At 41.7% G+C, this 72,089-nt stretch overlaps 3 protein-coding genes across 3 annotated transcripts in view; 2 read left to right on the forward strand and 1 right to left on the reverse strand.

The window, feature by feature from the left end:
* Positions 1–17,226: 17,226 nt before the first annotated feature.
* Positions 17,227–45,758, forward strand: phc2b (polyhomeotic homolog 2b; the record flags this gene model as incomplete). Its single annotated transcript, XM_080495474.1, is given in 16 exon segments — positions 17,227–17,323; positions 17,326–17,449; positions 21,247–21,586; positions 24,302–24,463; positions 24,614–24,691; positions 24,996–25,157; positions 25,962–26,096; positions 26,323–26,617; positions 33,958–34,259; positions 34,996–35,191; positions 38,805–39,013; positions 40,024–40,153; positions 40,869–40,968; positions 41,099–41,213; positions 41,962–42,286; positions 42,386–45,758. Coding segments are annotated over 16 exon segments (2,925 nt in total). The 3' UTR covers positions 42,541–45,758.
* A 1,777-nt stretch (positions 45,759–47,535) lies between these two features.
* Positions 47,536–57,204, forward strand: LOC308128831 (T-complex protein 11-like protein 1). The gene is made up of 10 exons (XM_080494511.1): positions 47,536–47,592; positions 47,942–48,032; positions 48,159–48,288; positions 48,406–48,526; positions 49,333–49,553; positions 51,966–52,102; positions 52,758–52,930; positions 54,057–54,238; positions 54,675–54,847; positions 55,641–57,204. The coding sequence occupies exons 2-10, from the start codon at positions 47,954–47,956 to the stop codon at positions 55,871–55,873; spliced, it is 1,449 nt and encodes a 482-aa protein (XP_080350637.1). The 5' UTR covers positions 47,536–47,592; positions 47,942–47,953; the 3' UTR covers positions 55,874–57,204.
* Positions 57,205–60,890: 3,686 nt separating this feature from the next.
* anks1ab (ankyrin repeat and sterile alpha motif domain containing 1Ab) overlaps positions 60,891–72,089 on the reverse strand; it is a 16,754-nt gene continuing 5,555 nt past the window's right edge. The window contains exons 3-10 of the mRNA XM_080494524.1: positions 71,354–71,524; positions 68,545–68,682; positions 68,009–68,080; positions 67,315–67,398; positions 67,093–67,230; positions 66,123–66,299; positions 62,333–62,931; positions 60,891–60,927 (exon numbers count right to left, since the gene is read on the reverse strand). Coding sequence (XP_080350650.1) covers positions 62,812–62,931; positions 66,123–66,299; positions 67,093–67,230; positions 67,315–67,398; positions 68,009–68,080; positions 68,545–68,682; positions 71,354–71,524 — 900 coding nt within the window. The 3' untranslated portion in view covers positions 60,891–60,927; positions 62,333–62,811. The remainder of the gene's footprint in view (positions 60,928–62,332; positions 62,932–66,122; positions 66,300–67,092; positions 67,231–67,314; positions 67,399–68,008; positions 68,081–68,544; positions 68,683–71,353; positions 71,525–72,089) is intronic.

Raw genomic sequence — 72,089 nt, forward strand, 5'->3', positions numbered from 1 at the left:
CTTACTCGACTTTTGGGATTAACACTAAATATTTTACATAACCAGGGTGGAATTCAGACACGAAGGAAAACAATCTGAGCTCACGTTTACCTGATGTACGCCGTCAACATTAATGTTTTCAGAATGAGATCATATGAAAATATCTCCGTAGAAATACTGCGGTTTTATCTGAAAATGATTCTTTATGGGACAGGACCTCTGTGAATGATCAAGATCTGTTACAATTAAGACCCCAATTCTAACTTTTTAATTACATTGTGAACATCACAATGAACAAAGTTGTGCTTCTAAAAAGCCATTTTACACACATCTTTTTTTGGATCTGTGCCTCCAATAGCACAAATATGTTCTTATCTCATAGTTCTTGTTACGATTAACAGCTTTGGAATTGTTCATGTTAAGAAAGATTGTATTGTGTTCACATCTGCAGCTGAAACAAAGGTTATACTCATAACATGTATATTAGTATATTCAGTACCTGTGGAGTTTGCCAGGTCTTTGCTGAGCAGCCACTTATTATTTTTTTAAGCCCAATCAGATGATATACTGCACAACAACAAGTCAATGCAGCACTTGCATTGTGGATTTGCTCAGACAGCGTTTACCTCATGGAGCTGATAAATCTGCAACGACTGTCTTGATAAAGTTGTGACATAAGAAATGCAAACACTCTTGAAAGCAAAAGTACAACCTTAGTGTAATTTATTTTCCATTCTAGGAAATAACAGGTGGACAGAAGGCCTCTGCCTCCAATTCCCCTCAAGCTAATGGCCCTGCAAATCGCTTGCTGTAATTCAGCTTAGTTAAACGTGTGGACCAATGAACGTACTCACATGGGAACACATGAGGATTGTTTCCGCATTTGTTTACCGCATCGCCGCTAAGCTCTCATTTCACCAACACAAAGCATGTCTTTGTCTTCACACACTTGTTACAGGTTTTTTTTTTTTTTGAGGGCTGTTTTCAACACATGTTGATGGTTAATGATTTGTATTAGACACAATGAAAGAATGTATCTATACTGTCATCTAATACAGGTACCGCAAGGAAGTAAGGGAGTTGAAAGATTGAGGTGATGTCTTAGATTTAGGTTTCTTGACACCTTACATGTCAAAGTTTCAAAATCACTCACCTTCACTTTCTGGAATGAAATGCAGAGAAACATTCTGTGTGTGTGTGTGTGTGTGTGTGTGTGTATATATATATATATATATATATATATACATATACATATATATACATATACATATATATTCAACATAACATATTTTCCCATGTGTTCAGTTGTTGCATAAGAACTTTAAAATGTCTCATTATGTGTGTGAAACATTTGCATGTGAACACAAACAGGTGGTGGAACTGGTTGTACGAGTTGTATCTCAAGTGACACACAAGGTGCGGTTAAGCTGCCATTCACAGGTCACCTGTTTTAATAACTGTTCAATAACCAACGTTCACCAAGGTAACAGACAATCACATGGCCCAGTATGCCAAAGCGTGGTGGCTTTTAGAGCACTTGGCATGTCAACAAGAGTCTTGCTCAATCGCGTTCATGTCACTTCACAAACTGCTTGAAAGATTGTGGAACTGAAAGATAAAGCACAGAAACAAACATAATGAAGTGTGGCAATAAATCAAAATCCACAGGACGATGTGGCGTTTCACTTCACACTCAACAAAGGGTCTCATGTTCATTTTTCCAGCGTGCAAAATATTTGTCCTCGGGCCAAATCACTCTTTTAAATCATTTAAACTTCGACATGCAAAAGATGAAATGAATTGAAGTAGAAAAGGTTTGACTGAACTGTAAATATTTAAATAGATGAAATCAATTGAAAAATAAGTTGTTTTTTTAATGAAACAAGCTAAGTTTGTGTAAGAAATGAGCCAATGTCACTTTGAAGCCTGAGAAGCTCTCAATGCCAACATGTCATGTGAAGTAGCCAAAGTAACGAGCAGCTTGAAGCTCACACTTTTGTTAGTTGTGGTTCCTGCAGTACAACCCTCAAAGCTAACCAGAAAGAACTGGCTCATTCAGCCACAATCTCAGCACAAGGACTAAACGGCCATTCTTTTTTTTTTTTTTTTTTTCTCCCCAACTTGCCTCATCCATCTTTACAAACTCACCTAAGTCTAACAAGGTCCTGATTCATTTTAGCTGGCCCTGTCACTCTGCCCAGCGCCCCCGCAGAAACTCAGTTGACCAGGCAGCGGGCAGGAGTCCAAACGAGGCTCTGGCTCTCAGCTAAATCGCTGACACACTCCTTTCCTTTCTTTGCTGTGCCCACAAAGGCTGCACCCCTGGTGCCATGGGCCCCTAAGACCATCCCGATGAAGACACCCACCAGATATATAGAGGAGGGAGAGAGCTAAAAGGGGTCTAATCCCACAGTAATTAAACAGTCGAAAACAAAAAGGGGAAGGAGGAAATATAACACTTCAATGTAAATGTTTAGTGTTAAACTTTCCCATGACCCTTTTGCCATTGTTTGACTTTGTGTGAATAATTTGTGAATGTTACAGGTTAAAGAATTTCGATTTTATACTGTGTATCTGTGGGTTGATTCATCTCTGCCTCCGTTCCTTCATTAACTACTTTGGACGATAACAGGAGAGTTCCTTACAAAGCCACTCATATCAGATCAATGTTTAAAGAAACACTGACACAATTATTCTCGGGTTCATGAAGAAAAGAAATACCTAAAACTCTTTTAAACCCATAACGCACATCGAAAGAGATGAAATGTTACATGAGTATGTATATTTAAAAAAAACATTTGAATTAGACGGTATGGTAAACAAACGAGTGAAACACAAAATAGCTTCAAAAAAGGAATGATTTATCATTACAGTAATGATCTGGTATATACAAAACAAGCAGAGCTTTTTTTTTCCGGCGATGTGAGGAGTTAATTTCATCACAATAATCATCCTGCAATGAAAAAAAAATGAGGAGGGCACGTTTTACTGTAATCTCACACTGGAAACTTTGCTCCATCTCCCTTCATCATTACCTCCAATTAGAAAGACGTCACTCCTACTGGTGCCTCCAAAACCGTGCAAAATGGAAAAAACACATTGTCACATTGCGTTAGCGTTTGTCTGCAGTGTTTGCCGAAATCCACTGGAGCATCTCTGAGGTCTGCAGCCTCGGCCAAATGAGGTAAGAGAGGAATGAATCCAAACACAGGACATGCAAGACTGCGGCCTTCGACCGAGACCATGTTTTGTTCCGTGACACTTTTTAACCACACGGTGAAACAGAGTCGTGGCTTTGCTGAACTGCCACAGGATGCACAACTCTATAAACACTGAAGGTACTTTTAAAATATAACAAGTTAGTTGGCAGGTGTGTACTTGATATTATTCATATTTTTGTTAGGTAATAAGCAGCTTCATGATGAGTAGTCTACGCAGGCTTTCAGACCGCAATAACAAAGATAGTCACATGACAAACAAGAATGTACAGAGGGTACGCTACATTAATCTTCAGCACAATAAACTCTCCATGTAGCTAAACATCTATTTTCTACATCCAAAAGTAAATTCAAAACTTAAGCTTCAGACATCCAAAACTGAGTTTTCACCTGTATTATTCACACAGAATGACCACGGCTCGAGTGATCTTTGACACTTTTTTGTGTAGCCTTTGCATAACTCGGGTAGCAATTAGACCCCAGCTCATATTGATAACTGTCTCATATCATTAATTGTATATCCTCTTAAGCTTAACTACTTTAAAAAAAATAATGGACAGCATTGGAAGAAACAGCTGAATTGAAGCCGCCCAATAAGGATCGACCCTGTCGTAAAGTTTATGGTGACAATGTAGTGCATTTATGACAGCTGAGTTTACACACGACTTATTGTTCTGTGAAGGTTAACCATTGACCTCTGAGGTTCACTGGCATTATCTTCAGACAAAGTGCAGGTTATAATTTTGGTAAACAATCATATCAGTGCTCTTGACTGTTCATTCGTTGCACATATGGCCAGTTTGTGGGTGGCAGCGAGTCTCCAAATATCTGCAATTTAGCCAAGTGCATCATGGTAATGACTAACATGAATAATGTGAGACGCTTAAATATGAGCTAACTAATTGCACCAAACCCGATGAGATTTTGACAATCCTATTATTTGCTTTTGATCTTTGTGTGTGTGTGTGTGTGTGTGTGCGTGCGTGCGTGCGTGCGTGCGTGCGTGCGTGCGTGCGTGCGTGCGTGTGTGTGTGTGTGTGTGTGTGGGTGTGTTCAGACAACAAAGTGAAAGCCACATAAACATGAGCTCAGAGGAATTTAGCTGGACTTGCTGTTTCACGATGATCAAGCATATTTTAAGTATTACTCAGAAAAGTCTGATTGGGAAGCCAGCCAGTTTCTGCCTCTGTCTGGTATGTTCCTCTCTATAGCTCTCCTTCCAAACATCCATTTTCACAAGTTGCTCTTCACATAATGATTTGTATATTTGTGTTTTCTGAGTTATAAGTGTTAACACTGTGGAAACTGCTATGGTTTAGAGTACATTTCGTCTGGTGACTCTCACGGGAAATTAAGGCCACATCTCTCTGTCTCTTTCTATCTACTTCCTCTTGGGTTTCACCTTCTCTTTTTTCTCTCATTCCATTGACGCTTGAAATTGACTTTCACTTCATTATAGTTATAACTCACACACAAGACCTGATGATGTCGGTAGACAAGCATATCCATCACAAGGGAGGAGCGGCACAAGTAATAAAATCCTCAAATCTAATCATTTACTAACTCCAGGATAACGTGTCATACGTGTGATTAGGTACTTCCGTATAACCAGTGCAGGCATATTTCAGTCCCTTATACATGATGAACATGCCTGAAGTTTGGTTTTCTGTACCTGTGGGTTACAATATTGACTAGTATTTTCAAAAAAATATTCGTTCACTCTCAATAGGCAATCACAGTCACCTGCTCCACCAACTGAGCCACATCCACACTGTGGAGAATAATAGGTGGCCACCGGGCTGCCTGGTTGCATGATTGCACTATGGGAGTTTTCGGGTGCATGCCTTCACCTGGCTGGGTGGTTTCTACCTGATAAGAGCTGTTGAACTCCACCACAGAAGACGTATGTCACTCTTTGCCACCCTCTGGTTTTGCTGTTAGACCACTTTAAATTGGTGGGGTCCCCCGCAGGTCTAATGGCTAACTTCATTTAATCATACACCCTCCTGTCACATGTCCCCATGTTGGTTGGTTGACGTAAATGCTTGTGTGTGTCTGCAGGCATCAATTCACCCTCTCTTTGTGCTTTGTTGAGTGGTTATGGTGTTTACACTGTCCCATTGTTCTTACACACCACTCTGCCCTGTTCCTCACCCTGCTGTTCTTGCACTATTGCACACACTTTTGTCACTTTCCATGAAGGTAAAAGGATCGATCGTGACAAATCAAAGATCTAGTTGCTAAAAGATATGTGACAAGACAGAATAGAATAGTTTCATGGACTAATGCACCGCAGTCGGGTGGCAGAGATTTCTTACTCAGGTTAAATGAAGTGTCTCACAATTCAAAACAAATTGTAAAATAACACTAGAAGCGTGAACAACATTCTCATTTTGTATTTTCAAATCCTGTGCTTCAATGGAAAAGCATTAATTGTCAATACAGACTTATTTCTCAGTTTGAATTTCATCCACTTGTGTGTTTTGTTGCAGACGTGCACCGGTTCTCATCTCCACTTGCTTTTTTTTCTTTCTCAGTTTGACTCACTGACAGTCGCCAGACCGCCAAACAATTTCAAGTTCTTTGCACTTTCTGCTTGCTCAAAGCTCACAGGTCTCTGTGGTCTAAACCCTCGACGCTCATTTGCTCTGACGTCCTGGAAATAGAATTTGTGTGCGTGCCGGCAGACATGCACACTGTCGGTTCCCTGTCAGATAGCCATATTAAACTCAAATGCAGAGAAACCAGGTGTCATTAAGCACAAAAAAAAAACATGTTCACACTTTTCAATCAATCTGGCACTACAGCTAAAACTAACAAATGCTTCTGCTCAGGCAGACTGCCACATTGTGTCTGGCAAAGCAGAGCTTCTCTCATGTGCTGCCTACATTGTCCCCAATACAATCACCTCAGTTCACCCCAAACACTCACATGCACGTTACTCCAAAGGTCACGTGGTATTCTTGTTCTTTTTTTTTTTTAACGGTGAGAAAGCGGGAAGACTTCTGGCACATCGGATAAAGACTCGGTCGTCCTGCCAGCAAATAATTAAATATGGAATGAACTTCACATTCACCTGGCCATGCAAGGCATTCTATCCATCCATTGGGAGCGATTTGGGGTTCAGTGTCTTGCTCAAAGACACTTTGACATGTGGAGAATTGAACTGGCCACCTTCTGATTGAGAGAGAAAAGCTCTACCAAAAGAGCCACAGCCGCAAACAAGCTTTTAATCAATCAATTAAAATGATAAGATTCCTTGATGCGGTGTAATTTTGATCTTTAACTCATCAGATTAGCGGGATGGATCAACCTCTAAGCTGCAGTAAAATTGTGAATTCGATGAAGCTTGTGCAAAGTGGCAAGGCCCCCTGGTCCTGGTGTCTTTCCGAGAGAGTATTACAAAACATTTGCTGATAAATCAATTCCTCTTCTTTTGAACATGTTGCTGTTTGTAGCTCTGATCCTCCCATATGTCTTTTTAATGCAAATTAAAAAATCTTACTTAAAGCTGTGACTCGAATAGATCATGCCAAATATGAGTCAACAGATGCAGAGAAGGCTTTCGACATAGGGTGTAGATATTTATTGGAGGTTTTATAATGGTTTGGCATATAGGTGAATAAAGAGGTAGGAACAGACCCCAGTACAGTAGGATTAATGATCTTTTATTAATCATATCACTGTTAATGTTAATGGTGTGATTGGACGTAGCTTTCCTATTTTTACTCACAAAAGCTAATAGTCATTTGAACATGTGCAATTATTTCATACAAACAGTATAAGAAACAGTATCATCAAAACTTTAGATGCAACCTGTTGTGTTTCCAGCTCAGTGCGAAGTGCCTCTGTGGGAACTCATATAACCTACTTTTCTTTGCCAACAACTCAAATGTGCTGAGAGCTGAGATGAAACTGATGAGTGTACACAAAGCCAAAAGGCAAGATGCAGGCACGGGTAGGTAGCGACAATAAACAAACAGTTGATGGTCCATTCATTGGCCGTGGAAACCCTTCAAAACAGTGGACCTTTGTTCTCACGCGCACACACATACACACATCACTGCACACGAGCCAGCATGTCATAATGTCGATGGCAACAATCCTATTATTTTGATCGGGTGTGCAAGAATTGAAGTAATGAGTTGGCTCGATGAGTTGGGCCATGAAGGCGGAGATGCTGATAAGCTGCTGTAATTCAGTTTCTCATTACCGTAAAGCTACTTTAAAGGGCCACGTGGTCCAATGAAAAAATAGATACAAGGAGATATGAAGCTGTTTGAGTGCAGATACAAGTGAGCAGAACACGTGCAGAGGAAATACTTCTAAATATCTGGTGGGATGCCAATAAAAAGTCTGCATTTCTTGTTTGTTTGGGTGTTTTTTTTGTTTGTTTTTATGGCAGGAGTAGTAACGACAAAGGTCAGAAGTCTTGAGACACATCAGTCTGAGAATTTGACAGCTTGTCATCCACTTATTGCATCATTTGAACTTTAGAGTTTGTCTGATTGCTTAACATTACAAATATGTGTGCAAATATTAGGAATAAAAGTGCAACAGCACTGCGATTCAGCATCCAAGACAAAAGCAAAATCACAGGAATCTCATTATCCTGAAGCTGTTTTTTGTTGTTGTTTTTTTTGTTTCCAATGAAAGTTTGTCTGTAACAGGGAGGGGATGTTTTCTGGGACCGAATCAGACTAAATATCCTTCCACACAATTGTCACCTGTTCTGTTCAAACACCAGTGAGTCAAATCGAAGAGCTACATAACAATGAGAAGTAAAGTGAGTAATTCTTGTACTAATAAGCAAACTTTGATGCCGGGCGCCTCTCTATCGTCATTCCCAAGCTCTTTCATGCAGCAAAAAAAAAAAAAAAAAAACAGTTCAAAAAAAGACGTCAGGGTTTGGGCTGTCTTTGAAGAACATAATAAAAGCAAACACAACAGAGCTGGCCGGATAGGAAGCCACCGCACACAGCCTTTGACTCCAGGAATTTTCATTGTTTCAAGGGAACAATTAACCCCGTTCCTGTGCGCTATTATAAACACCTCCGACTCGCCTGCCTGATGACAAGTGGGAAAATACGTCTCACATACTATTTGAAACTTCAGACTAGACTTAACTGGGAGGTTTGAACTTCTTTTCTCAAATGCTCATGATAATTACTGATGAAAATTAAACAACTGACTTTTTCTTTTTTCAAATAGTGACGTCAGAAAAACACACAAAAAGACAACAAGATCCATCACTCTTGACACATATCAGAAAAACGCTTTGAGAGTGACGTTACTGCTGGAGAAGCTTGTCCTCGTGACATTGTGAGCTTCTGCCGTTTATCTCTGACCGGCTGCATGATGGCGCCCCCGTGTGAATAACAACTTAAAATGCATGAAGCGATAATCCAAAGAATTTTGTGTTTTTGAAAAGGTGAACAGGGTGCAATAGTTCTCACTTTCATAGATTCATCTTAATTACTTAAGTAAAAAGTTAGCAAATTCTAAAAATGTGTCAGGGTAAATAAAAACGGTAATGTTATGTTATGTTATGAATGTTATGTAAAACACAATGAATTTAGTTCTGTTCTTAAGAAAGACATACTATTTTAGAATGTGAGCAGTGGAAGGAGATATTTACAAATGCAAAAGGACATCCATGATCCACTCATTGCAAATATCCACCTGATCCATGACGTAATCAACAAATTATCTAGCAGATTTATTGTTAAGATAAAACAATGGTTTATTGATATATTTCCAACAAGTGGCACCGAAACGGACTAAAATATTTTTAAACTATCATAGATTGGCTTCTGTAGGGATAAAATTACATGTACAATTGAAAATTAGACCGATTGCAACACTTGAGAGTTTGATGTCAATTTAGGTCATTTTGAAAAAAAAAATCCAATCAAGCCGAGTGATTATTTCAGATCATTTAAAATATTTCCCAAAGAGACATAAATCCGTAAGGTTTTCAGAGTCTGTGTCAGTCAATTTGAAAAATTTTAATCTGATAAGGGATTTGTCATTAACCCCATTTTCAGCCTTTTCTGTACAATAAAAACCTTTCCACTGATATTCTGACTTTGTTCCATTGGATGTTTGTGTTTGACATATTATAATACATTTTCTAATAATTTCACTTTCTACTGTGTTGAAAAAGTTATATGTTCACACAACGCTATCATGAAATCAAACTATGCTTGTACAGTTATTAACACAGAGAATATTCACCCTGTTACACTAAATTCTTCTGTGAGACTGGGACATGTGAAGAAGCGTTAACTCTCCCTCTGTATCTCATTCACGCAAGTGTCAAGGCTTATGTTCTGTCTCATGGGTTGTTTTTTTTTGTAAGATTCTCACTCTGTCTCTGTATGGTTTGTTTGAATGGATCACTGCACAGAGTAAATTTACTGGTCATATTTTGACTCGTAAAATTGTTCCCAAGGTCAGCCAGCTTTGGGATTCATGTTTTGTTTGAAGAACAACTCACACTTTAAAACAAGGCCACTCATACACTGATAAACAAAATGCATCTCACTGATAAAACACAACATCAAAGAAGCTGAACATAAGCAACATAAATTTTCCATTAAGATTCTCATTTATCATCTACACACCATTACATCTGGTCCATGAGGCAGTGCAAGTGTGATTCTAAAGATACATTCCCATTGGACTGTGTATCATTTGATTCCCGTGTTACCTTTGTTGCAACATTAATATCACAGATCAGTGTCCCTGGTTGTGAGCTCACGTGTCTCTGAGGAATAGCCATGCCGCTGTGAATACTGTGTTGTTACTAATGCTGCATGCAATGTATCAAGGGAGCCATGAAACACTAGATAATTAACTCAGGGGCTGACCAAATAAGTCATATTCTGATAAATTATTCAGTATTTGGAGGCAAATGAATGCATTCCCTTCTCACATTGCAGGCAACACAATGGAAACACACTGCTAGATTAGCAATCTACTGTTGCCCATTTTATTACTACGTGGGATCATTTTCATCTGGTCTGCTTGTGTGGTTCTGCATATGTACAGTGTAAACAGAATATCAAGAATTGGTGAAGTCAGCAGAGGGAGAATTTCAAAAATCTGCAACGTTGTCTTTTACTTGGAAATATGTGTTTTGGTTGTGTCGCTAAAGGAATAAAACAATATTAAAACAAAAAAAGCTCATCTGGTTGCTTTGTGTACTTTGTCCTTATTATGTAAAATTATTCAAATTAATGCACTGGAGAGAGCACAGGTGGAGGTCACTGCAGAGAAGACAGAGTACGTGTGTGAAAATGTCAATAGATAAAGGGAGGCTGGTGGGGGGGAAAAAGCACATATACAAAGAGTTGAAGTCGTGAAGGTGGATGAGTATCAATAGTCAGAACAGGTCACTCAATAACATTTGTTTGTCTTTATCATGGAAAAACAAAGCAGGGATGGGCAATTCAATTCATTCGATATGAATATTACCCAAGATTAGAATTGCACCTGGTTATTAACATGCACTGGCATTTTTCTACATTGTAATTAGTTTATATTAGAGAAATTTTCAAACGTAACACATAAGCTTTGGCATTGGGTTTTATTCGTTAAAAGAATAATTTTAAATTCTCACTGCAGCGTTTTGAATCACTTGAAGACTTCTTAAGAAGTTATTCGGACACCCTGCTAATAGGGAATTAGAATAACAAATGCATAGATTAATTTCTCAGCATGAATCTGCGTCAACATGTTCTGGATTTTAGCGACATTACACAGGAGAAAAAAAGAAATTCTGCAGACTTAATAATGTGGAGGTGGTGGTGATGATGGATGTAACAGTAATGCCACCCAGTGATACTATATGTTTAGATAATTTGTCTCTCAGATTCTTTGGTCCAAACATAATAGCTTCTGCTTTATCTGAGTTCAGAAACCAAAAAAACTACAGCTTTGTCGACTGGTTGCATAGATGCATAGACTCGCATTAGTTATTGTATTGTATTGTTCTAACACAATTAAGATTGGTATAGGTAGTCCATAATCATAAAGTTAGCGTTGTAAAAAAAAAAGAAAAAAAAAGTAATATTTGTGTTTTGCAGTCATTTCCGTCTGATAATATCTCCTTGATCCCGCAAGGTGGCTGAAAACTACAACACGAGCGCCACTGTGGCGGAAAAAGTGCAAGGGTTGGAGCCTCCTGTTACCATGGAGATAAGGACGTCCGTCGCCACCTGACAGACGAATGGAACAAGAAGGTGTGGGGGCGGGTTTTACGTATTGACTGACGGCAGAAGAAGGCGGGTCTAATGACATGATCGATTCTCATTGGTTGAACTTGCATGACGTTGCCAGTTTGGAATGCAAATGAAAAAGAAATGCCTCAGCCCGCCCCGGCGCGAGCTGCCTCGAAGTCTATTGGGCAAAGCGAGCCACCGTACAGAAACGGTGTAGAATATCTGGAGCGACTCCGCGGTACAAGCGGCCAGAAAGAGCCGCGACGGCCTCTAGGGTCACGCTAACGGTAAGTCGACGTCCACTTCGCTCCGGTGACAGGGCATGACACGGTTCCCGCGGGAGTCCGTCACTGTGCGCGTTTGTTTGCGTGTGTCGAGGCGCGCGAGGTCAAACGGTGGCACGAGCTAACCGTCTATACCAGGGCCCCCCCAAAAAAACATCTGCAAGCATTTGTTTTCTCGCTCGCCTGCTAACGTTGGTTGATCAGCGAGAAAATCATTCCGGAATGTAGCAACAAACTACTGGCAGTGTGGAGAATAACAGCTCGGATGACTCCCAACGTTCAACACTTCTGCAAAGGAATCCAGCACCAGTGAGTGAATTAGCTTTGAATGAAACTTAGCGACGACAGGAAAATGTTGTGGGCGGAAGTTTAATCCTTTTCTGAGCTGGTTGCTACCGTAGTTTGATATTGCCAATTGGGGAAAAAAGTGTCTTTTTTTCTTCTAAAGCGAGGTGCTTCTCTTGAGAACTTTGGTCCCCGGGGTCATGACCTGTGGCTCAGAGGAGGAGCTAGTTACTTTGACAAGTGAAGGTCATCACCAAGGATGGCCTCGGTGGTGCAATAAAACCACAGATACTTTATTAACCCCAAAGGAGGGTTGGCGTGTTCGAGCAACCAACCGAAAAGACCAGCACTAACACCCTGGGAGACAACAAACGATGCAACTTGACACTAAGCTCATGAAGATTGATCGAAAACACTGAAGAAGAGTGTAAAGCTACACGTTTGGATGTTTGCATGGATGTTGGTGTCTTTGATTGTGATCACATTGAGCGCATGGTGCAGATAATGCTGATTCATCAGGGTTATGTTTGTGTCTGTGCTGAGATGTTTTCAGGACGGCGTATAGCAGTTTCAGAGGAAGAGTCTCGGTGGCATGTCCAGCTTCAGTGGGTTTCACTAAAACCTCTCCTCCTGCAGTGTAAAGAAAACACACTTGGGTGCCAGTTCGGTTTAAATAAGTTTGCAAAGTAATTGAATGTGCGACATACACAGGGCTCTGTCAATGGCTTGCATTTAACCATACTTTCATTTGACTTTTTTTCAGATTTTGTAGCATGTATGTTACATTTTCATGGTTTTGTTAGTTCAATAATTTTTTTTAAGTGTTCTGTGCATCTTTGTGTGTGCTATACTGGAGGCAGTTAGACCTAACAGCTTAAGAACGTCTTGTGTTCTTTCACTCTGTAAAACATAATCATTTGAACCCTACAATGTGCTCTGAAGGCATCAGTTAAATAAATATAGGAGTGGATTCAGTGAATCTTGTTTGTCTAGATTTTCCAGGTAAGGGCAGTTTTGTCCAAGGATGGGTAATGTAATTGCTGCCTATCTCCTCCTGATTGGGTTGGGTAGGGTTGGATCATGCCACATGCTTCCCTTCTGTCAGGAATCATGGCAAGTACAGGCGCAGTGATGATGTCCATGTGTTTTTTTTCCCAAGGTTAATCTCAGGGAAATGTTGCCTATAACCGTTTTCTTTCTGAAAACCTGTGATAACACAGAGAAACCCCACCTCACTTCCTTGCACATGCATTCTTGCAATGGTCAGATGGAATAAGCTGTTATTCAAATTTATTGTTCTTTGAGTGTTTTGTAAAGACTTTTGAGTCACAAATCATCGTACCCATGCTTTGTTTAAACATTTGCATGTGAGGTGGCTCTTGCACTCTCTCGTGCTTACCCACTTGCATTCACTAGTTTCGTGATCTTCAATTTATTTGACAATCATGATCAGCCTCATAAGCTTGATGTGTTTACATGGCATAACTTATTGGATGAATGTTTTTGGGATGCTACAGCAGCTTATGGATAAATCCCCTGGCATTATAATCAAAAGAAACATGGTGATTACTGCCACAGTTCCCATGTATAGTTACAAAGAGGTTGTCAGTACAAATGCACAACGTGGGGAAATGACTGTTTATTGCTATGTTGTCAGTCGTGATTTTGTATATAATTTTCTTTTCAACCTTTGACTTCACATTTACTCAAGGCTGTTCTGATATTTGTCCTAGAAATTTAGAGCAATCTAAATCTACTAACAAGTAGCATGATTATTTAGTGATTTCACTTTCTGGAAGAAAAGAAGCCAGTTTTCTACTTTATTTTCTTCAATGTTAATTTGTGATCACTTCCATGTATAATGACTTTGGGCTGTTGCTCCATCAATAGTTATTTTCAATCACGACTCTTCCTGTGCAATTGCATTGCTTTTACAGTAAACAATAATAGACTCGGCCATCACATTCAGCCCAGGTTGAAAACACTGACCTTTTGGTGAAACTAATATTGACTACAGCAAATCATTTCTTTTTTTTTTTCTTCTTCTTCTTTTTTTTTTTAGATTATCTGTCTGCCGGCAGCATATTACCTGTAGTCATCAAGATTTTGCTGTCAGAAAGCTGCATATCTGGTGCAAGACAATTTGTGCAAATGCAGACAGCCTTTCATCATGTTTTCCATGTAGTTTTGTGCAGGAAGGATTGCACAATGAGCTGTCCACAGATGCTGGACAGTTCTGTGTACGACGACCAAAGTTGTGATTAAAATGTCTGTTTTGTTCCACTCCAGTAACTAATATCAATTGAAAGATGATCGTTCTGATGAAAGCAATGCATTCGTGCTTCCGCTCTACTCGGTTTATACCTGACCTATTTTTTTTTTTTTTTTGTCTGAAAGACGCCTGAGAGTGATGCCTCGGAGACCTGATTTAATAGAATAGCCTGGATTGAAGTGTGTTGCTAATCTGCAAGCTTTGCCAGAACTATTTAAGTGTGTTATTTATAGATCAGAGGGAGAATCTATTCCTCCCTCAATGTTGCCGTCCCATCGCTGTCTGTGTGCTTCTCCCATGTTTGTCTCGCAGCAGGTCTCGGCCTTACTGAACGGAGGTAAACTAAAAAGGCCACGAGGCTCTGAGGAGAGTCAAGTGAGAGTGTTTTGTATCTTCACAGTGTGAGACTGCACGTGCTGGAATCGCTCGCATCCTCAGCACACATAACCTGGAAGGCAGCCAGAGCCTCTTTGTACAGGTCCACTCAGCTGTGGAAGCCTCGTCCAGCTGAGTCGGATGGCTCAATTATGGTTACCCGACCAATCTTGCCTCGGGATCAGAGGGTGTCTCAAGCTTATATACCCCAACAAAAGCAGCAGCCTGCAATGCTCCGTTTGTACAAGACTCATCGGCTATCGTCAGCCTCGGGGTATGACCCGAGAATCAGAAAATGCTCCACTTTTCAAAGCAAAGACGCCACAAACCAGTCCCTTCGCGGTTTACCAGGCTCAGTAGCAACGCTTTCTTGTTGTGTTTTAGTCATGCATCCATCCATCCATTCTTCATTAATTTCAAAGATTGCTGAATCACTCATACATGAATGATGAAATACTTACAGTATGTCCATGATGTGAAAAATGCCACAAGCAGCTTAAACTCTGTCCATCAAAGTTAATCTGTTTGGTGGGCAGATGCTGCATGTCCCCTGTGTGATATAACTGGGCAAGTCCTACCAAAACCTAATTGGATACAAAGACAAACCCATTCAATGAATATATTTACCCCCGAGGACAGAAATCATATGCTGTTCAATGAATTGTTGAGTCTTGTTTGTGTTGAATTTAAATCAGATGGATCATACATAGCTTGAAGTCTCTGTTTTCTCACTTTTTAGTGCAATTGATTGACATTGCCCTTGGTGAAAAAACCACACAAAAAAAAATGTTTGTGAGGCGTTTATTCATTTTATCAATGCTTCACTCCCAAAAAAGCTTATTAGACGTTAGTGTTGTTGAAATTCATAATGAGATGAAAGGATTTTTGAACAAAAGGTGGGGTTTAGTTGATTTAAAGACATTTTCTGGGCCCCAGATGTCCACTGTGCTGCTTTCTTTCATTATTATTATTATTATTTTTTTTTTATATAGCATTTCAGGGTACCAGGCTTTGGGACATTGAACTCGTGGAGTCTGTGTCAACCTCAGCCTTCCCATCCTTGTTGACCCCCTTTGCTGCACATTTCTGTTAAGCCATGTGTGAAACTGGATGCTTGCATTTTTGGCTGCATAACCAGCTAATCTATATGCTAATGAGAAGATAATAATCAATGAGGTTCACGCATGGTTGGCCTCAATCAATACCACGTTGCACCAGCAAATGACACCAATGGCTACATTTCATACAGCCAGACAGTTGGGTGGTGTGTTAATGTGGTGGGGCAGGCCTTAAGTATGTCATTATCCTCTGGTTTTATCGACTATAAATGGATTCTGTTGTCAAAGAGGTTCAATTCAGCTGCAAAGCTATCCCACTTTTGGATAGGTTGTTTGCATTTTACTGCTCTTCTTCTTTTTTTTTTTTTTTTATGCATTTCATTTGTGTAATTGTTGTAAATTGTTTCGTTGCTTATCGGATGTGCTTTGGCTTGAACGTCTTTTGTAAGTCTTTCCTGACAATATTAGAAAGGACTTGACACTTGTCAGTTGAGCTGCGTTGGGGTGTAATTTGATTACGGTTTGGGCATTTTCATAACAAATTGTCCATTTAGGATCTGAGCCTGAGCCCAGCTGGACGAGACCCTATTGGAATGCAGGGAAGAATAATAATAATAATAATAATTTTATTTTGTTCATCTACTGAGTGAAACTAACCCTAACCCTTTCTTCTGGAAATACAAACCTCTAATTGTGTGAATAATGATTCTGAGCATTTTTTTTTATTCGTATCGGCTCCTGCAGCCAATGTGAACCGTTCATGTATCAAATTGTGCAGCTTTTTAAGACATTCTTGCTTTGTTGTAATTTTTTTATATCTTTAGACTTTTCAAAAATATTTAAATTTCCTCAAATGTTTTCCCCATGTAAATGAAGACTTTTAAAAAATTCTTCAGCCCATGCCTCTTTAAAACCTTCTCCAATTTAAACCATTCAACTTTTAAAACGTTCAACTTTTTAAACCTAAACAAACATCTTTAAAACTTTTTAAAATATTAAAACTTTTTAAATTATTATTCACATTAAAGTGACTGGGGAAAACCCTTCAACTTACCTTTAAACTCTTTCAATTTTGCACATTTTATAAATTGTTTAAAAGTGGTGCTGTAGATGTGCAGTCACAAAAGTGGGACTGAAATGTAAAGACGGTTCTCAGCTGTCCATGTCCAGGCTCTGCAAAATTAGCATGTATTGTTTTTGACCATTATCAATAATAATCATAATCAATTGTGTCTTTAGTTTGGATTTGTAGCATTTCAATGATGATTTAGGTGGTGATTGCAGTCTATGAAGGAGGGACTACACTTCCCAAAAACAAAATAAAAAAAAAAAATTCAGTGTTCAGGCAGCATCAGAGGGGGAGGGGAGAGATGGAGTAAAGTCATTACCATCATCTTCATTAGAGAGGATCCTGCTGTCCAATCAGCATGCGGCCCTGCACGGGGATTCCACAAGCGCCCCGTTGGCTGTCGCTAGGTTACCACATAATCAGGAGGCAGGCCGTGGCCTGGTTGGTGGACTGGGGTGTTGATGCTGGGACGGCGAGCTCGCCGTGTGTTGGGGGTAGACAAGACAGGCTGGGGGGGTTTGAATACAGAAACACCCTCGCACGCGCTCATTCACTTAGTCATCGGCCAGCCAGCCAGCATCCCAGCCCGGCAGACAAAGAGGAGCAGCATCCTGCAAGGAGGACAGCACGCTCCCGGGGGATGGGGCATCATACCCCAGCATCGCGCAGGGGGTGTCGGAGGAGGTATGAGCACCATCAGGGTTTGGGGGGCTTTGTTTCAGCAGCAGAGCGCCTTTCCATGCACCCAAACATCCACACAGGCATGCGTTTCTCTGTGGATCACAAGGCTATTAAAGCCATTATCACACGTCAATCGATTTGTGCATCTGACAGATATGTGCTTGTGGTATTTTTTGTTGTGGGTCTTGAGAGTTGTCCTGTGTGTGTAGACTGAAGGATTGATGCTGATGGGCTGTATTTCCCCTCTGCTCTGTAGAGACAGCCAGTCTGCCTGACAGTCTCTTAAAAGCTCTCATCGTCCTGCCGGCTATGCAGATCATCTCCACAAATCTTGACAGTCAATGCTCGTGGTCTTGTAATGCCAGCATGATTGAGTCAATATGTCCTCTTGTTCAGGGGGCAGAGTGCTCAAAATTGTGTTTCTGTGGCGTTGACTGGCTGTTTGCAGTGTATTACAGGCCGTTGGCGCTGCTTTTGATGTGTCCTCAGTCGCACTGACTTCACCGCTCTCTTCCTGGAGAAATGGATCTTTTTAACAATGAAAGGCAAGACTGCCGACGTGTAAATGGCATTTTGCATTGAGTGGGGGGTGTTCTCCATCATACCCTTTTACTGATGGATGGCTGACTCCTCTCAGATAGATCGGGGCTGAAGACATCATTACCAGAGGGGATTCCCTCCCCTCTTTTCACATAAGGAGGCAATGGGAAGCAGGCCATGGGATGTAGGCTAATGACGGTGCACACACAGGCCAGCTTTGGCAGTACTGCTGCTTTGTTTACAACCGGTATCCCACTCAGCGTAACAGGGGTTTGGCTTTTTTGCAAATTTCCCTGAGTGTAGAATTTTATGGAATTTCCCTCTGGGATTAATAAAATATTTCTGTTCTATGCTTTTATTTATTTTTTTATTTTTGGGAATTTTTTTATTGTACATTTGAGTGTGGATAAAGTGGGTATAGCAGATGGAGGGATGGATTAGTTAGTGACTTTAGTAAAGACACCGACATAGGCCCATACATTTAAAATGCAATACAGAAAGTAAAATAAATCGAACAGTTCCAGATATTTGCATATAAACATTTAAATACACGAGTGTTTTCACGTATGTTGAATTTTCCCATTTGATCTTATTTTAAATTTCTATAGAGCTTTTCCCAAATTGTTTACCAAGCATATTTTATGTGCTTCCAAGCTTCAACCCATGAGATTTTTGCTTGAATGCCCTAACAGGTGTGCTCATTTTCCACATTATCTGTTTTATAATTGATAAAAGACCATTTGTAATGTGGGGTTTTTCCCTCCTTACCCATGATGTATCTGGAATTTCCATATAAAGCAAGTAGAAGTACAATTTCATTCAGTTGTACATTTACCCAAGCATTTATGAGCTATTTGGAGCTGATTTAGTAGAGTGTTTTTTTTTAGTTTTTTTTTTAAATGGCATATGGTTAAGCGAGATTGCGGCTTGTTTCCAGTTCTCCTTTGTAGTGCGATCTATAGAGCTTTGCTTTGGCTCCTAATCCTCTCAAAAGAATAATGAGGAGGAGGAGGAAATAGCTTAAGAATTGCAGCATGGTGGCAGCATTACTCCTTATTTAATTACTTCCATCACACAACCTCTTCCCACTCCATCCCATTTAAGAACTTGATCACTCAACCTTCGCCCCTCACTTGCTCGTTTTTTTTTTTTTAGCCGCCTTAACTCAATATGAACACCTCTCACCTCAAGGCTTGAAATCCCATCCCTCCTTTGACCTCCCCCTCTTTTTTTGTTTTGTTTGCATAGAACATTAAGCTATTTGAATCCTTGACCAAACAACTACCCATTAATCCCACTCGGTCTAAACTTCCTAATTTGCCTCCACCAATGAATCATCTTCACATCCCATCACCTGTCATGCAGAGCCCCCCCCCCATCTCTTCTTCTTGGAGAGCTCTGATCCCTTTTCCTTCTCTGCTAATGGATAGAAAAGCACCAGGGGACCACCCGTAAAAAGCCTTTCATGGATGGGGCCTAAATCATTTTGTTCTCGTGCTTGTGAGCGACAGAAGTGATTTTGATTATCCAAATACTTTAGATTATACTCTAATTACAGCAGCTGAATAGTGTTGAATTATCCGTTTTTTCTTATTACTTGCTCTTAGCTTCTATTACAATCAACTGATATCAAGTTTTTTTTGGTTTTTACATTAAGTAATGTGTTGTTAAAGATGGCAGCTAATGTAAGCCCGCTAATCCTATCTCATGCCAAGTTCACTGCATTTCATTAACTCTCCCAATTGATTTATTCATTTTTTTTAATTTGTTTTCTTAACCAGCTGCAAAACGCCTCCGTTGTATTATGTTTTTGAGTTGGTCTCACAGAAATGCATGCAGAGCAGCCTGCTTACTTTAGATGTTATGTATCCATTGTGGTCATTCTGGTTCATGTCTTTCTGCACAATTTTCTGTCATGCTGGAGTGTTTACAGCAGGAGGAGCATCTGCTGTCACACAGCATACGTTTCAAGGGAAGAACAGAGGTGATATTCAAGCAAGGCATTTTAACTTACAATATATACACGCTCATGTATATTTCAGGGTTTAGAATTGAATGCCATAATTTAGTTTGGCCTTTAGAATTCATGGTTAGTTTTTTTTTTTTTTAAACACAAGAAAAGCATGTTTGTATTTTTGAGAATCAACATCTAAATACATTTTGTGTCACCAAAATACCCAGCGGAAGCACTATTATTGCTTATAAAAATAAAAAATTCAAAAGATTATGCCATCATGACAGAATGCTGCTCCTGTATTAGTTCCTTTGTGCAGGGGAGCTCAACGTAAGACGAAAAAGAAAACTTTCGTCGCGTTTGCCAGACAGATTGCTTGAAATGGATCCAGGTTTTGGATGAAAGTGTAACAGATGTTTTAGTCATGCATCGTCGAGCCATCTTTTTATCATTATGACGGAATACGATAAATATAGAGTCAGCTGTGATAGTGAAAACACTTTAAAACACAGCTGCAGGGCTGTGCCTAGTGTTTGTTTCTATACAGCCAGTCCTTCCAACTTTCAACAGAGAAAATTTAAATTGTAAAAGCTTTAAAATCCACATAGCCTGAGCTGACCTCTTCTAATGTATAGTTGTTGTTGGGCGTTCTGACTTGATTGAGTGACGGGATTTCACGTTCTCCTGCTTCATGTCTCAAATATGATCGTCTTGAAATATTCAATTTACATCTGAAGAGCGATTCGATAACAAGTCATCCCACTCCTGAAAGAGTTGAATATTTTTCATAGAATAAAAATCGTATTTATGTCAAAAATAAAATTGGTGGGCTTCTACAGTAGTCTACATTGGGAGGTAAACATATTTTTACCAAGTGATTGATTATAGTTTTGTTTCGTTGTATTTTTTTTAATTTGTGCTTTGTGTTTGTTGTACATCTAATTTCATTAAAGTCATCATTTAATATGAAGTCAAATGATAGTTTTGCTGTCCTTCAGTAGTTCCTTATTGCCCTTGGATTTGAATAAAATGTGGTTATTTCAATATGTGAAATGATTTGCATTTCAATTTTGAGACATTTTACCATGTTAATCGAGTTAATTTGTTTATTCGGATAGTGGAACAACAAATCTGTTTCACTTAAATGATGTCTTGCTTAAGAATTTAAAAAAATATATATATTTTTTTAATGGTCTCTACTGTATTTGCTGCTGCTGCTCTTTCAGGCGGCCATTTCTCAGGTTTGTGTCAGAAGAAGCACGTTTGGCCTTTTCCCTCATGCATTCTACTTTTCCCTTTCTTCAAGGCACAGGAGAGCCATTCAGAAGAGTCGAGGGTCAAAGGTGAGACGAGCAGAGGGCGCCATGGAGAGTGAGCCGGGGGCCCCTGCTTCCACGGCAGGCAGCAGCGGGACCACCTCCACCTCCACCCCCTCCACCACCAGCTCCTCCACCAGCACAGCGGCCACCAGTAGCAGCACTTCCAACGCCACTACCACTCCTACTACTCCTACTACTACTTCCACGAGTAATAGTAGTAGCAGCAGTAGCGGTAACATGAGCAGCAGTACCACTACTGCAGCTGGAAGACAGACAGTGCCTCAGATATCCGTTTACAGTGGAATACCAGACCGACAAACAGTACAGGTGAGTCACATCTGGATAATGCATAGGGGTCAGAGGTCGCTCGCAACCTGGAGTAGGCGACACGATTCCATGGGACATGTAGTAGCCGACACGGTCAGTGTTCAAAATAGTAATTAATGCAAACATGATTTGACACGCCAGTCTCCAGCGTGTGACAGGTAGTCTTTCTTCTCGACCCAAGTTCTGCAACTTTTATCACCAAAATACCCTTTTTTGCCTTTTTCCACCAGATACAGTTTTTCTTGAGATCCAAACCATGTTAATTATCTGAAATGAAGAAAGAGAATAAAAACCCATTAAAATAAGCTCTTTTCAAACTAAAACCTAACAGTGTTTTTGTGAAGTGTCATAAATTATCTATTCTATTTGTTTGCTTTTGTTTGCAATTTTCTCCTTTTTTTCAGAGATTTTGTCCACTTTTGAAAATTTTTGACATTTATAGTCACTGTGCATTTCCTAATGGTTAGAACAGCTTTAGCCATATTAGCAATTGTATCTATGTTTGACTTTTTTTTAAGATTCTATCATTAGGATTTTAGCTGTTTTTTGGGGGGTGGGTTCGCAATTCTGTCTCTTTTTAGCTTGGAAATTGGACCATTTTTGCAAGATCGTGTTATAAGCGGTTGTATTTTTTTTTTTTTTTTTTTACATAGAATTGATGGAGACACTACAGAGAGGCGAGTGGCTCCAGAGTCGCAGGTTGCAGAGCTCTATGCTGGACTTTCCTGTCATTTAGACAAAGGGTCATTTTTAACCAAAAGAAAATAAAACTTGCTCAATGACAGAATTTCTCCTTCCGTCTGTTTGCAATGCACAAAGGTTCCTACTCTCTTGCTCCATTGCCCTCTGCTGGCATCAGTAAAGACCACATACACCTTTCTGATGCAATTGCAAGAGCTACTACATGATTTATCCTGATATCCATAAATAATGAAAACGGGGAGACATTCATTTTACCGACAGAGGCCACTCTAGATGGCGGTTGTTTCACGGGATGTATCTGAGCTGAAGGAAAAGGAATGCTTTCATTGCTTTAGTGCTCTTAACCTTTCGACCTCAGGATAAGCTTCTTCACAGACTTGGTCTCGCCATGAATGAGATCCACTGAAGTTTTAGTGCCGATGCTTTGACAGCTGTGTTATTGTGATCGTGGACTCTCCTTTGCTTGCATTCGGCCTGCGAGCAGCTAAAAGGCAAAGACTATTGTCGGTGAGGAGCCAGTGAGCGCGCGCAGGCTCTGCTGGTCTTGTCCGGTCAGTCAGAGCAATGCCTGTATTCCACCTCTGCGTAGTTGACCCTCATTCCAAGAGGTGTGCATCCGGATGGCCTGGTGACACCGTGATCTGCAGGTCAACATCTCCCCTCGTTACCGGATCACGTGTCGGGGGTGAAAAATGAGAGGGGCTGTTTCTAAAGGCAGTGGCTTCACGCTGATATATTAAGTCAAGGAATTATTGAGACTTTTTTTTTTGGTTGACAATGATTGAAGGACGGAAGTTATTTACTGTTGCTTGTAGTGATAGGTTAGCGAAGCTATTGAAGCAAGCTTCTAACTAGAAGTTTACGTTTCACTCAATGTTGGTTTCTGAGTATCTTATCACGTGGATCTTCAGCCCTTCTGTTTTGCTCCACGAAGCCTTCAGAAAATTATGCATTAATAAACATTCTTATCTTATTTTGCGCTTATTTACACACCAGTCATTTTCAAAAGGACTCTGAACTAAAATGGGGGGAAATGCTGAAATGGCTTAAAACAGAAAATGACAAAAATCCCGAAAGGAAAAAAAATTGCATTAAAAGCTTAAAAGAGAACCAAATTCCGAAGAAAGAGAAAAAAAAAAAAAGAAAAGCTCAAATGCCAAAAAATGCTTAGATTGAACTCCTAAAATCAGGTGCAAAAACAGCTGAACATAATAAAAAATTTTCGTTACTAAATCAAAACTATACAAGAAAGTTTTGAAGCTGTATTGAGCTTGTTTTACAGGTTTGTGGCTCCGCTTAAATTTGATTTGCTGGAAAGTGACAAAAACTGCTCTTTTGGTGATAAAGTCAGCAGACCACCTGGATTAGGGTATAAAACATGAAAAATGCGGATCACATGATCTGCTGCGGCAACTCTGGAATGGGCAGCGCAACACACTTATGTGCTTTTCATCTATTAAACGTGCATAAATAATCTCTCAAGGTTACGCTCTCTGCCGAGTCATCAATTCAAACCAAATATGTTTCCCATCATGATGGCACGAGGCGAGACAAAGTAGCAAATCTGCACATTTGCGAAGTACGTTACATCTTGGCGCGTGTCGTTTCAGAAGAAACATCAAAATGAAGTTATATTTTAATTATGTCCTCAGTCACGCGGATGGCAGTAAAAGACAAGCTGCTACTTTACTGGGTGTTACATGTTGCAGTAAATGAAGCCTGAAAGAATTTGGTCTTGTTAAAAGTAGCTTTAGCCTCTCAGGCTCGCATAAAATTGCTTTCTGTTGGAGGCTTCTCTTAGCAGTTTTACTATAAGCATGTGTTTTTGCCATTTTTTTTAATATATGGCTTGTAAAGTCTGAGATCCTTCCTGCAAAATACTGATCCGTTTCTTTCTTCTTCTTTTCTTTGGTTGATATTTTACGTGGCAATTTTCTGAATTTGTTACCGTTCGACTTGCACGTTTTCATATCCCGTCACCTCGATCGTGACTGACTTTATTTTCATGTGCAGGTGTTCCAGCAGGCTTTACACAGGCAGCCTAACACAGCAGCACAGTACCTGCAGCAGATGTACGCGGCCCAGCAGCAGCATCTGATGCTGCAGACCGCCGCCCTCCAGCAGCAGCACAGCCTCAGCACCGCTCAGCTCCAGAGCTTGGCCGCCGTTCAGCAGGTCAGCAAGCGGTCATCACGCCGTAATTCACTGTCACGGTTTCGAGATGGCGGTGTCGGCTGTTATTGTCCGCCGGCTCCGACACGTGTTTCGGTGGAGTGTACATGACTCTCGCTCTCCTTTCTCCCCCCCTCTCTCACCTTACGATAGGCCAGTATTGCAGCTGGCAGACAAAGCACTTCACAAAATGGCACTTCATCTCAGCAAACAGGATCAACTCAGGCCACGGTAAGTGCAGTTGTTCAGTGTCGAGCCCAGTCTCCAGAACGCCTCCAAGTTCTCTTTGTCTAATTAGATTATTGTGGAACTAAGTTGATTTTAGCACCAGTGTGCTGGCAGCACTTGTCTCACTGCCGGACTCATTCACTGAGGAGTCTGAACCTTCCTTTGATGTTGGGCTGTGAACTCTTAGTAAGCTTCTGTTATTTTTATATTTGCTGTATTGTGAGAGGTGCCGAGTGTAAATAGCAGTCGGTGTGCAGATGTGTATAAACAAATCCTGTTTTTCTCCCGCCCCCCCCCCCCTCCATAGATCAACCTGACCACCTCCCCTGCGGCAGCTCAGCTGATCAGCCGAGCCCAGAGCATTAGTTCCACTCCCACCAGTATTTCCCAGCAGGCCGTTCTGCTGGGCAACCCATCCAGCTCCACTCTCACTGCGAGTCAGGCACAGATGTACCTGCATGCACAGATGGTGAGAGACGAGGGGCACAGCCGCTGGCACATTTACACGAGCGTGCACATATGCAATAAACACAAGCACACTTATGTAATGTTTGAATAAATAAGCTGTCCGGCTCACATTTCAGTCCCTCTGAGGCAAAAAAGTACATTTCTGTGTCATTTGTGCAGGCCGTAGTAAATAGGACGCTTTATTCTGGCCGTGAAACCAGAGTCGGTGGTCAAAGTAATCTGCGAGGCCCCAGAAGGTTCATTGGAAACACGGAGAGCAAAGTCTTGAATGTGAACGACCGCTCGGAATACGTGTTTTGGAGGCCAGAGGTGTTTTTTTTTTTCTCTCTCTCTCTCTCTCTCTCTCGCGGTCCAGTTGTTTATGAAGGAGATGCTGAAGGAATATAAAGGGCCTATTTTGGTACAGCTGGCTGAGTGTAACTTGTCGGTTTCTGTTCATTGCCAGTTACACAGCTGGTACACACTATTCTTACCACCTCATTGCGGCCAAGCACGCCCGATGTCGAACGCGTGTTCCGCTTGTGGCGAGCAGCAAAACACATTTGTCAGTTTACAGTGTATTGCCATGAGCTTTAGGTATTTTTTTTGATATTATCTTCCAGTGTTGTATATGCCACGTGAGTTTTTAGAGTCAAAAAATTGAAGGGGAAAAAAAAAAAAGTCACATAAATCTGTCAATTTGAAGGATCATCCATCGCGCGGAAATGTTTTTCTACCTTGGCTTTCTCGCTTCGTTTTCAAGAAGCCCTTGTTTTGCTTGCAGAATCCTCCCTTTTATGTTATATATTGTGCGTTTTCTCTCCAGGCACAGCAGAGTAACCTGGTCCAGGTGGCCAGGAGTCTGGGTCGGGCTGTCCCACTGTCCTCACAGCTCATCTTCACCCCGGCTGCCACGGTGACTGCAGTGCAGTCTGAGAGCTCCGCGCAAGCTTCCTCTCAGGTAGGCTTGTGTGCTAACACAAATCATTTATTGAGCAGGATAATTTCAGAAATGTAAACATTTCTGTCCTACAACAATAGGGAAAACGTTGGTCTGCATGTCATTACTCACAGCTCTGTAATGTTTGCATTCATCAGTTTTGTAATGACTGCATTTTTGACCAATGATTACCAAACTACTTCTGTAGCCCCGTGTTTAATCCCCACCTTTTTTCCCTCTTTTTTAGAATCAGGTCCAGAACCTGGCCATCCGTGGCCAGCAGGGGGCGACCACGTCCTCCACTCAGACTCAGACCCTGCAGGCTCTCAGTCTCAAGCAGAACCCTGTTCCCATTCAGCCCGCCTCGCTGCTCAAGAACTCCAGCCAAGTCAGCCAGCTCTCCGCGGGGGGCAAGTCCGGCTCGTCTGACAGCCACTCTGAAGGAGGGAAGAAGGGCGACCCCGCAGCGGCCACAGAAGTCCGAGCGATAAACATGAGTCGCAGCGTCACGGCCGTCAGTGCTCCGCCGCTGATTGCTCCAGGTATTTCCACTTAACATTTCCACATTAGTAAATGTGTTTTTCAGTTGTGTCATGATTTAGTCTTAAAAAAGACTAAAAGGATTTCGATGTTACTCATGCATTCATGCAGGCTCAGAATTTGAAATGAACCTCCCAATATTTTGATCATGTGATTTTTTTTTTTTTTTAATCCAATAGGTTTCTGTGTTATTGTATTGCGCACAGATTTGTTTTAGGAATATTTTGCTTACTCCATAGAGCAATCGGTTAAACCTACAAAAAAAACCACACTGAGTTTCACTAGTAGAAGTTGTTAGGGTTACTAATATTAAGCGAGTATTTGATTGGCATTCATTGAGCCGGGAAGAAAATACAAATTTTTGTTTTTTGCATTTAATAGTTAAATCCATAAAAGACAGAATATCAAGGATAAACTTGAAAATAAACTTGTTAAGAAGAACATTGAAAATTAAAGAACAGATTTATAAGTGTTCCTACATTCTCCAAAGCGTAACTCAGTGGTCCGGAAACAGTTGTGACTTTATTCTATATATTTTTACTTTATTTTCACACTTTCAATTTATGCAAATATAATATTATACCTGTAATCATCATACTTTGTTATTTTGATGCCAACAATTGAAAAATCTTTTGTATTTATAACATGAAATCCTACAATTACTTTATGATTTTTTGGTTCCGCCTAAAGTGTCCAAAACACTGGATGCCATGAAGCTTTATACATTCATAGTTGATTGTAGATGACCTCCAATGACTCTGGTCCCGCTTCTCTTTTAAGATCAATAAAATATTAAAATGTCTGGTGCAATCTGTGCTGTCAGTTTATTTTCAGTAGCGTTTGTCAAGCTATCGACACACAGTCGTAACACATTTGCTTTCTTGTGCTGCTCTGCTGGCGGGCTGCTCACGCTTCCTGGTCGGTGTGGACAAATTATTAGTCTGGCTTTCTTTTGACAAGGATTCCCCCTCAGCTTACAGAGCAAGCGACGTGTGAGCTGCATGCAAACTGTCCTCAGTTTCACAGGACTCGTATTATTTTTGTACAGACACTCGGTGACAGTCAGTCAGACAGTCAGTGTTCCAGAGGAAGTTTGTTTACTTTTTAGTTGGGGGGGGTGGAATTAAACGGCCATATTGTCCGACAGCTGCTGCAGCTTGCTTCTCGTTCTTTTTTTAATAACGGATGTGCATTTCAGCTCTTGATATAGACTTTTGGTTTGACAGCTGCCACTTATCCAGTAGATATGTGCTCTTGTGCTTATAGTAAGATTACATGACAAGAGGTTTTTACACCTTGCGGTTTTAATGGCTTTTTCTTGGTTGCTGCTGCAACGCATCAAGGCTTGCATCACCGATCGGCTTGCTAAAGGGGTGAAACGAACCGTGCTAAAACACAGTGTGTTGGGTTTTTGTCTGCAGCAGTCTTGCTGCTTTGTGAACTAGAAGCCATGAAAGGCACACTGCCATGCAAGGATGTTTTAAAACCACTGATTGTGCTGGGGTTTTTTTGTTTTTCTTCTTATTTCGAGTAAATGGTTCTTAGCGTGACAGCAGTACAAGCTGATTATGTCAAATTAAGTCCAGTTTGTTTGCAGGATAAGCCCCCTCAGATGTTTTTCTTCATTCTTGAGCGGTTCTTCTGATAAGATGGCACCAAATAATTCATTTCTGTGAGCGTGTGTCTGAACGTATGTGTCAGATTGTTGTGTGTGTAAACCTTTTATAATTTGAACGTTGCGTTAATGCATCGCGTTGCTTTTTTGTCTGCCGTTACGTGCGTGTTTTTAGGCACGTGTGTTTGTGACACGGGGGGGGGTGGGGGGGAGGGGGGGGGGGATTATATGAGACTGCCAGTGCACAACTGTGTCTTCCTTTGTTTCAATAATGGATTCACTTAAAATAAAAGGGACGATGGAAGCTGAAAATCTGGCAGCATGTGATCTGGAAAGAAAGAAAAGAAAGACGGGAAAAAAATGAACATGGGTTGCCATAGCAGCAGTCCAATAGGGACAGGTGTGCACGTGAGATGCTGGGGAGTTGATGCACTGTGCAGTGGGAGGAGAGGAGACTATAGGACCCAGATAAGAAGCAAAGCTTGTACTCAACTTGACTGTGACTTGATCATTATGCACCGTTGAGCAACGCTACGATTACAAAACATTCCACAGTAAGACTAAATGTATCCAACTATTTATGGTCTGTTTGGTTAACAGAAAAGACAAACTAGTGTGATTTTCTGCTGCTGGTTAGTGTTGCGTGGCAGTTTTACGCCTCTTCTATGACCTTGGCTTCGGAGGAAGCAGTAAATATAATGACTGACCTGTGAGTAATTAGTCGGCGATTGTTTTGCTGTTGAAATGCAAAACTGCAGCTAATTGCATCACAAAAGCAGCTAATCACTTATTACTCCCCAGGAGAACATTTAGTTGACTAATTTAGTAACATGCTTCATTACAATGCATTTCATTTGTTCACTGTCTAGTTGCGTGGCTTTTATCTTAATAGTGTCAGGTGTTTATATCAGCATATTGGCTCGACACGCTGCAATCGTGACATACTCACACTTTATTCGTAATACCTGTCCGTAGGTCCATCCATCATCTGTCCCACGTTTTCAAAAAAGGCAAGGTTCATCCTTGATAGGTCGTCAGACCATCACATTGCAGACACAGTGAGACACATACATGTAGTTTAGAGTCACCTAGTGACAGACTAACTCCACAGAGAAAGATCCCGAAGCCTTACATGAACCGGTGAGCTAACCTCTACACCACACTGCAGCCCTTATAAGTCATTATTATCCATTATAGCAGTATATGGTTGTTCAGCTTGCACTAAAGAGTCCATTATTTTCTTGTTAAGGTTTTTGCACAGCATTTCTTTTTTTTTTTTGTTACAAATTGTCTACTTTAATAAGCTCCCCAGTGCAGTATTACCTTTTGACTGTGATGAAAAGGTTGAATTTGTGTTTTTTTGTTTTCCACCAATAATTGAAGGACATTATAAAGCCTCTAAACAGATTATATATAGATAATTTGGAAGCGTTGTTTCCACAAGTAATGAAGACATTAATTATAAGGAAATTGTTGTGGTTTGTAACAAGTAATCAAACGCTACTTTAGTCGAGAGAGCGCGTCCTGGCCCGAGATGAGGAGGAAATGGAGGAGGTCTGAATAATTGCGTCTGCTATTTTTGGTCATCGGCGCTCATCTGATCGAGCAGTGTTTCATTCAAAGTGAGTGTCACAGTCACTTTCACTTGAAGAACTGGGCAGGAAATAAATGTAATCCCGTCTGGCTGGGAGCGGTAAGTGTCTGTCGTTGCCTCCTCTCTGCAAGAAAGAGCCAGCACCTTACAATAAAACCACAGCAGGGAATCCCCAAAAGCCCCATGCTCACAGATTAAAACAGCAGATCTGTGCATGATGTCTGTGTCTTGGCATGGCTGTGTAGCCACTGGCAACACTCAACTGCCAGCTTCACATGAATGTGAATGCGAGAACACTTGGAAGACCAACGCTTCTATGCACAGTCACCCTCTTTATAAGGACAATGAAAAAATGATGCGTCTATTAGAAGTGGATTTTTTGTTGTTCATTTAAAATGACTAGATGTCAATATTATAGCTTGTGTTTTCACGGTGTATTGTAACATTGGTAAAACAGTAAGGTTTGTCGGTTTATGAATCACATTTTTAAAGACTAAATTGAACTTGTTTGTTCAGGTATTAAAGATAATTTTTTACAAAACTGTCACACTGCTAATAAACCATAAACGGATACATGCAAGTGTGGCGTGTGAAGTCCTGGCGGACCAAACGACTTCGACACATGCCGGCTGTTGCCTGTATTAATGTACGTGCCAACTTGACCTGATGTATAAATAAATCCTGTGGGATTGAATAGAAGTGAGGAAAGACGTAAGACGGAGTATTAACGGGCTGTATTTTAAGACACTCAGCCAGAACAGCAGCCAGTGGGAATGTGGAAACCCGGGGATTTTCCAGAGTCAGCTGCTACGATCGCTGACAAGGAATGTATACTGTCGTCAATCTCGGGCTGTTTCACCGCAGTGTGAAGGCCACAAGCATTTATATCGTTAAAAGAAGCGACGGTTCATGGAGATCTAACGTTGTGTGATTTGCATGTGCGTGCATTTCTGCGTGGGTGTTAGGGGCTTGAATCACTTCAAACCCAAGATCCCAAGACCTTTAGAGAAATAGCGTTTGGCATGAGTTTTTTTTTTTAACTTCACTGTCTTCCAAGAATTCTCTCTGTTCCTCATTAGGAGCTTGAGAAAGTTTTCAGGATTTGTGGGGATGGATAGTCGTATCCGGTGTGTGCCGATTTAGAAATCCCCCTCCTCTGCTAAGACTGGAGGTGGAAATCTCATGATTCACCGAGTCTTGAGCCATGCTGGCCCCTTGAGAGAGCTTTCTCTTTCTTGCTTATTTGCTGATCGGATTTACAACATTATATTCAATAAAACTCTATCAAAAAATGACTTGGAGAGCCTGTAAATGTCATTTTTCTTTGCGTTTGGTTACCGCAGTGAGGCTGTAATGCCTCCTTGGTCTAATCTTTCCAGGGTTTAATGTGGTTAAATGCCACTGAGGCAAATGTCTCCTGGTTTTGCAACTTTGGTGAGAGACAGATACTCAATTCTTGCTTTCTCATCGCTCCGTGCCTCTCACTGGACCTTTCTTTGATTCAATGAGTGCATCGCCACTTCTTGGTTTCGCTGACATGAAATGCCATCTTCCTGCCTTCGATGTTTCTCAAGATCCAACACTGGGGTTGTTCTATCAGATGTGACAAAGCTTGAAATTGTGTAATTATTGAGATTCGGGGTTTTGGGCATGTTGGTGTGTCTCGCCCATCACTCCGGTCCAGACTGAAATGCCACCACTCACTTGATAAATCGTGTGACATTTTAACAAATTTTCATGGTACACAGATGATAAGACCTACTGGCTTTTGTACCATTTTGTGACATTTGTGATTGTCAATCCAAAACCTCAGTGGATATTTAATGGAATGCCTTATAATTCAGTTCACATTTGGCTGGTAGTTTTTTTTCTAAACGCCTGCAAAACTGGTGATGGGCTTCTTTTTTTATTTTACTGCAGACAAACTGAATAGTAAACATCAAAACCTGTGAACCATAAGCCTGTGAGCATAATCAGATGCCATCGTCAGCACTCTGAACGCACTCTCACAAAGCAGTTAGTACTGTTGTTGGGTGTTTGCCTTGTTTAAATGCTTTAATTTCATTCCGCATGAAACACCTGCAGCAGATGGTCATCTGGGATGGGCTCCAGCACCCAGAGAAAATAAAAGTACTATAACTGGATGAAACTACTGATCAGACTACAGGTATTACCAGGTGATACCATAGAGTGTAATGACTGGATTTTTAAAGTGCTGTTAAAATTCGTATTTAAAATTCTGGGCAGTTGGCAAAATTATTTGCACCAAGTGGTTGTTCTAATCTCGAATATGCAGTATTGAAACTGAAATTAACTTTTTGAATTCAGCTTAAGACGCTTTGTTTCAAGACACAATGCCTCTAATTATAGTGTTTTTGCCACATACAGTGACCGGTGTTAATATCGTGTGTCATCCCGTCGAACACATTCGGCCATTATTGGCTTGATTTCGATCCTTTCTTTGAGCGTTGCAAATATTAGCAGAAGGTCGTTCCTTTACTCTCACCATGTGAGAGAGAAAGCAGCAGATCCTGTAGCATTAAAGGGGACTAATGACATGCAAGCTCTGCTGGAGAGAAAAGTCTATATTTTCCACAGCAGGGCACAGGCTGTGGTTAGTGCTTCACAGGGAAGCTTTGGAACCAGATGGAGCCTATCCCACACAAAACATCATGAAAAGAAGCGGGTGCGGGAGGAGGGTAGGACATGGGGGGGGGGGGGGGGGGGGGGATTCAAGACAAACACTGATGCACTTGGCATTCTTCCACGCTTGGATTTATTGCGCGTTTATTAACGGCACCCGGCGCACCTCGACACTCACAGGGGTCAAACGTCACGTCCTTGGCTGTACTTAAGTGCGGAGGAAAGTTACTTCTTGATTGAGTTTCAGTAATAAGATTGAGTTAATCATTTTTTTTTTTTTTTATTGTTTCCTGGAGGAGTTGTTTAGGCTGGGACCAACTGACTCAACGTTAATTCTGCGAGGGTGTCGTGGACAGTTGGCTCTGCATGTTTCTTCCTCGGGCATGTCTAATATTAGACTACCCTCCGGCTACTTCTGCTGAACACACACACACACACACACACACACACACACACACACACACACACACACACACACACACACACACACACACACACACACACACACACACACACACACACACACACACACACACACACACACGTGCTCCCACAATATAAGATTGATGTGCTGTGTCTCGGGCTTCGGGGCAAGTTATGAGCTCAGGATGTCTTTTTTACCCACAACAGTGCTGACAGGTGGTGACAGGGCATTTTGAAACGATTTGTGAGTAATGGTCAGGCCAGAACTGCGACGACGGGCCTCTCCGTGCACCTCTTAATACGACGTACTGTCAAGAAGAGGTGCACAGGAAAGGCCATGAAACGAGCACTTTAATGTAATAAATATGTCAAAACAATAAACATTGTTTTGCCATTTATCAGCCCGAAACATAGGAGCGACCACATATGAACTACATATTACTTTTTTTTTTTTTTTTTAGAAAACTCTTGTTCAGCATGGGATGTCGGCTGTCTAATATAATCGTTTGAAACCAATGCTTTTTATTCCTGCTATTTTATCAGACAATAACAGTCTTATTAGTCATTAAACCTTTGAAGAATGTTTGGAAAAAAATAAGTTGTAACTGGGCTTGTTGAGTTACGTTTCAAATCTCTTTGAATTTTAATTCAATGTTACATGAGGAGGAGGCAATATGTTCATTACTGAAACAGACTAATTTCTATTTATAATGAATTTTTGCCTGAATAATTATTTTTTTGTTATTGAATGCAACTCCCACACTTTCCTTACAATTTCTCCAGTATTGAAATTAGATTTGATAATCTGTTTTTAAAGCAGTTAAAGAGCCTCCAGTCTTTTTTTACCAAAAAATAAGCAAATGCTTGATTCATATGTTTTTCTAGTTTGTCTCACGTGTACACAGACCTCTATGGTCCCGGTCATACTTACTCACTTGGATGTTTTACAAAGATATTACTTGTGATTCCAGTGACAGGTGACCCAGCAAGTGAATCTCACACACAAATAAAGCGCCATTTGGTTGAATTCACACCTCGGTTAAGTGTCACTGTCGTTGTCGTTGCAGCTTACACCCAGATCCAGCCTCATGCGCTGGTTCATCAGCACAAGCAGCCGCAGTTTGTGGTCCAACAGGGCCAGGGTTCCCAAAGGACGACGGGCCAGCTGCTGCAGACGGCCTCCATTCAGCCGTCACAGCACCCGGTCCCGGTGCTGCCCAAACCCGCTCCTCACCAGCCCTGCACCCCCAGCCAGCAGGCCACCATCTTTCACTCCACCATCAGCCCTCATGCCATCCACTCCTCCCTCAGCCACGCCAAAGCTCAGCCCGTGCAGCTCACTGCCATCAACCTACAGATTCAGCCAACAGTACGTACAGATACACGCAAACTTAAGTAATGATCCAAAACCAAAAACACAACACGGTTGCGTTTTTGTCGTTTCTTGTTTTTTTTGTTTTTTTTAATGCTTAGGTTGCACATGGTTTTGTTTCTCTGCTCATTCTTGCTATCTTCGTGTAATATGCTGTGTAAAAAGCTCAGAATTAGCCGGGGATCGAAATAGTAATAGCACACCTCTAAATAACAGCTGAAATATGCGTTTCTTTGTTCTATGAATCACTTGGAAGCTTAGAAGGAAAATGTGTTTTAATAACGGGGCAATAAATCATACCATCTCCCCACTGTCGTTTTGGGTGGATGTTCTTCATTCTAGGTGTTTCAGAGCTGTGTAATAATCTGTGAATAATATTTTATGCCCCACTTATGTCAAACAAAACATGTACTCATCCCTGACTTTATTTTTAATTTTCAAAGATGTAACCATCCAAACAAGGCCTAGTCTACCAGCGACACCCACACTCTGCCTTTCTCCTCCAAGATATACATGTGAAGAAAAAGAAAGAAAAAAAAAAAACACAGGGATCCTTTGACTGTTGAATTCTTGGTGTAATATTTTCCTACTGCTGTGATATTTTCCTGAGCCTGATGGTTTTTAGTCTTCGAGACGCTGACGTGAACGGCGTCCGCCATGCGCCGTCACGAGTGACTCAGAGATTCATTCCCACGCGTTCGTCCTGTGCTTTGTTTTCTCATCCACATCCCAGGCGTCTCGGTTGGCTCAGGACTGTAAAGACAAGCCAACCTCGCTGGTGGTCAGAGAAACATGTCAGACCTCTTCCACAACACAACAACAACAACAACAACAATCACAACCACAACCTGCCCGCTCCCCATCGCAACCCTCCAAGCCTGTAGAGCAGCCCAAGGTCGGCCCTGCCATACCAGCTGTTCAGCCACAAGGTGAGGACTCGGCAGTGCTTTATAAGTTAATAAACTACTCACTCACTTGTACTTATCCTTGATAAAGGTACATTGTACCCTTGCACACAAGAATACTGGTAAGCAGTAGTCACACCGCTGAAGTGCGACAACGTAATGAAAAAAGACTTTACACCCATGAATTAAAAAAAAAAAAAAAACTATCCGGATTTAATTTAATTTTCAGCACCATCTCCTTCAGGTAGTTTCCCCCGTGCTGCGATACGCTGCCCGGAGCGCTACGCCCACGCTTGGGATGCTCCCTGAAAGTACCTGTCGAGCACAATCTGTGATGTGTGCTGGATCTTTTCCGCAGTGTCAAAACGGTGTCCCTTCAGGACTGCATTGGTACGGGCCAAAAAAACTCATTGTTTTTCATTGCACAACAAGTAGACACGTCATGATGAAATACCCAGTCGTACAAAATGTGGGACACGCTCCAAATGAAGGATGCGATGTCCTTGATGGCGGGCCGACTGATCTAGTGAGAAGCAAAATGCTCTTGTCGCGTCCACGCAGCTGTATAAGCGTTTCTTAGATTTTGGCTCATGTGAGATAAGTTGTTTTGGGAACTTCTAATGAAAACATGTCAGTTGTTTTATTTGTTCATTTTAAAGCTGAAGGGCCTTTTATCGGACGGGTAATACAGAGGAGAAGGCACAGCACTATGAAGATTCATGTTTGATCGGGAGGTATTTCTGTGCTGATGACTTGACAGTCCTATAGTTGTAACTTATTCTCAAACATTCTGTCTATCTTGACTTGCAGTTCAGAAAGTTCAGTATGACTCTCGCTTTTTTCACCGTTTTCTCATGAATACAAATCTAACAGACGATCAATCTGGTGGAGTTTGTCATAATATGTTGTCGTAGTGAGCAGCTGATATCACATTTTGTCCGCACCCATTTAAACACATCAAATGGGAAACGGTTATAATGCAATCATGTCGCCGACTCCAGGCTGGTGGACATAATTGGATAAAAGGAGAAATGTAAGATTTAGTCCATTGCTCTTCTACAGCATAGGTTATATCACATTGCGTTAATAAACTGGTAAATCCATATGTGGGGCCAAAATATCAGAAACTCAATATGTGGCAATACATTGAAACACCAACTTCTTAATTTCGGTGTTTCCAATGTTGTAGTCAATCAAGTTAGATTTTTACACGTGTACTGGATTCAGTGTATATTCAACGATGCATTATCTGGATAACAAAATCAACCAGATGTGAAAAGGTTGGATGCAAGTAGCTCATAATGGTAAGAATGTAAGTGGGATTAGTTTGCAAAGCAGATGGCAACGTGGCCGTGTCTTCGTTGGAACAAGCAGTCAGTGTGTGGCCACAAAACTTTCCTGCTCTGCACTTCCCACCCAACTCTCTGCCCACTTTGCGGCACAAAGCTTATTAATGTCTCATTTTACAAGGGAAAAAAAAACCTGAACATTATTTCCACCCAGTTAAGAAAATGTGTGTTTTAAAAAAAAGAAAAATGGCTCCAGAGTATCGCTGCTGGTGAATAATTCTCTTTCAGAGTCTTCAAGCACGAAATCACCTCTTAACTTAATCACCTGGGTGGCAAAATGTGCACATTGTGCAGAAAATGTGGCAATAAGCTGACAACGTGACATCTCTGGATTTTATTTAGACTCAAAGCTAAGAGGGTTTGAGCTGTATTATTATTATTATAGATTCAAGTCAAGAAACTTTGAGGATCTCATTGATGCGATTCCTACATTTGACTAAGATGTCCCCTGGTCTCTTCCCACTGCAGATCTTCCCGTCATGTACAAGTAATAAAAGGTCACACGGTTGCCCCAGGTCCCGCTGGAGGGATTGTGTGTTGGTTTAGGAGAGGCTTGGGGGTCCCCTGGAGGAGTTACAGGAAGTTACATGGAAAGAGATCGCTCAGTTTCCTTGTTCTCCATGCTATCAGCATGAATCTATGGATGGAGTAGAAAAGATAAATAGGTGATGTGGTTTTATATAGAGCGTATCAAAGTATGGCATATGTGTCATGAACGTTTCTTTTAGACCCACTCAAATTAAGATTTATAAGAAAATATTAGCTACACAATCAATTTAACACTGAGCTGTATGTGTGACAAAATTCATTCTTCATCGAAACCTTCAGGAGTGAATGTTTACCCGCATTAAAGAAACCACATTCTCAGTGGAATGCATACCTGCACAATCCAAGGTTTACAGATGATTCCTTTCCCTGTTAATAAACTAAGGATGTTGAGTGATTTTACCACTGTCAGCGACATTCACCAATACATTCGTGAACTTGGATACCAGAGTGAGGGGCCGTTTCTGATTATTGCCATGTGGACATTTATTCATCACAGGCTCTTCCAAAAAAAAAAGAAGAAAGAAAGGCTTTCCATTTATCTGCTGGTTCAGTGTGTCGTCTGCCCTGCTAAAGATCAGATCTGCTCTGGGTGCTTTTGCTGGAGTTGCAGTGTGGCGCCTTGTCCCTCGGTTGTGGATCAGCCTGCCCGGGATCAGAGCTGCTCTCGTGGGCAGCTGTGGGAGGAAACCGGGAGGCGGGCCTTTGCGTAAAAAAAAAAAAAAAAAAAAAAAAAAGCGTTTCATTGACTGGCGTAAAGCGGCGCTGCAGCTTTCAAACTGCTTTCAGTCAGACTCAGAGGCTGTGTGAGAAGTGTGTATATGTGTGTGTGTGTGTACACGAGTGTATGTGTGTGTGTTGGATCGTTAACACAACAAACGAGCCTCGGCGCACATGTTTTGTTTCTGAGCGGAGCGGAAGTTGCGCGGTAAGAAAACTCCACTTTTAAAGAGGACAAAGCGTGTGGCGGTGGCGGCGTGTTTACTTTCGCTCCTATGCGGGTTGGACAATTAAAAAAAAAAAAGAGAGAAAGAAAAGCCGAGGCTTCATTGTGACATGAGAGACTGCGATCGTTGTCGGTCGACACTGTGATTGGAGGTCGCTTTTTGTTCACTGCACAGCCAAGGCTCCCGGGGATTAGCAGCTAGCAGGTGGACACAAGCGATCGCAGTTTGCAAGTACGAGACTTTTTTTATGTGATGATTATGAGCTCGATGTTTCACAATACAGCGCTCATAAGTGCGCATAAAGCCACGGAGCCTCCGTAGCCTCGGAGCGATAATCTGCGATCATATTTGATTAAACCACCGGCTGTTGTTTTTAATTGTGCTTTGCTTTACCATTCTAGCCTCCATAAGTGTGGTTGATGTTGGGTTTTTTTTAATGTCTAGTTTTGCCTACCTCACACTGCAGTTTATTGCTGGATGACTGGGGAACGCTGCAGATATTAACATCTTTGGAAGCTGAAACCAGATCATCTGTGGCTTTTGTGGTTTGCAGAGCAGCTGTTTTCTTGTACATGTATTGAACTGATCTAGATATATGCAAATCTTTCTAGATTTGCACGTTTCTAGCAATTTTGTTGTTTTTTTTGGTCAAAGGAAAGAGGAAAGCACTAACTATTTTATTTTGGAGGGAAAGAAACTCCAGACTTATCTTTTGTCTTTAATGTCACCCCAGTCTGATGAAACAGTCCATGGCCATGTTATTGACTGTATATGGTGTGTCATGTTTCTGCCAAGGAGGGAGCTCGAAGAGGCCGAGCGCGCCAGCGGCCACCCCACCTCTCGCCATGACCTCAGGAAACGAGACCGAGGCGCCGGCCGTGCCGGGCAGCACGCCACAGAACGGAGAAAACAAACCGCCTCAGGCCATCGTCAAGCCGCAGGTCCTCACGCACGTCATCGAAGGCTTCGTCATCCAGGAGGGAGCGGAGCCCTTCCCCGTGTGTGTAAGTGCCCGATCGCAGCTTTATTGGCACAAAAACTTGATAAACAACCCGGAGCCGCCACGCTCTCCAGTGTACACGCCTGCAGGGAGCTGTCAACGCCAACACAAAACCCTCTGCTACGACTTGTAGTGACAGCCCACAAATCCTGTTTGATTCAGTCATTAATTATAGGGAGGTGAGGCTCTGTAGCAGCGAACTGACACGGATGAATTAAAGGTATGCATGTATTGAGTGTATGTATATATATATATATATATATCAAGGCATTAAAGGCCTCCCTAAATCTGTGTCATCTCCTTGAGGATTGATGCATCATCGCCTTCTGTTTCTACAGTAGATCTGAATGCCTGCGATGGACATTATTTTCCCATCTGTTTTTTCTATGATCGTTAATGGTGAAAACATTGTTTTATCATTGAACATCACAATGAAACAAGCTTATTTTAGTCCTTTGACTTTGAGCTCTCTGCCTCCTACTGGACGTACAGTGTCAGTACTCACTGTATGTTGTGTGTGATCATCATACACTCGTCACAAAAAGTTAGGTAGTATTTGGCTTTTGAGTGACATTTTTGGGAAACGTAAAAAAAAATAAAAAAATAAATCATGTTGGATATTAAATTATTTAAGAAGGGCCTGACTAATGCTGCACAATGTAAAGACATTCAGGAGCTTGTTTTGCATGAACTAGTATAAAAGTGCATGTCTGTGTAAATATAATAAGATTTTGTATCATTGTTAGTCAATTTATTTCAATTCAAGGTTTTTTTATCTCCTCTAAACGTCCTGGAGAAAACCGCCAGGAATCAAAGAAATTTGTTAGGCGCAATAAGTAATGTTTGTGAGTTCCCGCTGTCAAGAGTTGTGGTCTTTGCTTTAATTCTCATGGTGCAGTAAATGGTCAGAACGTAGCTTTCTGTCTCTCTCGGTAATCTCGTTTTTCTTATCCCTCAAGCGTGCATGCATTAGTAGTGGTAGTGCATTTGAGCATATTTTCTATCTTGCATCAGGTGGAGCGTCTGCCGATTCTCATCGACAGCCCAAAGAAGCTGGATCATCAGCTCTCTTCAGATCCCGACAAAACTCCCGTCAGCAATGCAGCGAACAGCGACTCTGAGGCCGACGACATTCACCAACCAGGTGAGCCCACTGCAGAATAACAGGTCCAGAAAGTTTGTGTAATTTTCCAGAAGTTAGCGGATTAAATGCCGATTGATTTTTACACCATCCGGTTGAAATGGCTAACGGGTCATTTGGCGTAGTCCACGTTCACGACACACCGGGTTACTTCCTACAGTCGGAGCTTCGCGTGCGAATCTGTGACCTAACCTCTTGATGCGACTGTTGCATGTGTCTGCATTACTTTGTTTCAGTGAACAAATTGATTAGAAGAGGGGGGAAAAAAACAAAAACAACAAGCCACACACAAGCAAAGATAACTTGAAAAATATCTAAGCTCTTATAAAGGATTAATGTCATATATAATGCTAGGTGACTTCACTCCGGACCACTCCTGTTGAACCTCATGTGAACCTGTGCAGCTTGTGCAAGGTGATACGTTTTAATATCTGGATCCCTGATCAAAGTTTTGCTCCGTGTGTCTCCGGATGTTTCATTTAAAGATGCATTAAGTTCCTGGGCAAAGATATAAATTGTGATAAATAATAAAGCCGAGGCTCCAATGTTGCTGATCTGACGCTAAAGATGCAGATCATGACGGATTTTTATCTGTTTGTCTAAATAACACTGAAAATGACCTGCCATTCAGTGTTGTGACTTTTCCTTTGCAAATGTATTATCTCAGAATAAACGCTGGTATTGAGGAATATCTTTATGTCGTTTCCTCTCTTGGCAGAGAAAGAACCGATGCTGACGTGTGAATACTGTGGCGGGGTCAACGTGGCCTCTACGTTCAAGGGCTCTAAAAGGTTCTGCTCAGTGGCTTGTGCAAAGAGGTAAGTCACTGTAAGGTTTTTTTTTTTTTTTAAATTTTATACTTCTGTTCATGAAAATAATTCGCAGCTTCACCAGTCATGTCATTTTGAGAAAGCAAAGTTTAACTTAGACTCTTTATTTCCCCAACAGGTACAACGTGGGCTGTACGAAGCGCATCGGACTTTTCCGTCCAGAGAGGACCAAACCGGCCAGCCGCTGGCGTCGGAGATCTCAGGGTCGCCCCAGTATAGAGGCCAAAAAACGGGTATGGAGTCGCACGTACATCTTCACAGTGAAGCCCGATACTGCTTCCACTGCACATTTCATACCCTGCGCCGTTCACGCCTCGTGCTTTTTAATGAACTCGGGCATGATTCCATCCAGGCCGCCCGTCTCCCTCTGTCTTTAAAGGCTCATTAAGTACTCTATGATCTCGCTTCACCTTTATTGGTGACCAGCGGGGATGGGAAAGCATTGGAAATGATTTTCTGCCTGCTGCACAATTTATACAGACTTCAAATGCGTTGAGACACCAGCCCCCCCTCTTTTTTTTTTGTTTTTTGTTTGATACCCGTGTTCACAGGAAGATTAATTTGATCCTGAATTAAAAATGTAGATTTTTTTTTTTTTTTGGGGGGGTGAGGGGTGTGAGAATGATTAGTTTGGCCTAAACATGAGTTAATTAATGTTTCACGGTTGGGTCTTGAGCCTCCAGTGGGGGGTGCTTTTGCCTCATGGTTTGACCTGTAAATGGGTTTTCGTATTCAGAGGGTTCAGCACCTGACATAGTAATCTTAAAGGCTTTGCTATTGATCCAATGATCCCGTCGACTCCCTGCAGGTGCGTTAGTCATCTGAAGCTATTGCACGAGATAAATCTCGCTTATTGCCCTCTTCATCTTCACCGAGGCTATTCTAATGTCCCAGCACTTGTTTTTTTTTTCCTGATGAGCCATCAGTTTCTCAAACACCCGAGTCCCATGACGTCAAGCCTGACCTGTGTTGCTTTTGCAGAAGCTGTCCCCTTCGCCGCAGCAGACCCAGGGTGGGTTCGTTTCATCCCCGCACCCCTCGCAACCCAGCCAGGAGGAGTCCAGCCCGTGTTCGGACATGTCCAGCTACGAGGAGCCCCCGTCGCCACTGTCTGCCGCCAGCTCGGGACCCCCCGCCACGAACCCCGCCCCCGTCCATGTCCCCGTCCACCGGCAGCCCAGCAGGGTGTCGGACCAGGAAGGCTGCGCGGAGAGAGATCCACAGTCGCTCTGTCAGCGCTTTGTACCCAACGACCCCACCAAGTGGAACGTGGAGGAAGTTTACGAGTTCATCCAGTCACTGCCAGGTCGGACACGCGCGAAGCCTTCCGTCAACATGTGGCCAGTTCGCCATCTATGCCAGCTTTGTTCTAATGGACTCCTGCGCGTTGTTCTTCCTCTCACAGGTTGTCAGGAGATCGCAGATGAGTTTCGCTCTCAGGAAATCGACGGACAGGCCCTGCTCCTGTTGAAGGAGGACCACCTGATGAGCACCATGAACATTAAGCTGGGACCTGCACTCAAGATCTTTGCACGCATCAACATGCTCAAAGATTCATAGCAGGAAAGTGTGTGTGTGTGTGTGTGTGTGTGTGTGTGTGTGTGTGTGTGTGTGTGTGCGTATTTGTGTGTGTGTGGACAGACTGTAGCACTTACAGCACAGAGTACTGACTGCACTATGACTTGGCCGTCTCTGCACTTCTGGACTGCTTGCGTTCAGCCCTTCAATTGATCAGACTCCCCAACATCGTTATGTTTACTCACAGGATTATCGTCTTTCATTTTCTCTTGATGGATGAAGGTCTTTGATAACGCGAGGCAGCAGATTAGAGAAGGGGGGGGACTGTTCCCACCCCAGTTTACACCAGGTATGGCTGCACTGCAGTTCTTCCCCGTCACGACTTCAGCTCACACCGGCAGCAGTTGTTTACCAGTTGACGTTTCTTTGTTTTTGTAGGGACCGAGCCCAGAAGGGAAGCCCTCCAAACGAGAGCTTGCCTGGAGGCAAGACTCCTATTGTATTTGTAGAGTTTCTCCTTCTCTGTTTGTTTCTTCTCCTGACGCTGCATTGGACCCAAATTTGACCCCCTGAAAACGCTCCAAAGCTCACCAAATTTGACACGCCCATCAGGACTGGCGAAAACTTTCAGAAAATTTAAAAATTTAACTCCCAAACTGCCAAAATGTGCTCTCGGGTGCCACCATGAGTCACTTAAGGGAGATTAAACCAAAATTCAATCGTTCATCTCATCAAGACTTAAAAATCAATCAGTCAACGCTACAAACGCCCAATCCCACCACCTGCCTGCTCTCAATCAAATATATCGATAAACTAAACACCACGGCCGGTAGGAATGTTGTAGCGATCAAACCAAAACTCAATTGTCCGTCTCAAGACCTAGAAATCACACGCAGACAGCCCCGAACTAAATCCAACAGGAAGTCTGCATTTTGCCTTTGTGGCCATGCCATAAACTTTAATATTACCTTGCAGCTGAATTTTTACCATTTCATTTTATTAACTTTTGTGCCTCCAGCCTTTTGCCATAACTGATAACCTATCAGCGAATTAATGAAATGAAATACAATTTTTCCGTCCAAACAAGATTTATCGAGTTATTGACCAGATTCACTTTCGCTTCTGTGTGGGAGCTCACCGCCTGGAACTTCCTCAGTGCAGCTTGATGTGGCTCCTGTCAAAAATAGACTTGCTGTGTCATGACTGCGGGGAGCGCCGCTCTTTTCTTACGGAACAGGGCTGAGACGCACACAGCCGTGAACTCAAGAGTTGTCAAGAAAGGATGCCCACGCTGTGCCTGCTGTCAAATTAGGGAAAATCTATGTTTACATGTGCCTGAAAATACTGAACAGATCACGGTTTAAGAAAAGTGAAAACTCAGTAAAAGCTTCTATTCTAAAAACAAAATGATTAGCAAACGTCACAGCTTAATTTTTTCTTATACTTTATTGAGCAAAAGTCAGGTATAAGGTGTTGGAAGTAAAATATTTTCTGATTTGGAATAAATTAGCTACTTTTAAATGACAAAACAAAGACACGTGCATTCAGATATATTTAAATCGGATTCAGGCCTCATTTGTATGTGTAAATAAATCAGATGCGTACAACCCTAGCGTAACCAGGCTGATCGGATTTTCTTAACATTGCGTCTCTAACCTCACTAAATCTAAAAACACAAATGGTGAACACGCGTTAAAATAAATGAGAAGCAAGGAGGCCATCTGGCGCGGTGGTCGGCTGAGGAGGTCACATGACTTCTGAGTCGTTGTGAAGAGTTGAAGCGGTTGCATGTTGGGGGAAAAAACATCCGAATTGTATACGACATAGGAACGAGGCCTGGGTCCGGTGTGAGGAAGAAAAAAGAAAATCATTGCCGTGTGAACAAGGCCTAAGTGGTTGTTGTTTCCATCTGAAGTTGATGTCATGTGGTTTTATTAGTCTTGACTTGGATGGATGATGGGTTGTGGTTTGTGATCAGATCTCGTCTCTCTCTCGACCTCATTCAATATATAAATCTGAATATTATGTTAGAGGTCACCCGACTGTCTTCTCCTCCTCTTCAAGCTGCTTTATAAAGAGGTACAAATTACCCTTTTTATCTGGAGAGCAAAAGGCCCCGCTTCCCTCGTCTCGTCATAGATTATCAGCAACATCTGTTCAGATCCAATCACATCGGAGCCGAATTAAGATAACAAGAGGGCTTATTAATAGTAGGTATATATGCAAAGGCTCTTATCAAATGTCGTCATCCAGATGACACACCTCGATGCCAATTCTTATTCTGATACTGCGAAATGGAGTCCAGGGAGTCTGCTCAAGAAAATAAATAAATAGAATCTGCTTGAAAACTGCAGAAAATAGGGCTGAGAAACCAAGCGGCGCCAGAGTGCTCTACCTGTTCAGATGTGCCTGGGTCGGTGCAGAATCGAGGCGTTGAAACAAAACACGATTGAAGTCTGAATTTATTATCATCATTAGACATGTTTTTGTTCTGTTTTGTTGGCATGTGAATGAGAGTGTGTGTGTGTGTGTGTGTGTGTGTGGGGCTGGGAACAGAAGATTGCATTCATTAATTTGCTCATTTTTATTCAGCAGATGCTCCTTTGCCTTTTCTCACAATAAGGCTCGCACAGGCCTCGAATACAAAGCTTCAATGCAGAAAAACCGTTTAAGCAGCTACTTCTGTGACATTGATTTTCCTTTCACTCCAGTTTTCTGCTGCATAATTAAACTGCTTACAAATGATTTTTTTTTTTTTTTTTTTTTTTTCCCCTGACAATGATTTAGTCAAATATGACATTGAGTTCTTTCCTTGGTTTCATAAGAGGACGCCAAATTATCCAGGGAGCAATCGGGAGGCGTGCCTTCGGCACTTACTTTATTTAATTTTTTTTTGATCCAACGTTTACGTCGTACATCACTAAATGTGAGGAAATCCAGTCTGGTAACACAAAGATTTGTGTGTACATAGCAGCTCGAGTGAGAAACCGTCATTTTATTAAGTTATCATTTTTATTTTGAAACAAAAGTTTAAATGGTGTTCAATATTTTTGAAATATGCAAATGTATAAACTATTACTGGCCCTGGAGTTACTTTTAATGTCTTTTTTTTTTTTCTAATGGAAAGATGACCATATCTATTTGTGTTTGGTGCGTGTACTTTTTTTTTTTTTTTTTTTAGATAACACTTTGTCAAATGCTTGTATTTATCAGAACAGTTTGTTACACAATTTTTGTAGTTATAAAAACTTTGCAATACAGTTTTGGCTTGAGATGTTGTTTTTGTGTCTCGTACTGAAATGCAGCCGTACTGCAGCTGTGAACAACTCTGATTTTCAGTGCATTTGTTTACAGCGGTCTGTTCCTGGTGTGGATTTTATCCATCCATGCTAGACACGTCCTTTATCCAGCGTGGAGTCACGGGTAGAGGGGGATGGGAGGGGGGTGAAGCAAAGCCTAACCCAGATGACATCGTTCTGGACGGGTCACAAATCCATCACAGGACTGACGCAGCGAGACACACGATCTCCTAAAATCACATTCGCACCTCGAGGCGACTGAGGTCGAAGTTCAGACTGCAGGAATTGGAGGCCCGAAATCCAATTCTTTGGCCTGGATGTGAATCAGATCGGATTTTTGTTGATAATCTTCTTGGTTGGGCTGCTCCCCTCAGGGGTTAATCTCCCTCCCATCTCCCCCGATTACCCGTGTCCTCTACTGTCGCAGTAGGCCATGTCTTCCTTCGCTACAGCCAGAAATCTGTTCTGAAACGTCTTCCTCTTCACCTTTTTACCTCGCAGCGGCATCAACCTTTTGTCCAAAACATCCGTTATCTCTCCTGAGCATCTAAACAGCATAGATGACCTGGAAGTCTGGCTTTACTTGTTTTATTTGCATCTCTATTTTCTGTTTGATCATTCTCATTTACATTTAATCTCACTTTTTCAATCACTGGTTTGACAGTTGTTACAACTCTGGAGGTGGGAGCAGTATTTTTAAATATTCACAGTCATGGTTTGACATCCCGTTCTTCCTCGTCTTTTCTTTTTTCGAAATCATGCACAAAAGGCTCAGAAAAAAAAAAAACAATAAATCTCGTTGGTCACATAGGTCTCATCGAGACACTAGATGCCTGCAATGTGCATGTAGGCTTAATGTAGAGGCTACTACCGTAAGAGGTACATCCAAACAATTGACAGTATTTTCAAGTTCCGTGTTTTGGTCAAGAACAATTCATTCAAGCTGAGCCATCCAACTGTTCACTGAACATATCTTTAAAAGCGAGAACATTTTAGAATTAGTGTTGCGCATTATGTATAAAAACTGGTTTGAAAATGTCAACACGAATTGGGACATATTGTGTTAACTTTAAGAAAAATAATACATTTAATTGGAATAACTATTGTTGAGATGGTTAACAACTTCATTAAATCCGATATTTACATACATATTTACAAACATTTGCAATAAATCTAAGACAAACGGGATAAAAAATGTGAACAAAGTATTAAAGGGCTGTAGGTGTGAAATGCTCCTCGCTTCTACATGTTTCACTGCCCGCTCAATGTTTCTGCTTTGTGAGAAGAGGACATTTCCAGCCGTTCAGCGACAATCTTCTGGATGTTTTGTTGGGTTTTTTTTCTCCTCTGTTTGCTTCCACTGAACAACAAACAGGTGAGACGAGTTTTCATTAAAAAACAATGCGGCTCTGCTCGGAGGGGCGGAGACCAACTCAAACTGACAGCGGGGCCCCGCCCACTGTTTTCGTTTGAGAACGGATCCAACCAAAACAAGCGCCGTCTAATATATTCAGCATTTATAGCGGGGAAATAACAAAACTCGAGTAGTTATTTTTCGTTTCTAACAACATTTAAGCTAGAACACACACCGAAATAAACTTGTGGGTTTGTGGTTAACTTTTAATTAAGTGTGTAGTTAGTACCGCTGTCCCCCTTCACTGCGGTGAGAATGGTTCAGCCCAGGTTTGAATTGAAGGTACAGTGGATGTAACGAGACTTTTAAACTGTAACGGACTTTTCCAACCACAACAAAAACCTTTTACACCTCCAAGTCACAATAAGTTATCGACAGCAGGTAAGACAGACTTGAGATTGTTGTATTTTCATGCCTTTTGTGTTGTTCATACAACATGTCCATTTGTTTTCAGCAAGTTCAGTTATAAATTGTTTATTACTCATTCATATGTAGCCACCATTTAACTATCTGACTGATTGATTTATGCTTTAATTGTGTTACAATTTCCCTCAGTAAAAAGATATCTACTAAGAAGAAATAAAAGGTTAGGAATTTTAGTCTATTTGTTTTTAAAATAAAGATTTTCAGCACTAACAGTCTTAACTATTTTTTTTTCTTACTGTACCTGTTACAACACAAAACAAAATGTGCAATTTTACCAATTTAATGAGGATTTTAAATGTCTTAGAGTGTTTCTGAAATGCCAAATCAGAGAGAGGAGGTTGCTGATGACTCCCCCGCTGACCTTCCCCATCTGGAAAAGCTGGACTCACCTGCAGGTACAGAGCTTAATCTCAGCAGTTATTGTTTTCAGGCACGTTCAGGGACCATTAGTAATTGAATTATTACCACAGTGGCGGTTTTAATTATCTGTGTGGGTGTGTGTGTCCTGTCTGCGGTGTCAGGGAGCCCACCTACTGCCTCATTATCCAGTCTGATGGAGCTGGGAAATTGTGTTTCCAACCTGAGCCTCGCACATGAGATAGTAGTGAACCAAGACTTCTCCTTTGAGCCCAGGAGCCCTCCTGCAGACAGGCAAGAAAGAAAGAAAAAAAAACAACAACCCAAAACTACCTTGCTTCTCATGAAGTGAATGTTGTTATTCCTCCCACATTGCTCGAGTTGCTTTTCACTTGTTTTTTCCTCCTGTAGCCTCGAGGGCAGAGTGACGGGGATCGTTCACCAGGCCTTTTGGGATTGTCTCCAGGAGCAGCTGAGCACTGACCCTCCAAACTACGACCATGCTGTCCTCCTGCTGCAAGAAGTTAAAACTGTAAGTGATCACCAGCCCCATCGCAGGACAAACTTCACTCACATTAACGCATATTTTTGGACTGTGGGAAGAAACTGGAGTGAGTGGAATGAAATCTACCGCACACGTACGGAGAACATACAAACACCTTACACAAAATACCAGGACTGGACTCGAACAGGGAATATCTCACTGTTGTACTCGATCACCACACTATTGTACGGCCCTGACCTCTGACTTCAGATCAGATCAGACTTTACTAATCCCACATGGGGAAATTCAGACATCACAGCAGCTCAACATTACACAAATGCTTAGAGACAGACAAGATAGTTGCACACAAGAAAAAATAATGAATATCTAAATAGATAGTTATATAAATATATATGAATATAGACACATGGGGGGAGAATTCTCGGTAGAATTAATATTTACAATATCCAGTGATCAAAACAACCTATAAAGGCTCCTATAGACTAAAATTTTTTGGATTAAGTTGACAGTGGAGCAAGCAGCTCCACTGTCAATATAGATTTTATTTTGACTGCATGATGTTGCTCTCAAGATATTTTTAACTAACTTAACTAAAAGAACCATAATTCCTCAGCTGACACTTTATATTTGTTTTCATTTTATAAGCAATTCTAATGATCCAGGATGTTATCTCAACAACCTGATCAGTCCAACATGGACATGTAAATAAAGATGTTCATAATTTGCATGAACAGAGAAACATTATTAAATTCCTCTTTGTATGTTTGAATTGTAGGAATGGAATTTGTTCGACACGTTAAACAAATCTAGCTTTTGTTTATATTTTCCATTAGATGCTTCACTCCCTGCTCCTGCCCCGTCACGTCAGGCTGAGGTCTCAGCTGGACGAGGTGCTGGACATGGAACTGATCCAGCAGGAGGTAAATCATGGCACTTTGGACCTCCACAGGCTGGCTGGGTTTGTCGTGGGCCTCATGGCGTCTCTGTGCGCCCCCGTGCGTGACGCCGAGGTCAGCGCACTGCGGGACCTCCGGGACCCTGTGGAACTCCTGAGGTAAGAGGCAGATTCACACCGCCTTCCCTACAGTGTCGCCTGACGTCCAGGTTATCTGTTCCCGTTTCTCCGCCTCCTCTTGATCGGATGCAGCACTCATTACCATGAATACTGCTGACTTGACAGTTTTCTCGACGACAGCTATTGACCACATTGACATTTAGCCTAAGGCACAGAAGATCAATACTTTGAAGGACTTGATAAACTGATTAAAGAATTTGAGCTGCATTGTAAGGGTCCTACTGAAGCAGGAGTCGGTGCTTTAAGATTCACCTACTGAGCTCCAGTCAATGTCAGAAGCCTCTTACCTGGGGGGAGGAGAAGAACTGGGTCAGTGACGAGTGGTCCGAAGTCTCGGAAAGTCCACTTTGCATTTCCTTGAAATCAATGTCCCAGAGTGTGGAAAAAGAGTGGAGCGGCTCAGAATAGAAACTATTGTGTAGTCCAGCGTGAAGTGTCCAGAGTCGGTGGTGATTTCTAGTGCTGGAGAGGTGACCTGGATTAAACAGGAAACCGCTTAAATCTGACTGGACCCCCTCAGGTGTGAGAGAGACACAGTTAGAAGGGAATAAATGGGAAGAGGCTGTCTGGTATGTGTCGAGAACGAACCACTCGAATCCATCAAACTTAAGTAAGTGTTAAACTGGTTTCCTGATCAGTGTTAATGATCATTAGTTGTCATTGGTTGCACGTGTAGAAGAGGAGAGGTTTTGTTTTAATGTGATTAAAGGCTCCACAGGAGTATTAGGATAATATTAATCATAATAAGTATATTTACAGACTTTAAATCAACTCAGTTCATACTACTTCAGTTCTATAGTAGGTCACAAGTTGATTTTACAAGACAGGAAGATTTATTTAATACAACCTTGATGTGTAACCAGACAAGATATTTGTGGACAGATTTGATGAAGTCGTTGCCACTCTTGGGCTGCTCCATGCATGAAACCCTGACGCCATCGGATCTGAGCTGAAAGCTGAGATTAACAGATGTGTATACAAAAAGAGTGTTGATTTAGTGTCGACTCCATATCAAGACATTTGAAGTGGTTGTGTTTGTTTTCATTTCTTGATCTGTTAGCTTATAACAATCTTAATTTTATAACATGGAAGAATTCAAGGGGACACATTATGGAAAATTAACTTGTGGATTACCTGAAGAATAAATCCATACTATTTTATATTATTATTGTCATTATTATTATTATTATTATTATTATTATTATTAATGGTCCATAATAATCAGATTTGTCTTTATTTTCATGTACATCCACCCGCAGGCCAGATATACACTCATTGTGTTTCTGTCTTTTTAGACAATGTCCTGCAAACAATATGAGGAAGAAAAAAAAAAAAGAAGAAAAAAAAAAAAATATATATATATATGACTTGATGTTTCAGCCGTGTTTCCAGCATATAAAAGCAAAAGCCTGTACGTACAGTACATGTCCATTGTATAGCGTAGGACTGCTTCTTTGGTCGGTACAATTTAGGACATTAAGATTTAGTCGTCATTTGGCTGCAGTGCAAACTGTTCACCTGAGAACAGAAGATCTAACTGTGAGCATTTTATTGTCATGCTTTTTTGTTTGGCTCTTCAGTAAAATTACAAAAATGTCCACTTAATAGGAGTGTTTTTTTTACATAATTACTTTGATATTTTGTACTATTTTCTGTTTGTTGCCACCGAGCACCAAGTCAAAAGAAATCTATAAATTAGTATTTAACTATGGAAGTTGCTGCAGCAATGCAACAGTTATTGTATGTTTCCCCCACTATAACATTACCTTTTCATTTATTAGAGAGTAATTTTATTAAACAGCAAAAAAAAGAAGAAAAAGCACTCCATGCTAAATACTCACAGTTGATCTGCTGGTCGCCGGCGCACAAATACACGTCCCGAACTGAACTGACCTAAATTAGAGAAGCAGCTGGGCGCTAAGCAGCGGTTGTGTCGTCACTCAGCATGACGTGCTTTAAGCCTGTGATAGCTCTTCATCTTTATTTGATCAACACGAGTTTGAAACTGTCAGTGTGTTATAGCCTCCTCCGGTTCTGACGTCAGCCTTGTCCTCTCAATGAAACATGGCGGTTGGAGGAGGAGGAGGAGGAGGAAGAGGAGGAGGAGGAGGTGCATGGCGAGCAGCTGCCAATGTACAGTCAATCTGAAGAGTGCCTGTCATGTCGGGGTGAAATTACACCATCAAAAGCATGTTAGTAACATTTCATGAGGAAACCCAGGACTATTTACAAAGAGCAGAAAATGTCCCCCTTTAAAGTATCTTAGTATTTAGTGTATCACTGTTGTTCGTCAACTCCTGCAAATTCCTTCGGTCCAGTTACCAAAAAAAAAATTAAAAAAAACCCAAACAACCATAAATGGTACTATTTATGCTGTTTGTTTGTCGTCAGGGAGATCTTCCGTGTCTTGGGGCTGATGAAGACAGACATGGTTAATTTCACCATCCAGAGCCTGAGGCCTCACCTGATGCAACAGGCCGCCCAGTATGAGAGAGCCAAGTTCCAGCAGATCCTGGAGAAGCAGCCAGGTGAGGAGGAGTTTCATTACCGTTCCCCGGGATGAAGATGACTGCGAGCGCAACGCCGATGCTCGCTGGAAATTTCAGTTTTCAATCAAATAAATTCTGTCCCCCTTCGCTGTCGAGACATTTCTGAGCATGTCATATTTTTTTTTTTTTTAAAGGAGCTGTGCAGCCTGTCAATAAACTTCTTGGGTCAGATATTCCGCCGGCTAATCAGAGTCGTTGGCATGGCGACAAAACGTAGTCGTGTTAGTTTGCATCATTATAAGATCCTCATTAAAACTTCTTTTAGACATAATTTCTTTCCACATAGCCGGCGTCACTGAGCATCGATTTTGTTGGCAAATTGTGTAGACATTATATGATTAGTTGAGCTGATGATAAATTAATTGTAGAAAGAAGCAAATGTCCAAACATTTGTTGATAGTTTTATGTCATTTAATCATTACTTTGCAACTTTACATTGAGAATACTTTTTTTTTTTTTTTTTTTGCTGTGGGAAATGTCCTTGAACAAACAGGTCATACTGTGTTTTCTGCTTGGAAGAAAAAAAACCACAAAAAAATCTTGAATCCACATCCGAGCCGGCCTTCAGTTAGACCGGTGACACGACAGTTTAATGTATGGCTTTTGCATTTTTTTTTTCCACCTTTTTCTTCAGATTCTCTTGACAATACCGCCGTTTGGCTTCAGGCAGCGGCGTCACAAGAAGCGTCGGCTCCGTCCGACTCTCCCGCCGCCGCAGGTGGAGGCCCTCTCAGCGCCACCGCTGTCCTCAACAGAGCCTACATGCGTCTCCTCCGCTGGGACCCGCAGGACCAGAAATATCCCGAGGTCAGCCCGGCGCCTGACAAAATGGCACCGCACTGCGCCGGTTCATCAGGCCCAGTGATATTTTATTGATTTGGAGGGGGAATGTTTGGTCTCCCCCTGCACGCTCCTCGTCACCCCGCTGCATGTTAAAGCGTTTGACAAACACATTAGAGCTCCGGCAGAACAGCAGCTTCGGAGCGGTTTTATCAGATGTAGTCACAAAAACCTGTCACTTCAACTCTAATATTCATCCGTCAGCTTTCCAGGAGGTTCTAAACACCTGCAGTTGAGTTTTAACGGGATTTTTCGTCAAGCGAGTTTCAGTTAGGAAAGTTACTTTTTGTCTGACCCCTTTTTTAAAAAGATGAATACTCAACCAAGTGATGCATTTAAAATAATTAATCAATTGTTTTTTGGGGTTGTTTTTTTTGGAGAATTTGATTATTTTACCTATTTTATTCTTCCAAAAAAGGAAATTATTCACATTTTTGGAGGCAAAAATGATGAATCGATTTCCCCATTTATCTCCCTCAATAGATCTGATAGTTTTGCATGACAAATGAAATCATCAACTAAAGGAAGAGCAACATAATATCACAACATGGGGGGTTTATTTCTGGAACATTCTGTTTAAAAGGGGATTCATTTAAGAACCCACTCCTCACTTGAACAACAGTTTGACTTGAAAACAAATTAAAATTTAATTTAATCACAAGCAGTAGAGCTCCAAATTCAGACTTGCTATTGAAAAAAAAAAATCGTACTTTAGCTACAGTTGTTGTTGTATCAGCTAAATGACATTATCATTACATATTAATGGGGTAAAATGCTAATATCAGTTTATACATGCACATATATTTTCTTATAAGAAATCAATGTGATGTGAAACGTGTTTTTTTTTTAGCTGAATTCAACCAATATTTTGCTCTTTTTTCTTTCTTTCTTTCACCCATTTATTCTTTGAAGCCAGTTTGTCTGAGTCGATTGTACAGTTTGTTTTTTTTTCCCACGTATCGTCTTCAACCGGCTGAAAACAACCTCCTGGTGTTTTCACCGCACGACACAGGCTTCAGTTGGTTCTGTTGTATTTCGGCTGGCGATTATCGTGACGTGTGACCCCCCCCCCCCCGACCTTCCCTCCACGCAGACTGTGCTGATGGACCGAGCCCGCCTGGACACTTTAGGCCGACGGCTCCAGACGCTGGTCCTGGAGGCGTCGGTGCTGCTCCTGACCAACGCTCATTGCGGGGCGGCCATTTTCTCCCTGCAGGGGTTTGTAGGTAAACTCAGGCAGTCCGTCACTGCCCTGCTGGAGGGCAGTCACACCAGGTAAGAGGAGGCTACGGTGATGCATGTACCGACTGTCACAGGGAACAGTTATCGTATGAGGAGGAAACCAATGGAGGTGACAGGAGGCAACTAACTTGTCAGAACAAATCCAGCTAACCTCATTCTTTCTGTTCAGGAGCAGCCCCGTCATGATTAGTGGATAAATACGGAACAGTGGCCTGTAATATTCCACACTCAGGGCCGGGGCCGCAATAAAACCTTAGCACAGGCTGCTTCCTTAATCAACTTTATTAAAATGTAGTTTTATTTAATCTGAGTGCCTTCAGAGAGACCTATGTTATTACTTCCATTTGTCTCAGGGCTCTTTACTTAGCACTCTTTTATAAATGGATAAATTCATGGGCCTGCAACCCTCATGCTCACCTAATATTAAAGCCTGCTGGTTTACTGGCCTAATGCTGTTTGCTTTCTGCAGGGAGGCTGAGCTGAAGGAAGCCTTGCTGGGGCTTGGGGAGACGGTGCTGCAGCGGGTGGCTGAAGGTCTGAGCACCCAGGGTGGAGCAGCGCTGCCCGAGGAGAGCCAGGACCTGCTGAAGGGCCAAATAGCTGACCTGTGGAAGGAAAACCATCCTGTTCGCACCCTCATAGGTCAGACATGAACCCAAATCTGGACTTTTAAACAAGTTCACCTCGTACGTTTAGGTGCGCAAGTATTTAATGTGGGATGTTAGAGATGTTTACATCACTTTTAAGTGTTTTCAAAGAGGAAGCTTGGTGGCTGTGGCCTAGAATTATACTTTAGGTTAAGAATATCTTCTCAATTTAAACAACTTTTCGAAAGCCACATGTTTCTGACCGTAAAAAAAACAAAAATAAGTATTGGTTGTTCTTGATATGGAAAAGCTACTTTCACAGAAATCTTGCATTTATTTACAATATCTGTTCTATTTGACATGAAAATGTAAAAAAAAATAAAATAAAAAAATGCAAATTATTGTCATACATCACCATAATACTGATTTTCTCAATTACTTTTCTGGCCTTTCTTTCAACAATGAATATTGTCTGAAAAAATATTAACAGGAAACATGCTTTTCATATGATATTTAAATTTTGAGTCATTGCAATTTTTTTTTTAGCTCTGAAGTTCTAAAAATAGATTTCAGGAATATCTTGCAGGATACTTTTTTTTTTATTTTTATTTCCTTTCTAGATAAGATTAACTCCTGACCAGTAGGCCAGTACACGAAAACTTGCCTTTCAATACACATTTGATTACAAAAGGCTGACATAATTTAATTTGTGAATGGCTCACGTGTTGTCATGTGACACGAGGGGTTTTCGTTATCGCCATCTTTTGAACTCGGCCATGTGCTGGGTGCACAGGGTTGACTTCTCTCCTCTCTTCTCTCTTCTCCCTCCCTCTCTCAATCAAACGTAGGAGAAAGAGTACAGGGCTTCCTCCGGGCCATGCTGCAGGGCGGCCCTGCTAAAAGGAGTCCAGAGCTGCCTTCTCCCCTCAGGCTGGTGAGTCCCGAGCTCGCCGAGCTGGGGACGGCCTTTGGGCGAATTGTCCACTTCAACCGAACAGTCTTTGGCCCTTTCTACGCACCGATCCTCAGAAAGCTGCTCTTCCAGCCAGGAGAGGTCGACACTGTGGAGGACTCACGCTAAGCTCGGGGGAGTAGGGCGGGGTGGTCCTGGACTTTGGAGTGTAAATACAGAAAATTACATCTTTCATCGGGAAAAAAAATCATGCAGTTAGTCGTCACACTCGGATTTAAGACGAAGCAGGTGAATTCATTTTCCTTTCTTTTCCCTGCTGTTTTATGAACTTGTACAGGCTCCAGAAAAGGAATGTTTTTGTTAGACATCAGGACAGAGAAGTCCAAATCACAGCAGGAGGCAGAAGCTGAATAACAATTATATTATATGCATTTTCATAACAACTCTGAATGCATTATCAAAAAAACAAAAACAAAAAAAAAACAAGGGATTCTGTAAAGGACAGAAATAACAGGAGTTACTTGGATAAAAGAGGAGATTCGGTATCAGCCATAACAAACACACTGAAACTTTTTTTTTTTTCCGAGAACAGATTACCAAAGACAATAATGCTCACATTTTGTAAATAACACTCTCACTATGTAGCTGGTTATCCTTAGGGTTACAGATGTTTACGTTTAACCTTTTACCACAGATATTTGGCACTTTTTTCTTTGTATATTTTGTCTATTTGCACCTCTGAATTTCAACCAAAGATATGCTCGAGTGTTTCCTACAGTTTTTGACATTAGTGGGGGTGGATATCACACAACATCCATCATTCCAAGCGAATGGATTCAATTGTAAATGATAATTATGGTTTTGTTGTTGCTTTTTCTTTTATTATTTTTATCTCAAACGGCACTTAATAAAGACCAAAGAAAAAGTTCTTACTTCAATCGATCTAAAAGAAAAAAAAGGCAATAAAGTTATACAAAAGGAGCACATGAGGGTTTTTCATGCACACAAAAAAGCTGATCTGTCGAGCCAAACTGTGAGAATCAGCGAAATAAGCTGAGTCATATTATTACAGACTTAGTGCAATATTTCCTCTCCTGCAGCTTCGGGAGGTGCTCGATATCTATTTATTGCTATTCAGCGTGACGATAATTTACCAGACTCTTGCTTGTTGACGACCGTCGTAACCGTGGGCACTGAGATTAATCTGCAGATCGGGCGGCTCGAGTCGTACAAATTAACATTCTGATTAATAGCTTGTAGGTTGTGGGTGGGTATGGTGAAGAATCATTTTTGGAAAAATATTAATTGCATTTTTCTAAAATTGGGACATTTAATTTCTCCTTTGGATTTACTGACGTCAATAAGCAGACGAGACGCTGGTTTGTTTTCAGCGAGAACAATTTCAAGAAAGGAAACTTAAACAGTCAAAACAATGCAAGGGCTATGAGGTTGTGTGTTAAATGTATAAGAACATGAGGGGGTTTTTAAGTTGGAAAGGAATTTGGTGGGCTTATAATAATCTATACATATTTATTACATATAAGTTTACTGAAGGTGGCAACTGCATCACAGCATTCGATGAGTTCTTCCCTCAAATCAAGCAAACATTAGGAGCATAAATGATTCTGCAGTACAGAAAACAAATGCACACCTAAAAAGTATCCAAGAGCGTCCTAATCTAAACTGTTGTAGAGTTTGAAGTGATTTTCTTTATAAGATGAGCTGAAGACGAGTAATAGCACATCTCGAGAGTTTGAGCAGAACAAATGAAAAGCCACAGAGGTGAACTCTCGCCACAGAATGTCCTGCGAGCTGCGGAAAACAAATAATTTCCTTTTAAAATCACTTTCAGTTGCTTCGGAAGTCGTCCTGCCACCCTCGCCGGGGAATAGGTTTAAAGTTGAACGCATTTCCAATCATCCAATCCGCCAGCTTTATCCGCACTCGGGGTGGTTCGAGGCCGCAGCATGTGAACCCTGCCACACGCCGCACCGCCTCAGCATCAGAGAAAACCTGCTTCCTTTTGTCGGAACTTGAAATTCTCGTTTTGGCCGGTAAAAATGTCTTTATCTTCCTACTTCACTAATTATTTATCAAGATATATTCTTTCATAAAACTCATTAAAGAATACATTTCCTGATATGTTTCTACTTTCAATTTGGAAAAATTGGTTGATAACTCATCTCTTTAACGTACAACCGAGTGCGCTTTCACATCTTTTGAGGACCCTTGAAATCCCGGCGGCATCGGCACTTAATGCTTCTCAAAGTTCACCAGACACTGAGACGTAATGAGAAACACGAGAGGCACGAACTCTCCAGCTCATCGTCTTTTTAGATTGAACGTCGCACCGCCCACTAATTTCGTCAGCTGGGGGAAACACTTAAAAGCATAATGGTACAATAATTGTCGTGTTGTTATATTTGCCACTTTAATATTTAAACAGCTGGTGTAAACGATTGTGTTTTAATCTACTCGATCATATAAGAAAGGAAAAGCAATGCTGACAACAGACTTGAGAGGGATTCTTTAAGTCTTTGTATTATTTAATTTCATTAATATAATATTGCTTTGAAATTCGAAACAGTATCACATTTTCATTGACAAACCATACTCTGTCCACAAACATGGGCAAAGCATTGTATGCTGGTACAGTATTTTTTTTTTTTTTTTGTTTCATCTCTACAATTTCTCACCCTTGAATAATTCCCACAGTTACTATCTTCAATAGACCTGAATCAATAGAAATGCTCATTAATGGTCTACAGTGCTCTAAACATTACAGTACCTACATGACGAGATCAGAGAGTCGTATGAAGGCCAGGAAATAGACTCGACCTTTCTGACTGACCTTTCTCAAGACAGGAGTGATACACGGGTCCTGTTTATCCAGTGAGGTGGGACCACAGGTCAGGATTGGTCTGTGTGTTAGGATTCATCTCAGGGGCGGTGGAGGAGCAGGGGATATACAGAGTGAGATCTAAATGTCAAGAGTAGCGCTGGCTGGTCGGCCCTGCACATTGCGTAAGGCTTACCTCTCTCTCTCTCTTTCTCTCTTTCTCTTCCTCTCTCTACCTCTTCTTCCACTGCTCTGCCCACTAACTCAACACACGCAAAGAGCACACTCACATCGGCTGCTCCCCTTCAACTCACAGCTTGGTATCCGGAAACTTGAACGCTGGGGCGAGCTACACAAGGAAAACATCAATGTTAAAAAAGACTGGTACATGCACAGCCACGTCATGCCACCAAAACTTGCTTTTAAATAGCTCGCTGCTCATTAAAGTGTAATGCTTTTTATATTGTGCATCCATACTAGAGCAGGTCGTCTTGGTGACACACAAAATGGGAGAACATACGTGACAAATATGTTGTGGAGGAATGCTGGCGGTGGCGGAGGGATGGCGATGGGTCGCGGTATGGGCTGTTGTGAACGAGGTTGGGAAGGAACGTAAAAAGCAAATGAGCAAGATGAGCGAGGAAGAGACGAGACACTGCTACAGTACATACAAAGACTGCTCAGGCCAAGTGCATCAACGGGAACATGACACACACACACACACGCACACACACAAAATAAACAAAACAAACTGCCAACATGCATCATCAGTGGAAGCTGACAGTTCACAGTCAGAACAAAGTGCCACGGAACCACACACAGACCGGCTCGCGTCTTTTAACAGTCCAGTCTCCAGACACACCGCCTCCTGGAGAAGGAGCCCTCACTGCTCCGCGGCGCACACAAAACAAGGACAGTGGTCGATGACGCAACGGTTAACAGTCCAAACTCCCATGAGGACAGACAGAAAACAAAGCCATACAGCACGCACGGCCGGTAGTGCACGCGACGGCGAGATGAGGAGGAAGAGTGGGGAAGGGGCCCACAGGTACGTGTCTACTCCACGACAAGCATTGTTGAGTCACAGTGCAGGAGGAAATTTCTTTTTCTTTTTTTTTTTTTTTTTGTAAATATAAACAATCAAACTGGAAGAAGAAGAAGAAAAAAAAGGTGTCGTGTTCTCGGCATAACAAATCCATTCGCATTAACACGACACCGGAGCTACGTTCAGATTTGGCTCTTTTAATGTGGTTGGGATTAAATCCCTTTTTTCACTGCCATTTATTTCCAAGTGACATACTTTGCGTGTACTAAATCGGTGTGAAACAGCATGGATACCTCCCCATGTGATCATGATAATAAGATGCTATGTGGGAGGGGGGGGGTGTATATGTGCACTGGATTGTCCTGGGGGCTCATTAATACACTCAAGTTAAATCACATCTTGTTAAAGACCCCAATTAAAGTCTACATTTAGTTTACAAAAAAATGTGAAATGTAAACCCAGTCAGTACACTTAATATTCTTTTTTTTGTGTGTGTGTGTGTTGTTTTTTTTGTGTGTGTATGTGTGTGTAGCTGTAATAGCGTGGGGAACCTTTACAACCCCTTCCGTTTCAGTCGGCCTCCGTCTATCAAAAAGTATCACAAAATGCATTACTCTCCCATTTGCAGCTTAAGAATAAAAACCAGGGTTTTATAAGGGAGAGTGCCTTGTTTATACCCACAGTGTTTTTTTTTTTTACTTTACCTTTCGATTGACAACGACAAGATGCTGTGATTCGGAGGCTCTCAGTGCTACCATAAATGCTAAGAGGCACTGGGCAGTACAAGGCCAGAGCAGAGACTCCTCCTGACAAAACCGCACCATCGTTAGAGCAAAGTCATCCCAGTCACTTTAATACACCAAAGAAATCAGAAGTGTTGTCGCTTTGTTTCGTTTTCGTTTTGTTTTTGTTCTTTGAAAGTCTTCCAGAAAGCAGGGTGGAGGCGTGCAGTTGTTGGTTTGGGCGGTGCTACGGGAGGGGGGGGGGGGGGGGGGGGGCGGTGTGGCTCTCGATTATAAGTAACCAATATGAAGTAAGGCTGTCGTCCTCGGTAAAGTGAAGGGAAGTTTGTCCTCCTGCGTGAGTGTTCGTACGAGGTCTCAGTTCTTGGTCCGTTTTGATTTCAGACATCAGTGTTAAGATCCGGGACCAATCCGCCGCGGCGTTCGCTATGAGCACTGTACAAATGCGTAGAAAAAAGAAAAGAAAAACGGGTTGTCTGCTGCATGTTGCTGAATTGTCTTTCGTTAAGTGTTTGTCCATCTTGCGTCCCAATGCTAGCAAAGCAGCCTCCTCATAGTGCCTCACAGTGGTAGATGCCTGGTAAGACAGGACAGGCTACAGGTGGAGAAAGAAAAATAAATAAATAATAAGAACTGTCTTGAGGCAAAACAACCAAACATTTATAAAGGTTGTAAATTAAAAAAATAAATAAAACAACATATGTTTGAAAGAACTGAAATACAAATCAAAGTTAAATTAAATTACAATTGTATAATCTAAGAACTTAATTAATAGGTGCCATTAAAGGGAAAGTTCAACATTTTGGGGAACAGGCGTGTTTCTCGTCCCTCCAAAAAATCGATAACTCACACATCTGTACTGTAAATATGAAAAAGCTGCTTTTTTGTAATTGATCTGCTCATTGCCAGGTATCCATTAACAATTAGCCAGTTCTATTGTTCCTTTGAGCAAGTTTTTACTGCATGGAACAGATGACGCTGCGGCTTAGATTGATTCTTTCGTTTAGAAAGACAAATGTGTTACAAGTTTGTAACAGCCATTAATATAATAATGGCCAATAAAGTAAGGATTTTTCCTCATTCTAAGTTGTGTAATAAATCTGCTAATATAATAACTTGCCAACAATGTAATAAAGTAATAAAAGCTTCTTTTTTTTTAAAGCCATGACTAAGAGATAGTGCTGAATATGATGACAATAAAATCTATTCGCTGTGTCTAATTTTAATAAGGAAGCTTCAAAAAAAGACTTTTTATTTAAAGAAGTTCTGTTTATATATTAATACCTTATTGGCTGCACTTATTACATTTTGAAATGACTTTTTAATACTACTTCAATCTTAATATCTTATTTTACTACTGGCAAGATATTATGTTCTGGGCTTTATTTCACTGAAATAAGACAAAATGATGACATTATTGGCAGGTATTAGCTTATTGGTCATAATTTTTTTTTTAAAAGGGTAAAATACCAGCCTGTCTTTAACATGAAGGTAACAAAGTCAGTACAATTAAACCTCACCGCTGTACATCTTTAATATTGATAAAAGACTTCTATGATATTAATAAACAACATGAAACAAGAAGAAGAATGTAAATGTCTTTGATAGACATGTAACTAACCCCTCGATGCCACAGTGTGGAATTTTGTAATTTTATTTTTTGTAAATATAGGAGACTTAGTAGGAGGATTCAAATGCGTTTTCTACGGACATAAAAGTGGTATCAATATTCTCTCTCTGCAACAAATCAAATTAGCATATTCCTCAAAATGTCAAACTGATCTTTTAACGGCTCTGCACGCTGACCTACTGCGTTCACATGAAACCTAAATTATAAATGGAACATTTATGGAAATGCTTCAACTCGCTGTCAGGTCAAAGCCAGTGTGAAGTCTAGATACAGATTTAAGTTGAAAAAAAAAAAGCATGCTTGTTTTGCCTGTAAAAAGAAAAGAAAAAAAATCATGAAGAAAAAGTTAGAATAATAATAAAGACGCAACCTCTGGGAGCTATCGGGGATTTGGAGGCAGATGCAAGTTGTCAGGAAGAGGAGGATGAGGAGGAAGAAGAGGCAGTTTGGTTGAGAGAGCAGGGCCACTGTAAAATGAGATCAGTCCGGGATCATCCGTTCCAGGGCTCCGCCATTGGCTGCAGCAGCAACAGGCGAGGGAGGCTGCCAGGGGTTGTCGGTTGGGGAGGCACGGGAGAGCCGCAGGAGTGTTTGTCATGGCAGGTGGGAGGTTGGTGTGGGTCGCTGGGCAGGGCAGAGGAGGGTGCAGGAGTAGGCAGCCCTGAGGGATGCTATACCATCACAGTGAGAAGGCACGGGGCTCACATGTATGTGTGTGTGTGTGTGTTTTCGTGTGTGTGTGTAAGAGAGATTAATAGAGAACCGGATGTAAGGGGTGGAGAGTTAAAGTACGACAGAGTTGCAGGAGGGAGGAGGGGGGGCGGCTTTGTGTGTGGAGGGGATCCGGCCTCAGAATATGGTGGTCTCGTACTTGGTGCTGACTGGGCGCCTGTTGGAGTCCCGCTGGTCCAAAAGCCAGGTGGTGCTGCCCAGGGAGTGCATGTCTGCGTCCATCTCCAGGGGGTCGATCTGCCGGAGGGAGGAGGGAGGGAGGAGGGACGAGAGGAGGGCGTGAGACGTGCGGCAGTGGAGGCCATTGTGCCACACTGACAAGTCCTCAGCTCACACACGTGCATGTGGATTAGAGGTACAGTCCAGTGATCATGGTATAATCACAGACACTCGGGGCTCAATCCACAAAATGGATGATGTCTGACAGAAAACACACACAGCGCCTGTAAGCCGCAGCAGTAAACCAAAGACACCACCCTCTGGGAGTCACAAGAATAAAAGAAAAATCGGCTGATTAGTATTTCAGGAGCAACTCCTGCTTTAAACCAGTGGCTATTGTCATGGCATGAACAGTCAAGACGCACAAAAACAAGTACATGACGCTGAGAATTCAATGAATATTAAACTAATGTCGGGGTAGGGCTTTATATTGCAGGCTCTCTGCTTATTAATGACACCTTCAGTTCAACATGTCTTGAAGCGTTAAAGCAAAGTCCAAAGGAGACAACTTCAGTGTTACCGCCACGATGGAGGAAACAAAAAAAACCACAAAAAAACCCCCATTTGCACATTTTAGCCAACAGTCTTCATGTAGAGAAGATACATCGCATCAAGAGACCCTGAACCACAGGACCTAAACTTAGCCTCGTCTTAATCTGTAAAAATGTAGGATGAGGATGACAGATGCGAACGTAAAAGGGATGAGGAAAATATTCATGGCTTCAGTCCGAAAAAACACCAGAAAACAGGGAAGACAAAAGTGCAACCTCGGCACCCCAACGACAGGAAAAAGAAAGAACGGGGGGATCGGTGTGTAAAGCGGATGTATGGTGACTGGGGATTGAATAGAGGAAAGGAAAGAGAAGGACCTGGACTCCAGGGCTAACAGAGTGCAACGGGAGGAAGGAAGGACGGTGGGTAGTACACGTGTGACAGTGACAGCAGCGGCATTCGAGCAGAGGGGCACCCTGGGAGGCAGGAGGACCAAGAAGACAAGAACAAAAGATACGTTAAAAAGAAGAGAAGAAAGAGGGGACAGAGCATTTCAACGCACCGGCTGCACAGTGAAGACATCCAGCAGCGGGTTATCGAGTTCTAGAGGTCAGATCACAGTTCTCCCACTCGTCACTTCAATCAACCTGGTTTCCGTCTCGAAACCGTCAGATCGCAGCGCCGCATGGCAGCGACTCCAGCTCCCGTGTGTTTAAGGCCTGACCACGGCGAATCTGACGTTGGAACTTAACGTTTGTGACGTTGAACTTGAGAAACTGACAGAGTGTAATGCCCGGAGCTGCGAAACTTTATGGAAACGCGTTATAATGCCACAAACATTAGTATGACCCAGATCTTATTAGCAATAACCAGTTGGCCCACAAAACTATATACTTCTGGATATTTACCCCTCATATCACATATCGTCTGCATATTGTGGGCTGTACGGACATTGCTGGTGATATAATTACAGTAATTCTTATTTTCTACAAAGACATTCACAATTGAAAAAGTTCATGTGAAGTTGTACTGTGTGAAACTGATTCCTACTTTATTATGGGGTTGAAAATGCTCTTGATAAATATCTGAATTGTAAAAAAAAAAAAAAGATATAGTAGTTTAATTATGGATCCGTAGCTTGGTAATTCACTGACTCTTGGTCTCGATTGCACTGTCGTGCCATGACAGAGTGCGTAAAGAAGTAAAATACTTGTCTCTGAGTATTTATGATCACAATTGTTCCTATTGGCGGCGACGCTACTTGGCAGTGAATTACATTCATTAGAGTAGATTTGTGTTTGTTCGTTCTTTTATTTTGGATGAATTCCAAGAGGGGGGGGGGCATTTACTGTCATCTACAACAACTGATGTGTCACCGCTGCCAATATTTTAACTATTCGTCACGACGACTGAGCTACAGCTTTGAACCCTTTTGTCAAGAAGCAGGAAGAAATAATCATCAGGTTTGCTGATTGTCCGGAAGAAGAAGAAGAAGAAGAAATGCTCAGTGCATAATTTGTAAACAACAAAATCAAACAATTTGGAAAATATCGACTTCACATTGTGCATTTTTAAACAGTGCCATCAAACTTTGTAAACTCGGCTGAAGAACGTTGCTTTGAAAACCCCAGGCTGTGAATATTCACATGCTTTAAACTAAAATGTGCCGGTGTCTGTTGTCCTTTCCTACGGCGATATGTACAGCATGCATTCCAATGCAGACGTTTTGTTTTTGTTTAATTATTTTACTTTTCTTCGCTTGTTTTGGAATTAATTATTATTATCTGTTTGTGTGCCATGTGAGAGTGTGAAACCTGACAGACACAAGTGTAACTTCAGGGGACAGTGCTCAGCAAACCGTCAGTCGCAGTTTTGTTTTTTGTTTTTTTGTGGGTTTTTTTGTGTGTGTGTGGGTGGGGGGAGTAAATGTACCGAAAACTGCCACCGTTTCTGTTTGAGCCCAACGTCACTCGGTGGCAGCGAGACGCATTAAGACAAATTACAGTTGACAGCAATCAAGCCCCCCTCTCATCTCCAGCTTAAACAACCAGCCGGGCTCATTATGCAGCACTGTGATTACTCCATATATTACCCTTACAGGCAGGTAGTAAAACAAAGTGATTTGTGCCTCTGCAGGAGCATGCGCTCCAGCGGTGCGGTTCTCTCAGGTGATGCTTATTATTGTGCACCGCCTGGGAGGTCGATGCATCAGCGCCCAGACCTCAGGCTCCTGCACGGGCGCTTTACACAACACACACACACACACACACACACACACACTCCCATCAGAGGTTTTGGGGGGTGCGGCGGGTGGGTGCGACCGGTCCTCGGAATTCAATCAAAACCAAAAAACTCCCAGAGGAAATCACACACACCCGCCTGTGAGCAGCAAATATAACTATTCATTCATCACATTTCACGTATGCACAAATAGAAACTCTCCCTCCCTGATCGCAGTGACTCAGAGTTTGAGGAGGTGGGCGAGACGAAATTGTTAGCAAAGTAGTGAGTCATCACTTTGTAACACACACAGACACACACGCACGCACACACACACGGTAAATCTTTTGTAGGTGGCCCAGCACAGAGAAAGTCGGTCACGAGGTCCGTGCACCTTTCCCCCGAGTCGTGAGTTGCACGACAGTTGCTCCTCCCGCCTCAGAGCGAACTCGACACTCTGGAGGCTCACGCACACGCTCCGCTGGGGTGGTACTCACTGCTGATCTTCGCATGCTGCTCCACGACTGAGAGATAGGCCGGCTGGCTTTGGTTTCTATGACCTCCGAGGCCAGAGACGATGGGGGGACGTACTGTCGCGCCCTGGACTGGATAGCCATCTGGTAGGCCACCTCGAAGGCCTGCCCCAGCGTGAGGATGATCTCGTACGTCTGAGTCTGTGCCAATAGAAAAATGTGTTTGGATCAGTAGCCGGTTCTATTTCCCGGAGTTTAACTAATCGCCGGTTAACATTCAGACAAATTGTGTATTAAAGGCTTTGATGGTGCGCTTTAACGAGCCGTTTAAGTTCCGTAATTCGCTTCAGGACAAAAAAAAAAAAGAAGCACAAAAGTGACTAAACCGCCACGACTACAATCCAGGCTTCAACAATAAAATCCACCTGCAGTCATTTTCACCGACCTGTTAGCGTATCAGTTTGTGCTTCTCATCAAAACATCGTGTGGCACTCCAAAGCGCTGCTCGTCACATTTTCAGGATAATTAGATCGTATAATCATCCACTGGCTCTTGTTTGGAGTGTGGTGGGTTCAAAACAAGGGATGAGGGGAAAGCAATTCTTTTGTCTTTCTTGTAAAGCCGCATTTTTCACACAAAGCTGAAAAACTGGTCCAAGCCAGCAAAGGCAGCTCCACAGCGGTCCATCTACCGATGTTAAAAGATTGCCGTTGACCTTTTAGTAGACGTTAATCTACAAGTGACAACATAATCTGTGCCTGTACATGAAAATGCCATGCATAGCAGGAGTGAGGCTTCAATCGAAGCCTTTTGATGAACCAATCAAGGAAATAGTGTCCATAGGAAGAGCGGCGTGCTGTTTGAACCGCAGGACTTCTGGTAATGTGCAAAGGACAATCAAGTCTTTGTATTAAGAGTTTGTATGAACTGAACCCAGTCTGTTGTGCTCAGATTTTTTTTTTTCTTCCCTCAAATAAATAATTCCATAACTCACCACTTCCACTGTGCTGAAGACGTGACAGAAGTGGTGGCCACTCTTCAGATCCTTGGTAATGTACGCAAAGGTGCAGAGGTCATCTGGGTCCTGGGCGGCACACGAGATGTTCCTGATCTCGTGCTCTGCTACGATGGTCTGACGGGCGACGGGGGACAGTGTGAGCTCAGGAAGAACAAGCGCCGACGGAGCGGCAGACAAAAACACGCTTTTCTCTGTTACCTTGGTGGCTGCGTCAATGAACTTCACTCCTCTATAGGTAATGGACAATATGACAACTGGACCTTTTCTAGAGTCTTTAGATTTCTGTAGGAGACACAACAGAGTGAGAGGCGAGTCGCTGCAACAACAAAACACAAAGTGCTTTCAGCAATAAATTATATTAGAACCATGTGTCTGAGGGGTGCTTTAGAAACTGCAATCACGGTATTCTACATCATCTGACTTGATCGTCAACTCATTGCTTCTTTTTACTTTTTATATTCCATTTAAAGGTTGTGATTGACCTCGACGACAAGCTGTATGTTTTCTCTGCTGTTACAGTTTGTCGGTTAACAAGATAACTCAAAAGATAACTCATGTGGTTTAATTGTCAGCTCCAGACCATAGTCTGTATCGGAAACTGCATCTTTTGATTTAAGCCAAATTTAGTCAAGGGTCTTTGCTCCAGAGCTTCACTGAAAAACATGTAAATACAATTTGTACAATTTATTACAATCTATTTTATCCAATAATCTATTTATATTGTTTTTATTACTGTTGTGAAGCAGGTTGTAACTTTGCGCTATATACAGTTTAATGTTTTTGTTTTTTTACTTGCAGAGATTTATGAGCGACCACCTTCAAATACAGATTTTTTTCAAGGTAATAAATACAACTAGTAGAAGAAGGTGTGAAGACCTTCTGCAATACTTACCCTAATTTTAGCGCAGGCATCTTGTGTGGACTCAATCCCTCGTAGATCCCTGATTATCATTGAACCTAGGTACTAAACGCAAAGAATGAAAACATTTCAACTGTGATGGCGACACATTGTGAGCTGATTTGAAACACAAGACGAGGACGAAAATCCCTGCATTCATCCGTATGCATGTTGAATACTGTGGCAGTCATGTCTGTCTGGTGTCATGTGTGTCTGCTGGCTCCAGGAGAGTTATTGTGAGCCTCGGGCCATAAATATCCCTTTCCATTGGAAAAAATAGAAGACAAATATTTGTCAATATCATGTGATCCAAGTGGAAGTTCTAATAACCACTTTGTGTCCCTATTGGACCTCTACAGAAGAACGTTAAACACCAAAATTCTTACTCTGAACTGAAAATCAATTGCTTTTAGAATAAAAATGTAATGTCAATGAACTTCTAGAGGAAAATACTGCAGGGGAAGGATTTGGAATGGGTAAGCAGCAACGACGTTGCTGGCGTACTCCTGATGACGTCGGCGACGACTTACTGTTGCCTCGTACCCGCAGGAGTCCAGGATGAGTTTCTCGGGCTGGTGGTGCCAGGCGGACACCGTGGCGTAGGTAGCAGACTGGCTCGGAGGCCGGAGGTTCAGACGAGACTCTTTGTGCCGCTCATTGTGTCGGTCCTGCACAAACAGGAAGTCAGAACTCACAATACAGTGCATGTTCTCCCTGAGCGGCTTCAGTTTTGTAGCAATAAATGAGTTCCATTTTCTATGCAGTGAAGCCAAAAACATCATAACTTGTTAATAGTGTAATATTGTCAGCAGTGATATTGTAATAATCTTTTGCTAATATATTTACTGATTACATTATTGAAGTAGCAATGGAACAGGGACAAATGGAGGTAAACATAATGTAAGAATATGTAAAAGCCAACTATTGTATTGAACACAACTGTGACTGCATTTCTTGAAAAAAAAATAACTTTCTGCTGTTCACTCCTGAAAAAATAGGTAAAGTAGATAGTATAGACGTCTTATTCACTTATTGAAGAAGCATATTATGCATCACTGTCAAGTCACTTTTATTTTGAGAGCATTTTAAAACAGCAGCTGAAGTGCATGTATTGGTCTCACAGATGATATGACCACTGACCATCGTTAGTCCTGAGGAACTCACTGAAATGTTATTAATCAAGTTAATGTTGGGGTTTTTTTTGGTAATAAGTGGTTTATTTCCATTTATTTGTTGCAGACATTAAATTCAAGATAAGCAAATATTTCTCATGAAACATTATTTTTGCTTTTACAATGTTCATATTTAACATTTAGGTGGTAGTGGAGGCTTGGGTGGTGGGAGGTTTGCTGGTTTGAATCCCTCTGCCACTTGGCTTGATGTAAAACTGTTCAAGTTGTGTTGGGAAGTTTTTCCAATTCAAACAAGCGGGTGAACTCAAGCTAAAAAAGTAACGGCATTCGTTGACTGCGAGCACAAATGTGTGAGTCTCAGTTGAGCCGGTGCAGTAACAAAAAACAAAAACAAAAAAAACAAAACAACCAAAACTGCCTGTTGTACATTAAAGCAACAAAAGACTGTCCGCTCAGCACTTTGGTCCTATTTGATATGCAAGTCGACTTATAAATATTCATGCACCGTGGGCCTTTAGGTCAATGTAGGCTGCGCTCAGCTCCTTGATAAATCACCTGTCAGAGGAAAACATACTTATGATAACGATGCTTTAAGGTATTAGGAATATGTGAAGTATTGATTGTGCACATCGCGGCCGCTGAGCACTGCGGCAGCTCTTTTTACTCGCAGATGTGTCCCTTTGCGCTCTCTCTCTCTCTCTCTCTCTCTCTCTCTCTCTCTCTCTCTCTCTCTCTCTCTCTCTCTCTCTCTCTCTCTCTCTCTCTCTCTCTCTCTCTCTCTCTCTCTCTCTCTCTCTCTCTCTGGCCACAGTGAGTCAGGAAGCAGGCACGCCAGCTTGACTGTCTGCGTCGCATCTTGACCTTTAGCAAATGCAAAAATTTGATCACTGAGTTATTCTTAGTCCGTTCTCTTAGCGAAGAAAACCGGGAAATTCACAGAGGCTGAGCAGAATTCATGACAGTCAACAAAGATCAAAATCAGCTGTAGGGCAAGCGCTATTCAATTCAATACTGTCATGTTTTGACTTTCAAATATTTCAATAATATTTTCATCCGCAGTAATGGTTCCGAGCAAATTTCGCTGTTTAAAAGTCATAAATAAATTTGTCATTTGAGTTTTTGGGTTCTTTGCTGTTGTAGTTTGTTTTTTGTTTTTTGTTGCCTGCTGCATCAGTAACAGTTCATTGCGTTGAACATTTGTTATGTTGTATGAATCTTTCATATTCTCTATTAGTTATACAGCTTAAAATAAATACATGTAACTGAGCATCAGTGAATGGTCAGCCGAGTTTTGCCAGGCAAACCTGTGATTGTCTTTCTTTTACACATCAGAAGGAATAACGATTGTCTTCTTATTTGATATAATTTAGGAATCACAAGACAGGAGGACAAAAGTATGTTGTCTTGCATGTCTTTCCTAATCACCAAGGAAATAATAAGTGGAGGACATTTTCTCCATTGTGTCGATGCTCAAAGATGAAAATGCACATTTGCCATTTATTAAACTGCATTATTCAGCCAAAACAAAAGTTACGACTCTGTAACAAGTCTTTCCAATTCGGATTTTTGTTCCACACAAACAAAAGGATAGGATGGTGTGCATGTATGCTCACTGCAAAGACGTTCTCTCCTATTATTAGCACATGAAAGCCAACTTTTACCTCTGAGTTCAACATGGTTCAACAGAGTTAAAGGAGAAAGGCTGAAGTAGCAAACAAAGAAAAAAAAAAACAAACGTTGATAAAAGTGAGCGGACAACTGGAGTTAACGTCAGTGGGGCTTTTCAAGGCTGGCGGCAGCCGAGGCGGATGAGAGGACTGAAGAATGACAGCGAGGTTTGTCAAGGTTTGATTTGTTCTGAGGACTTTGGCTCTTTCCTTTCACGTGAGTGAGATACATGGCAGTCGAATACTGCAGTGACCCGGAGAGGTCACCGCCGAGTGGAAGCCACAACACAAACACCAATAACTCAACCTAAAAGTAAAAAGGAAGACAAAAAAAAAAAAAAAGAAGTGTGGTATTATTTGTGTGGCTTTCATGTATTTACTTCGTTGTTTTTGCATTTGTAATGTGGCTTTCTCTTTCGAATGAGTGATTCTCAAGCCCATCGTGTTGATCCCAGTGCAGCTAAATATTCTAAACTTAAAATTTAACAAACCGCTGCTTTAAAGCAAGTCTTTCTTTAGAAATGGGAGTTGGGACTCACTACAGAGCGCGGCCTCTCGCTGTAGGAGCGCAGAGATACGCTGCAGTCTTGGTCGACTCCTCTCCGCCTCCGATCCGTCTCAGCCAGGGGCAGCAGCATGTCCATGGAGCGACTGGTGTAGGGGTCCATCTGACTGAGGGGAGACGTGGTCTGGGACAGAAGGTCATGGAACTGCCATAGATACACACATACAAACACACACATATACACAAGTGCCACAGATTAATGATTTGACAGCACCGCGTGTGCACAGGCTGGTTTCCATGATCTCTATCCAAGCCTAATCCTCCAAAAAAAGATCCCCCCCCCCCGTTTTTTTCCATGGAGGTTCTCGATTCTGTTCAGCCCGGTTTAATCTGCCTGGGAAATCAGCCCTGAGTATTTAACTGTTGTGAACATAATGATATTGAACAATCTCGCTCCAAAATTAGATATCCGCCGCAGAAAGGAGACGATCCGTTTTCTCACAAAATTATGTTGGCGTGGAAACACAGCTCGCCATGTCACGCTGATTAATGTTGCTCTTAAGCTGTTTTGGGATCCTTGTTCAATACGGAGAAAAAAAACGGGGCGTCGTCATCAATCTCTTGAGAACAACACGAGCAAACAAATGTGAGCGGAATTTTAAAAACGGTTTTGCCGTCACTAAATCTGGGTTATATCGAGGGCATACGCAGAGCCCCCCCCCCCCCCCCCACCTCTAATTGTGCACATTAAGCATATCTAATCTATTAAC

This window comes from Blennius ocellaris (genome assembly GCF_963422515.1).
Source record: "Blennius ocellaris genome assembly, chromosome: 4".
In the NCBI taxonomy this organism is placed as follows: Eukaryota; Metazoa; Chordata; class Actinopteri; order Blenniiformes; family Blenniidae; genus Blennius; species Blennius ocellaris.

What these genes read in the sequence shown, in the direction of transcription:
- LOC308128831 (XM_080494511.1), top strand. Translation starts at nt 47,954, where the DNA reads ATGCCAAATCAGAGAGAGGAGGTTGCTGATGACTCCCCCGCTGACCTT. An exon ending in GACCCTGTGGAACTCCTGAG is followed by an intron (nt 49,554 to 51,965) that starts GTAAGAGGCAGA and finishes GTTTGTCGTCAG; the next exon opens with GGAGATCTTCCGTGTCTTGG. An exon ending in GATCCTGGAGAAGCAGCCAG is followed by an intron (nt 52,103 to 52,757) that starts GTGAGGAGGAGT and finishes CTTTTTCTTCAG; the next exon opens with ATTCTCTTGACAATACCGCC.